Genomic DNA, 64716 nt, shown 5'->3' on the forward strand with positions numbered 1-64716 from the left:
GAGGGGATGCCTTAGTTTGAGGGGTTGCCTTAGTTTGAGGGGTTGCCTTAGTTTGAGGGGTTGCCTACCTTTGAGCGGTTGCCTTTGTTTGAGCGGCTGCCTTAGTTTGAGGGGCTGCCTTAGTTTGAGGGGCTGCCTTAGTTTGAGCGGTTGCCTTAGTTTGAGGGGTTGCCTTAGTTTGAGGGTTTTGCCTTAGTTAAGCGGTTGCCTTATTTTGAGGGGTTGCCTTAGTTTGAGCGGTTGCCTTAGTTTGAGGGGCTGCCTTAGTTTGAGCGGTTGCCTTAGTTTGAGGGGTTGCCTTAGTTTGAGCGGTTGCCTTAGTTTGAGGGTCTGCCTTAGTTTGAGCGGTTGCCTTAGTTTCAGCGGTTGCCTTAGTTTGAGAGTCTGCCTTAGTTTGAGCGGTTGCCTTAGTTTGAGCGGTTGCCTTAGTTTGAGAGTCTGCCTAAGTTTGAGCGGTTGCCTCAGTTTGAGCAGTTGCCTTAGTTTGAGCGGTTGCCTTAGTTTGAGAGTCTGCCTTAGTTTGAGAGGCTGCCTTAGTTTGAGCGGTTGCCTTAGTTTGAGCAGTTGCATTAGTTTGAGCGGTTGCCTTAGTTTGAGAGTCTGCCTTAGTTTGAGCGGTTGCCTTAGTTTGAGCGGTTGCCTTAGTTTGAGAGTCTGCCTTATTTTGAGCGGTTGCCTTAGTTTGAGCGGTTGCCTGAATTTGAGAGTCTGCCTTAGTTTGAGCGGTTGCCTTTGTTTGAGCGGCTGCCTCAGTTTGAGCGGTTGCCTCAGTTTGAGAGTCTGACTTAGTTTGAGCGGTTGCCTTAGTTTGAGCGATTGCCTTCCTTTGAACGGTTGCCTTTGTTTGCGCGGTTGCCTTATTTTGATGTGTTGCCTTAGTTTGAGCGGTTGCCTTAGTTTGAGGGGCTGCCTTAGTTTGAGCGGTTGCCTTAGTTTGAGCGGTTGCCTTTGTTTGAGCGGTTGCCTTAGTTTAAGGTGTTGCCTCTGTTTGAGCGGTTGCCTTAGTTTGAGGGGCTGCCTTAGTTTGAGGTGTTGTCTTAGTTTGAGCGGTTGCCTTAGTTTGAGGGGCTGCCTTAGTTTGAGCGGTTGCCTTAGTTTGAGCGGTTGCCTCAGTTTGAGAGTCTGCCTTAGTTTGAGCAGTTGCCTTAGTTTGAGGGGCTGCCTTAGTTTGAGCGGTTGCCTGAGTTTGAGGGGATGCCTTACTTTGAGGGGTTGCCTTAGTTTGAGGGGTTGCCTTAGTTTGAGGTGTTGCCTACCTTTGAGCGGTTGCCTTTGTTTGAGCGGCTGCCTTAGTTTGAGGGGCTGCCTTAGTTTGAGCGGTGGCCTTAGTTTGAGGGAATGCCTTAGTTTGAGGGGTTGCCTTAGTTTGAGGGGTTGCCTGAGTTTGAGGAGTTTCCTTAGTTTGAGCGGTTGCCATAGTTTGAGCGGTTGCCTTAGTTTCAGGGGTTGCCTTCCTTTGAGAGGTTGCCTTAGTATGAGGGGTTGCCTTAGTTTGAGGGCTTGCCTTAGTTTAAGCGGTTGCCTTATTTTGAGGAGCTACCTTAGTGTGAGCGGTTGCCTTAGTTTGAGGGGTTGCCTTAGTTTAAGGGACTGCCTTAGTTTGAGTGGTTGCCTTAGTTGGAGGGTCTGCCTTAGTTTGAGCCGTTGCCTCAGTTTGAGGGGCTGCCTTATTTGAGCGGTTGCCTGAGTTTGAGGTGCTGCCTTAATTTGAGCGGTTGCCTTAGTTTGAAGGGCTGCCTGAGTTTGAGCGGTTGCCTTAGTTTGAGGGGCTGCCTTAGTTTCAGCGGTTGCCTTAGTTTGAGGGGCTGCCTTAATTTGAAGGTTTTCCTTAGCTTGAGCGGTTGCCTCAGTTTGAAGGTTTTCCTTAGCTTGAGCGGTTGCCTTAGTTTGAGGGGTTGCCTTAGTTTGAGCGTTTGCCTTAGTTTGAGATGTTGCCTTAGTTTGAGGGGTTGCCTTAGTTTGAGCGGTTGCCTTAGTTCGAGCGGTTGCCTTAGTTTCAGGTGTTGCCTTAGTTAGAGCGGTTGCCTTCGTTTGAGCGGTTGCCTTAGTTTGAGCGGTTGCCTTAGTTCGAGCGGTTGCCTTAGTTTGAGTGTTTGCCTTAGTTTGAGGGGCTGCCTTAGTTTGAGAGTCTGCCTTTGATTGAGGGGCTGCCTTCGTTTGAGCGGTTGCCTTAGTTTGAGGGTTTGCCTTAGTTTGAGAGTCTGCCTTAGTTTGAGGGGTTGCCTTAGTTTGAGGGGCTGCCTTGGTTTGAGCGGTTGCCTTAGTTTGAGGTGTTGCCTTAGTATGAGGGGTTGCCTTAGTTTGAGGGTTTTGCCTTAGTTTAAGCGGTTGCCTTATTTTGAGGGGTTGCCTTAGTTTGAGCGGTTGCCTTAGTTTGAGGGGCTGCCTTAGTTTGAGCGGTTGCCTTAGTTTGAGGGGTTGCCTTAGTTTGAGCGGTAGCCTTAGTTTGAGGGTCTGCCTTAGTTTGAGCGGTTGCCTGAGTTTCAGCGGTTGCCTTAGTTTGAGAGTCTGCCTTAGTTTGAGCGGTTGCCTTAGTTTGAGCGGTTGCCTTAGTTTGAGAGTCTGCCTTAGTTTGAGCGGTTGCCTCAGTTTGAGCAGTTGCCTTAGTTTGAGCTGTTGCCTTAGTTTGAGAGTCTGCCTTAGTTTGAGAGGCTGCCTTAGTTTGAGCGGTTGCCTTAGTTTGAGCAGTTGCATTAGTTTGAGCGGTTGCCTTAGTTTGAGAGTCTGCCTTAGTTTGAGCGGTTGCCTTAGTTTGAGCGGTTGCCTTAGTTTGAGAGTCTGCCTTATTTTGAGCGGTTGCCTTAGTTTGAGCGGTTGCCTGAATTTGAGAGTCTGCCTTAGTTTGAGCGGTTGCCTTTGTTTGAGCGGCTGCCTCAGTTTGAGCGGTTGCCTCAGTTTGAGAGTCTGCCTTAGTTTGAGCGGTTGCCTTCCTTTGAGCGGTTGCCTTTGTTTGCGCGGTTGCCTTATTTTGATGTGTTGCCTTAGTTTGAGCGGTTGCCTTAGTTTGAGGGGCTGCCTTAGTTTGAGCGGTTGCCTTAGTTTGAGCGGTTGCCTTTGTTTGAGCGGTTGCCTTAGTTTAAGGTGTTGCCTCTGTTTGAGCGGTTGCCTTAGTTTGAGGGGCTGCCTTAGTTTGAGGTGTTGTCTTAGTTTGAGCGGTTGCCTTAGTTTGACGGGCTGCCTTAGTTTGAGCGGTTGCCTTAGTTTGAGCGGTTGCCTCAGTTTGAGAGTCTGCCTTAGTTTGAGCAGTTGCCTTAGTTTGAGGGGCTGCCTTAGTTTGAGCGGTTGCCTGAGTTTGAGGGGATGCCTTACTTTGAGGGGTTGCCTTAGTTTGAGGGGTTGCCTTAGTTTGAGGTGTTGCCTACCTTTGAGCGGTTGCCTTTGTTTGAGCGGCTGCCTTAGTTTGAGGGGCTGCCTTAGTTTGAGCGGTTGCCTTAGTTTGAGGGAATGCCTTAGTTTGAGGGGTTGCCTTAGTTTGAGGGGTTGCCTTAGTTTCAGGGGTTGCCTTCCTTTGAGAGGTTGCCTTAGTATGAGGGGTTGCCTTAGTTTGAGGGCTTGCCTTAGTTTAAGCGGTTGCCTTATTTTGAGGGGTTGCCTTAGTTTGAGCGGTTGCCTTAGCTTGAGGAGCTGCCTTAGTTTGAGCGGTTGCCTTAGTTTGAGGGGTTGCCTTAGTTTAAGGGACTGCCTTAGTTTGAGCGGTTTCCTTAGTTGGAGGGGCTGGCTTAGTTTGAGCCGTTGCCTCAGTTTGAGGGGCTGCCTTATTTGAGCGGTTGCCTGAGTTTGAGGTGCTGCCTCACTTTGAGCGTTTGCCTGAGTTTGAGGGGCTGCCTTAATTTGAGCGGTTGCCTTAGTTTGAAGGGCTGCCTGAGTTTTAGCGGTTGCCTTAGTTTGAGGGGCTGCCTTAGTTTCAGCGGTTGCCTTAGTTTGAGGGGCTGCCTTGATTTGAAGGTTTTCCTTAGCTTGAGCGGTTGCCTCAGTTTGAAGGTTTTCCTTAGCTTGAGCGGTTGCCTTAGTTTGAGGGGTTGCCTTAGTTTGAGCGTTTGCCTTAGTTTGAGATGTTGCCTTAGTTTGAAGGGTTGCCTTAGTTTGAGCGGTTGCCTTAGTTCGAGCGGTTGCCTTAGTTTGAGGTGTTGCCTTAGTTAGAGCGGTTGCCTTCGTTTGAGCGGTTGCCTTAGTTTGAGCGGTTGCCTTAGTTCGAGCGGTTGCCTTAGTTTGAGTGTTTGCCTTAGTTTGAGGGGCTGCCATAGTTTGAGAGTCTGCCTTTGATTGAGGGGCTGCCTTAGTTCGAGCGGTTGCCTTAGTTTGAGTGTTTGCCTTAGTTTGAGGGTTTGCCTTAGTTTGAGAGTCAGCCTTAGTTTGAGGGGTTGCCTTATTTTGAGGGGCTGCCTTGGTTTGAGCGGTTGCCTTAGTTTGAGGTGTTGCCTTAGTTTGAGTGGTTGCCTTAGTTTGAGAGTCTGCCTTAGTTTGAGTGGTTGCCTTAGTTTGAGAGTCTGCCTTAGATTGATTGGCTGCCTTGCTTTGAGCGGTTGCCTTAGTTTGAGGGGTTGCCTTAGTTTGAGGGGTTGCCTTAGCTTGAGAGGTTGCCTTAGTTTGAGGGGTTGCCTTAGCTTGAGGGGTTGCCTTAGTTTGAGGGGTTGCCTTAGTTTGAGGGGATGCCTTAGTTTGAGCGGTTGCCTTAGTTTGAGGGGTTGCCTTAGTTTGAGGGGTTGCCTTAGTTTGAGGGGGTGCCTTAGTTTGAGCGGTTGCCTTAGTTTGAGCGGTTGCCTTAGTTTGAGGGGTTGCCTTAGTTTGAGGGGTTGCCATTGTTTGAGCGGTTGCCTTAGTTTGAGAGTCTGCCTTCGTTTGAGCGGTGGCCTTAGTTTGAGGTGCTGCCTTAGTTTGAGCGGTTGCCTTAGTTTGAGCGGTTGCCTTAGTTTCAGCGGTTGCCTTAGTTTGAGGGGCTGCCATAGTTTGAGCGGTTGCCCTGGTTTGAGGGGTTGCCTTAGTTTAAGGGACTGCCTTAGTTTGAGCGGTTGCCTTAGTTGGAGGGGCTGCCTTAGTTTGAGCCGTTGCCTCAGTTTGAGGGGCTGCCTTAATTTGAGCGTTTGCCTGAGTTTGAGGGGCTGCCTTAATTTGAGCGGTTGCCTTAGTTTGAGGGGCTGCCTTAGTTTGAGCGGTTGCCTTAGTTTGAGCGGTTGCCTTTGTTTGAGCGGTTGCCTTAGTTTAAGGTGTTGCCTCTGTTTGAGCGGTTGCCTTAGTTTGAGGGGCTGCCTTAGTTTGAGCGGTTGCCTTAGTTTGAGCGGTTGCCTCAGTTTGAGAGTCTGCCTTAGTTTGAGCAGTTGCCTGAGTTTGAGGGGCTGCCTTAGTTTGAGCGGTTGCCTGAGTTTGAGGGGATGCCTTACTTTGAGGGGTTGCCTTAGTTTGAGGGGTTGCCTTAGTTTGAGGTGTTGCCTACCTTTGAGCGGTTGCCTTTGTTTGAGCGGCTGCCTTAGTTTGAGGGGCTGCCTTAGTTTGAGCGGTTGCCTTAGTTTGAGGGAATGCCTTAGTTTGAGGGGTTGCCTTAGTTTGAGGGGTTGCCTGAGTTTGAGGAGTTGCCTTAGTTTGAGCGGTTGCCATAGTTTGAGGGGTTGCCTTAGTTTCAGGGGTTGCCTTCCTTTGAGAGGTTGCCTTAGTATGAGGGGTGGCCTTAGTTTGAGGGCTTGCCTTAGTTTAAGCGGTTGCCTTATTTTGAGGGGTTGCCTTAGTTTGAGCGGTTGCCTTATCTTGAGGAGCTACCTTAGTGTGAGCGGTTGCCTTAGTTTGAGGGGTTGCCTTAGTTTAAGGGACTGCCTTAGTTTGAGCGGTTGCCTTAGTTGGAGGGGCTGCCTTAGTATGAGCCGTTGCCTCAGTTTGAGGGCTTGCCTTATTTGAGCGGTTGCCTGAGTTTGAGGTGCTGCCTCACTTTGAGCGTTTGCCTGAGTTTGAGGGGCTGCCTTAATTTGAGCGGTTGCCTTAGTTTGAAGGGCTGCCTGAGTTTGAGCGGTTGCCTTAGTTTGAGGGGCTGCCTTAGTTTCAGCGGTTGCCTTAGTTTGAGGGGCTGCCTTAATTTGAAGGTTTTCCTTAGCTTGAGCGGTTGCCTCAGTTTGAAGGTTTTCCTTAGCTTGTGCGGTTGCCTTAGTTTGAGGGGTTGCCTTAGTTTGAGCGTTTGCCTTAGTTTGAGATGTTGCCTTAGTTTGAGGGGTTGCCTTAGTTTGAGCGGTTGCCTTAGTTCGAGCGGTTGCCTTAGTTTCAGGTGTTGCCTTAGTTAGAGCGGTTGCCTTCGTTTGAGCGGTTGCCTTAGTTTGAGCGCTTGCCTTAGTTCGAGCGGTTGCCTTAGTTTGAGTGTTTGCCTTAGTTTGAGGGGCTGCCTTAGTTTGAGAGTCTGCCTTTGATTGAGGGGCTGCCTTCGTTTGAGCGGTTGCCTTAGTTTGAGGGTTTGCCTTAGTTTGAGAGTCTGCCTTAGTTTGAGGGGTTGCCTTAGTTTGAGGGGCTGCCTTGGTTTGAGCGGTTGCCTTAGTTTGAGGTGTTGCCTTACTTTGAGTGGTTGCCTTAGTTTGAGAGTCTGCCTTAGTTTGAGTGGTTGCCTTAGTTTGAGAGTCTGCCTTAGATTGATTGGCTGCCTTGCTTTGAGCGGTTGCCTTAGTTTGAGGGGTTACCTTAGTTTGAGGGGTTGCCTTAGCTTGAGAGGTTGCCTCAGTTTGAGGGGTTGCCTTAGCTTGAGGGGTTGCCTTAGTTTGAGGGGTTGCCTTAGTTTGAGGGGATGCCTTAGTTTGAGCGGTTGCCTTAGTTTGAGGGGTTGCCTTAGTTTGAGGGGGTGCCTTAGTTTGAGCGGTTGCCTTAGTTTGAGCGGTTGCCTTAGTTTGAGGGGTTGCCTTAGTTTGAGGGGTTGCCATTGTTTGAGCGGTTGCCTTAGTTTGAGAGTCTGCCTTCGTTTGAGCGGTGGCCTTAGTTTGAGGTGCTGCCTTAGTTTGAGCGGTTGCCTTAGTTTGAGCGGTTGCCTTAGTTTCAGCGGTTGCCTTAGTTTGAGGGGCTGCCATAGTTTGAGCGGTTGCCCTGGTTTGAGGGGTTGCCTTAGTTTAAGGGACTGCCTTATTTTGAGCGGTTGCCTTAGTTGGAGGGGCTGCCTTAGTTTGAGCTGTTGCCTCAGTTTGAGGGGCTGCCTTAATTTGAGCGGTTGCCTGAGTTTGAGGTGCTGCCTCACTTTGAGCGTTTGCCTGAGTTTGAGGGGCTGCCTTAATTTGAGCGGTTGCCTTAGTTTGAGGGGCTGCCTGAGTTTCAGCGGTTGCCTTAGTTTGAGGGGCTGCCTTAGTTTCAGCGGTTGCCTTAGTTTGAGGGGCTGCCTTAATTTGAAGGTTTTCCTTAGCTTGAGCGGTTGCCTTAGTTTGAAGGTTTTCCTCAGCTTGAGCGGTTGCCTTAGTTTGAGGGGTTGCCTCAGTTTGAGCGTTTGCCTTAGTTTGAGAGGTTGCCTTAGTTTGAGGGGTTGCCTCAGTTTGAGCGGTTGCCTTAGTTTGAGCGGTTGCCTTAGTTCGAGCGGTTGCCTTAGTTTGAGTGTTTGCCTTAGTTTGAGGGGCTGCCTTAGTTTGAGAGTCTGCCTTTGATTGAGGGGCTGCCTTGGTTTGAGCGGTTTGCCTTAGTTTGAGAGTCTGCCTTAGTTTGAGGGGTTGCCTTAGTTTGATGGGTTGCCTTAGTTTGAGAGTCTGCCTTAGTTTGAGGGGTTGCCTTAGTTTGATGGGTTGCCTTAGTTTGAGAGTCTGCCTTAGTTTAAGGGGTTGCCTTAGTTTGATGGGTTGCCTTAGTTTGAGAGTCTGCCTTAGTTTGAGGGGTTGCCATAGCCTGAGAGGTTGCCTTAGTTTGAGTGGTTGTCTTAGTTTGAGGGGGTGCCTTAGTTTGAGCGGTTGCCTCAGTTTGAGGGGCTGCCTTAGTTTGAGCGGTTGCCTTAGTTTGAGTGGTTGCCTTATTTTGAGCGGTTGCCTTAGTTTGCGAGTCTGCCTTAGTTTGAGCGGTTGCCGTAGTTTGAGGGGCTGCCTTATTTTGAACGGTTGCCTTAGTTTGAGGTGTTGCCTTAGTTTGAGCGATGGCCTTAGTTTGACGGGCTGCCTTAATTTGAGGGGCTGCCTTATTTTGAGCGGTTGCCTTAGTTTGAGGTGTTGCCTTAGTTGGAGCCGTTGCCTTATTTTGAGGGGCTGCCTTAGTTTGAGGGGCTGCCTTTGTTTGAGAGTCTGCCTTATTTTGAGGGGTTGCCTTTGTTCGAGAGTCTGCCTTAGTTTGAGGGGCTGCCTTAGTTTGAGCGGTTGCCTTCCTTTGAGCGGTTGCCTTTGATTGAGCGGTTGCCTTATTTTGATGTGTTGCCTTAGTTTGAGCGGTTGCCTTAGTTTGAGGGGCTGCCTTAGTTTGAGGTGTTGTCTTAGTTTGAGCGGTTGCCTTAGTTTGAGGGGCTGCCTTAGTTTGAGCGGTTGCCTTAGTTTGAGCGGTTGCCTCAGTTTGAGAGTCTGCCTTAGTTTGAGCAGTTGCCTTAGTTTGAGGGGCTGCCTTAGTTTGAGCGGTTGCCTGAGTTTGAGGGGATGCCTTAGTTTGAGGGGTTGCCTTAGTTTGAGGGGTTGCCTTAGTTTGAGGGGTTGCCTACCTTTGAGCGGTTGCCTTTGTTTGAGCGGCTGCCTTAGTTTGAGGGGCTGCCTTAGTTTGAGGGGCTGCCTTAGTTTGAGCGGTTGCCTTAGTTTGAGGGGTTGCCTTAGTTTGAGGGGTGCCCTGAGTTTGAGGAGTTGCCTTAGTTTGAGCGGTTGCCATAGTTTGAGGGGTTGCCTTAGTTTCAGGTGTTGCCTTCCTTTGAGCGGTTGCCTTAGTATGAGGGGTTGCCTTAGTTTGAGGGTTTTGCCTTAGTTTAAGCGGTTGCCTTATTTTGAGGGGTGCCTTAGTTTGAGCGGTTGCCTTAGTTTGAGGGGCTGCCTTAGTTTGAGCGGTTGCCTTAGTTTGAGGGGTTGCCTTAGTTTGAGCGGTTGCCTTAGTTTGAGGGTCTGCCTTAGTTTGAGCGGTTGCCTTAGTTTGAGAGTCTGCCTTAGTTTGAGCGGTTGCCTTAGTTTGAGCGGTTGCCTTAGTTTGAGAGTCTGCCTTAGTTTGAGCGGTTGCCTCAGTTTGAGCAGTTGCCTTAGTTTGAGCGGTTGCCTTAGTTTGAGAGTCTGCCTTAGTTTGAGAGGCTGCCTTAGTTTGAGCGGTTGCCTTAGTTTGAGCAGTTGCATTAGTTTGAGCGGTTGCCTTAGTTTGAGAGTCTGCCTGAGTTTGAGCGGTTGCCTTAGTTTGAGCGGTTGCCTTAGTTTGAGAGTCTGCCTTATTTTGAGCGGTTGCCTTAGTTTGAGCGGTTGCCTGAATTTGAGAGTCTGCCTTAGTTTGAGCGGTTGCCTTTGTTTGAGCGGCTGCCTCAGTTTGAGTGGTTGCCTCACTTTGAGAGTCTGCCTTAGTTTGAGCGGTTGCCTTCCTTTGAGCGGTTGCCTTTGTTTGCGCGGTTGCCTTATTTTGATGTGTTGCCTTAGTTTGAGCGGTTGCCTTAGTTTGAGGGGCTGCCTTAGTTTGAGCGGTTGCCTGATTTTGAGCGGTTGCCTTTGTTTGAGCGGTTGCCTTAGTTTAAGGTGTTGCCTCTGTTTGAGCGGTTGCCTTAGTTTGAGGGGCTGCCTTAGTTTGAGGTGTTGTCTTAGTTTGAGCGGTTGCCTTAGTTTGAGGGGCTGCCTTAGTTTGAGCGGTTGCCTTAGTTTGAGCGGTTGCCTCAGTTTGAGCGGTTGCCTGAGTTTGAGGGGATGCCTTACTTTGAGGGGTTGCCTTAGTTTGAGGGGTTGCCTTAGTTTGAGGTGTTGCCTACCTTTGAGCGGTTGCCTTTGTTTGAGCGGCTGCCTTAGTTTGAGGGGCTGCCTTAGTTTGAGCGGTTGCCTTAGTTTGAGGGAATGCCTTAGTTTGAGGGGTTGCCTTAGTTTGAGGGGTTGCCTGAGTTTGAGGAGTTGCCTTCGTTTGAGCGGTTGCCATAGTTTGAGGGGTTGCCTTAGTTTCAGGGGTTGCCTTCCTTTGAGAGGTTGCCTTAGTATGAGGGGTTGCCTTAGTTTGAGGGCTTGCCTTAGTTTAAGCGGTTGCCTTATTTTGAGGGGTTGCCTTAGTTTGAGCGGTTGCCTTAGCTTGAGGAGCTGCCTTAGTTTGAGCGGTTGCCTTAGTTTGAGGGGTTGCCTTAGTTTAAGGGACTGCCTTAGTTTGAGCGGTTGCCTTAGTTGGAGGGGCTGCCTTAGTTTGAGCCGTTGCCTCAGTTTGAGGGGCTGCCTTATTTGAGCGGTTGCCTGAGTTTGAGGTGCTGCCTCACTTTGAGCGTTTGCCTGAGTTTGAGGGGCTGCCTTAATTTGAGCGGTTGCCTTAGTATGAAGGGCTGCCTGAGTTTTAGCGGTTGCCTTAGTTTGAGGGGCTGCCTTAGTTTCAGCGTTTGCCTTAGTTTGAGCTGCTGCCTTAATTTGAAGGTTTTCCTTAGCTTGAGCGGTTGCCTCAGTTTGAAGGTTTTCCTTAGCTTGAGCGGTTGCCTTAGTTTGAGGGGTTGCCTTCGTTTGAGCGTTTGCCTTAGTTTGAGATGTTGCCTTAGTTTGAGGGGTTGCCTTAGTTTGAGCGGTTGCCTTAGTTCGAGCGGTTGCCTTAGTTTCAGGTGTTGCCTTAGTTAGAGCGGTTGCCTTCGTTTGAGCGGTTGCCTTAGTTTGAGCGGTTGCCTTAGTTCGAGCGGTTGCCTGAGTTTGAGTGTTTGCCTTAGTTTGAGGGGCTGCCTTAGTTTGAGAGTCTGCCTTTGATTGAGGGGCTGCCTTCGTTTGAGCGGTTGCCTTAGTTTGAGGGTTTGCCTTAGTTTGAGAGTCTGCCTTAGTTTGAGGGGTTGCCTTAGTTTGAGGGGCTGCCTTGGTTTGAGCGGTTGCCTTAGTTTGAGGTGTTGCCTTAGTTTGAGTGGTTGCCTTAGTTTGAGAGTCTGCCTTAGTTTGAGTGGTTGCCTTAGTTTGAGAGTCTGCCTTAGATTGATTGGCTGCCTTGCTTTGAGCGGTTGCCTTAGTTTGAGGGGTTGCCTTAGTTTGAGGGGTTGCCTTAGCTTGAGAGGTTGCCTTAGTTTGAGGGGTTGCCTTAGCTTTAGGGGTTGCCTTAGTTTGAGGGGTTGCCTTAGTTTGAGGGGATGCCTTAGTTTGAGCGGTTGCCTTAGTTTGAGGGGTTGCCTTAGTTTGAGGGGTTGCCTTAGTTTGAGGGGGTGCCTTAGTTTGAGCGGTTGCCTTAGTTTGAGCGGTTGCCTTAGTTTGAGGGGTTGCCTTAGTTTGAGGGGTTGCCATTGTTTGAGCGGTTGCCTTAGTTTGAGAGTCTGCCTTCGTTTGAGCGGTGGCCTTAGTTTGAGGTGCTGCCTTAGTTTGAGCGGTTGCCTTAGTTTGAGCGGTTGCCTTAGTTTGAGGGGCTGCCTTAGTTTGAGAGTCTGCCTTTGATTGAGGGGCTGCCTTGGTTTGAGCGGGTTGCCTTAGTTTGAGAGTCTGCCTTAGTTTGAGGGGTTGCCTTAGTTTGATGGGTTGCCTTAGTTTGAGAGTCTGCCTTAGTTTGAGGGGTTGCCTTAGTTTGATGGGTTGCCTTAGTTTGAGAGTCTGCCTTAGTTTAAGGGGTTGCCTTAGTTTGATGGGTTGCCTTAGTTTGAGAGTCTGCCTTAGTTTGAGGGGTTGCCATAGCCTGAGAGGTTGCCTTAGTTTGAGTGGTTGCCTTAGTTTGAGGGGGTGCCTTAGTTTGAGCGGTTGCCTCAGTTTGAGGGGCTGCCTTAGTTTGAGCGGTTGCCTTAGTTTGAGTGGTTGCCTTATTTTGAGCGGTTGCCTTAGTTTGCGAGTCTGCCTTAGTTTGAGCGGTTGCCTTAGTTTGAGGGGCTGCCTTATTTTGAACGGTTGCCTTAGTTTGAGGTGTTGCCTTAGTTTGAGCGGTGGCCTTAGTTTGACGGGCGGCCTTAATTAGAGGGGCTGCCTTATTTTGAGCGGTTGCCTTAGTTTGAGGTGTTGCCTTAGTTTGAGCCGTTGCCTTATTTTGAGGGGCTGCCTTAGTTTGAGGGGCTGCCTTTGTTTGAGAGTCTGCCTTATTTTGAGGGGTTGCCTTTGTTCGAGAGTCTGCCTTAGTTTGAGGGGCTGCCTTAGTTTGAGCGGTAGCCTTCCTTTGAGCGGTTGCCTTTGATTGAGCGGTTGCCTTATTTTGATGTGTTGCCTTAGTTTGAGCGGTTGCCTTAGTTTGAGGGGCTGCCTTAGTTTGAGGTGTTGTCTTAGTTTGAGCGGTTGCCTTAGTTTGAGGGGCTGCCTTAGTTTGAGCGGTTGCCTTAGTTTGAGCGGTTGCCTCAGTTTGAGAGTCTGCCTTAGTTTGAGCAGTTGCCTTAGTTTGAGGGGATGCCTTAGTTTGAGGGGTTGCCTTAGTTTGAGGGGTTGCCTTAGTTTGAGGGGTTGCCTACCTTTGAGCGGTTGCCTTTGTTTGAGCGGCTGCCTTAGTTTGAGGGGCTGCCTTAGTTTGAGGGGCTGCCTTAGTTTGAGCGGTTGCCTTAGTTTGAGGGGTTGCCTTAGTTTGAGGGGTGCCCTGAGTTTGAGGAGTTGCCTTAGTTTGAGCGGTTGCCATAGTTTGAGGGGTTGCCTTAGTTTCAGGTGTTGCCTTCCTTTGAGCGGTTGCCTTAGTATGAGGGGTTGCCTTAGTTTGAGGGTTTTGCCTTAGTTTAAGCGGTTGCCTTATTTTGAGGGGTTGCCTTAGTTTGAGGGGCTGCCTTAGTTTGAGCGGTTGCCTTAGTTTGAGGGGTTGCCTTAGTTTGAGCGGTTGCCTTAGTTTGAGGGTCTGCCTTAGTTTGAGCGGTTGCCTTAGTTTCAGCGGTTGCCTTAGTTTGAGAGTCTGCCTTAGTTTGAGCGGTTGCCTTAGTTTGAGGGGTTGCCTTAGTTTGAGGGGTTGCCTGAGTTTGAGGAGTTGCCTTAGTTTGAGCGGTTGCCATAGTTTGAGGGGTTGCCTTAGTTTCAGGGGTTGCCTTCCTTTGAGAGGTTGCCTTAGTATGAGGGGTTGCCTTAGTTTGAGGGCTTGCCTTAGTTTAAGCGGTTGCCTTATTTTGAGGGGTTGCCTTAGTTTGAGCGGTTGCCTTGTCTTGAGGAGCTACCTTAGTGTGAGCGGTTGCCTTAGTTTGAGGCGTTGCCTTAGTTTAAGGGACTGCCTTAGTTTGAGGGGTTGCCTTAGTTTGATGGGTTGCCTTAGTTTGAGAGTCTGCCTTAGTTTGAGGGGTTGCCTTAGTTTGATGGGTTGCCTTAGTTTGAGAGTCTGCCTTAGTTTGAGGGCTTGCCTTAGTTTGAGGGGTTGCCTTAGTTTGAGGGGGTGCCTTAGTTTGAGCGGTTGCCTCAGTTTGAGGGGCTGCCTTATTTTGAGCGGTTGCCTTAGTTTGAGTGGTTGCCTTATTTTGAGCGGTTGCCTTAGTTTACGAGTCTGCCTTAGTTTGAGCGGTTGCCTTAGTTTGAGGGGCTGCCTTATTTTGAACGCTTGCCTTAGTTTGAGGTGTTGCCTTAGTTTGAGCGGTGGCCTTAGTTTGACGGGCTGCCTTAATTTGAGGGGCTGCCTTATTTTGTGCGGTTGCCTTAGTTTGAGGTGTTGCCTTAGTTTGAGCCGTTGCCTTATTTTGAGGGGCTGCCTTAGTTTGAGGGACTGCCATTGTTTGAGCGGTTGCCTTCCTTTGAGCGGTTGCCTTTGATTGAGCGGTTGCCTTATTTTGATGTGTTGCCTTAGTTTGAGCGGTTGCCTTAGTTTGAGGGGCTGCCTTAGTTTGAGGTGTTGTCTTAGTTTGAGCGGTTGCCTTAGTTTGAGGGGCTGCCTTAGTTTGAGCGGTTGCCTTAGTTTGAGCGGTTGCCTCAGTTTGAGAGTCTGCCTTAGTTTGAGCAGTTGCCTTAGTTTGAGGGGCTGCCTTAGTTTGAGCGGTTGCCTGAGTTTGAGGGGATGCCTTAGTTTGAGGGGTTGCCTTAGTTTGAGGGGTTGCCTTAGTTTGAGGGGTTGCCTACCTTTGAGCGGTTGCCTTTGTTTGAGCGGCTGCCTTAGTTTGAGGGGCTGCCTTAGTTTGAGGGGCTGCCTTAGTTTGAGCGGTTGCCTTAGTTTGAGGGGTTGCCTTAGTTTGAGGGGTGCCCTGAGTTTGAGGAGTTGCCTTAGTTTGAGCGGTTGCCATAGTTTGAGGGGTTGCCTTAGTTTCAGGTGTTGCCTTCCTTTGAGCGGTTGCCTTAGTATGAGGGGTTGCCTTAGTTTGAGGGTTTTGCCTTAGTTTAAGCGGTTGCCTTATTTTGAGGGGTTGCCTTAGTTTGAGCGGTTGCCTTAGTTTGAGGGGCTGCCTTAGTTTGAGCGGTTGCCTTAGTTTGAGGGGTTGCCTTAGTTTGAGCGGTTGCCTTAGTTTGAGGGTCTGCCTTAGTTTGAGCGGTTGCCTTAGTTTCAGCGGTTGCCTTAGTTTGAGAGTCTGCCTTAGTTTGAGCGGTTGCCTTAGTTTGAGCGGTTGCCTTAGTTTGAGAGTCTGCCTTAGTTTGAGCGGTTGCCTCAGTTTGAGCAGTTCCCTTAGTTTGAGCGGTTGCCTTAGTTTGAGAGTCTGCCTTAGTTTGAGAGGCTGCCTTAGTTTGAGCGGTTGCCTTAGTTTGAGCAGTTGCATTAGTTTGAGCGGTTGCCTTAGTTTGAGAGTCTGCCTTAGTTTGAGCGGTTGCCTTAGTTTGAGCGGTTGCCTTAGTTTGAGAGTCTGCCTTATTTTGAGTGGTTGCCTTAGTTTGAGCGGTTGCCTGAATTTGAGAGTCTGCCTTAGTTTGAGCAGTTGCCTTTGTTTGAGCGGCTGCCTCAGTTTGAGCGGTTGCCTCAGTTTGAGAGTCTGCCTTAGTTTGAGCGGTTGCCTTAGTTTGAGGTGTTGCCTTAGTTTGAGCGGTTGCCTTAGTTTGAGGGGCTGCCTTAGTTTGAGCGGTTGCCTTAGTTTGAGCGGTTGCCTTTGTTTGAGCGGTTGCCTTAGTTTAAGGTGTTGCCTCTGTTTGAGCGGTTGCCTTAGTTTGAGGGGCTGCCTTAGTTTGAGGTGTTGTCTTAGTTTGAGCGGTTGCCTTAGTTTGAGGGGCTGCCTTAGTTTGAGCGGTTGCCTTAGTTTGAGCGGTTGCCTCAGTTTGAAAGTCTGCCTTAGTTTGAGCAGTTGCCTTAGTTTGAGGGGCTGCCTTAGTTTGAGCGGTTGCCTGAGTTTGAGGGGATGCCTTACTTTGAGGGGTTGCCTTAGTTTGAGGGGTTGCCTTAGTTTGAGGTGTTGCCTACCTTTGAGCGGTTGCCTTTGTTTGAGCGGCTGCCTTAGTTTGAGGGGCTGCCTTAGTTTGAGCGGTTGCCTTAGTTTGAGGGAATGCCTTAGTTTGAGGGGTTGCCTTAGTTTGAGGGGTTGCCTGAGTTTGAGGAGTTGCCTTCGTTTGAGCGGTTGCCATAGTTTGAGGGGTTGCCTTAGTTTCAGGGGTTGCCTTCCTTTGAGAGGTTGCCTTAGTATGAGGGGTTGCCTTAGTTTGAGGGCTTGCCTTAGTTTAAGCGGTTGCCTTATTTTGAGGGGTTGCCTTAGTTTGAGCGGTTGCCTTAGCTTGAGGAGCTGCCTTAGTTTGAGCGGTTGCCTTAGTTTGAGGGGTTGCCTTAGTTTAAGGGACTGCCTTAGTTTGAGCGGTTGCCTTAGTTGGAGGGGCTGCCTTAGTTTGAGCCGTTGCCTCAGTTTGAGGGGCTGCCTTATTTGAGCGGTTGCCTGAGTTTGAGGTGCTGCCTCACTTTGAGCGTTTGCCTGAGTTTGAGGGGCTGCCTTAATTTGAGCGGTTGCCTTAGTTTGAAGGGCTGCCTGAGTTTTAGCGGTTGCCTTAGTTTGAGGGGCTGCCTTAGTTTCAGCGGTTGCCTTAGTTTGAGGGGCTGCCTTAATTTGAAGGTTTTCCTTAGCTTGAGCGGTTGCCTCAGTTTGAAGGTTTTCCTTAGCTTGAGCGGTTGCCTTAGTTTGAGGGGTTGCCTTAGTTTGAGCGTTTGCCTTAGTTTGAGATGTTGCCTTAGTTTGAGGGGTTGCCTTAGTTTGAGCGGTTGCCTTAGTTCGAGCGGTTGCCTTAGTTTGAGGTGTTGCCTTAGTTAGAGCGGTTGCCTTCGTTTGAGCGGTTGCCTTAGTTTGAGCGGTTGCCTTAGTTCGAGCGGTTGCCTGAGTTTGAGTGTTTGCCTTAGTTTGAGGGGCTGCCTTAGTTTGAGAGTCTGCCTTTGATTGAGGGGCTGCCTTCGTTTGAGCGGTTGCCTTAGTTTGAGGGTTTGCCTTAGTTTGAGAGTCTGCCTTAGTTTGAGAAGTTGCCTTAGTTTGAGGGGCTGCCTTGGTTTGAGCGGTTGCCTTAGTTTGAGGTGTTGCCTTAGTTTGAGTGGTTGCCTTAGTTTGAGAGTCTGCCTTAGTTTGAGTGGTTGCCTTAGTTTGAGAGTCTGCCTTAGATTGATTGGCTGCCTTGCTTTGAGCGGTTGCCTTAGTTTGAGGGGTTGCCTTAGTTTGAGGGGTTGCCTTAGCTTGAGAGGTTGCCTTAGTTTGAGGGGTTGCCTTAGCTTGAGGGGTTGCCTTAGTTTGAGGGGTTGCCTTAGTTTGAGGGGATGCCTTAGTTTGAGCGGTTGCCTTAGTTTGAGGGGTTGCCTTAGTTTGAGGGGTTGCCTTAGTTTGAGGGGGTGCCTTAGTTTGAGCGGTTGCCTTAGTTTGAGCGGTTGCCTTAGTTTGAGGGGTTGCCTTAGTTTGAGGGGTTGCCATTGTTTGAGCGGTTGCCTTAGTTTGAGAGTCTGCCTTCGTTTGAGCGGTGGCCTTAGTTTGAGGTGCTGCCTTAGTTTGAGCGGTTGCCTTAGTTTGAGCGGTTGCCTTAGTTTCAGCGGTTGCCTTAGTTTGAGGGGCTGCCATAGTTTGAGCGGTTGCCCTGGTTTGAGGGGTTGCCTTAGTTTAAGGGACTGCCTTAGTTTGAGCGGTTGCCTTAGTTGGAGGGGCTGCCTTAGTTTGAGCCGTTGCCTCAGTTTGAGGGGCTGCCTTAATTTGAGCGGTTGCCTGAGTTTGAGGTGCTGCCTCACTTTGAGCGTTTGCCTGAGTTTGAGGGGCTGCCTTAATTTGAGCGGTTGCCTTAGTTTGAGGGGCTGCCTGAGTTTGAGCGGTTGCCTTAGTTTGAGGGGCTGCCTTAGTTTCAGCGGTTGCCTTAGTTTGAGGGGCTGCCTTAATTTGAAGGTTTTCCTTAGCTTGAGCGGTTGCCTTAGTTTGAAGGATTTCCTCAGCTTGAGCGGTTGCCTTAGTTTGAGGGGTTGCCTCAGTTTGAGCGTTTGCCTTAGTTTGAGGGGTTGCCTTAGTTTGAGGGGTGCCCTGAGTTTGAGGAGTTGCCTTAGTTTGAGCGGTTGCCATAGTTTGAGGGGTTGCCTTAGTTTCAGGTGTTGCCTTCCTTTGAGCGGTTGCCTTAGTTTGAGGGTTTTGCCTTAGTTTAAGCGGTTGCCTTATTTTGAGGGGTTGCCTTAGTTTGAGCGGTTGCCTTAGTTTGAGGGGCTGCCTTAGTTTGAGCGGTTGCCTTAGTTTGAGGGGTTGCCTTAGTTTGAGCGGTTGCCTTAGTTTGAGGGTCTGCCTTAGTTTGAGCGGTTGCCTTAGTTTCAGCGGTTGCCTTAGTTTGAGAGTCTGCCTTAGTTTGAGCGGTTGCCTTAGTTTGAGCGGTTGCCTTAGTTTGAGAGTCTGCCTTAGTTTGAGCGGTTGCCTCAGTTTGAGCAGTTCCCTTAGTTTGAGCGGTTGCCTTAGTTTGAGAGTCTGCCTTAGTTTGAGAGGCTGCCTTAGTTTGAGCGGTTGCCTTAGTTTGAGCAGTTGCATTAGTTTGAGCGGTTGCCTTAGTTTGAGAGTCTGCCTTAGTTTGAGCGGTTGCCTTAGTTTGAGCGGTTGCCTTAGTTTGAGAGTCTGCCTTATTTTGAGTGGTTGCCTTAGTTTGAGCGGTTGCCTGAATTTGAGAGTCTGCCTTAGTTTGAGCAGTTGCCTTTGTTTGAGCGGCTGCCTCAGTTTGAGCGGTTGCCTCAGTTTGAGAGTCTGCCTTAGTTTGAGCGGTTGCCTTAGTTTGAGCGGTTGCCTTCCTTTGAGCGGTTGCCTTTGTTTGCGCGGTTGCCTTATTTTGATGTGTAGCCTTAGTTTGAGCGGTTGCCTTAGTTTGAGGGGCTGCCTTAGTTTGAGCGGTTGCCTTAGTTTGAGCGGTTGCCTTTGTTTGAGCGGTTGCCTTAGTTTAAGGTGTTGCCTCTGTTTGAGCGGTTGCCTTAGTTTGAGGGGCTGCCTTAGTTTGAGGTGTTGTCTTAGTTTGAGCGGTTGCCTTAGTTTGAGGGGCTGCCTTAGTTTGAGCGGTTGCCTTAGTTTGAGCGGTTGCCTCAGTTTGAGAGTCTGCCTTAGTTTGAGCAGTTGCCTTAGTTTGAGGGGCTGCCTTAGTTTGAGCGGTTGCCTGAGTTTGAGGGGATGCCTTACTTTGAGGGGTTGCCTTAGTTTGAGGGGTTGCCTTAGTTGAGGTGTTGCCTACCTTTGAGCGGTTGCCTTTGTTTGAGCGGCTGCCTTAGTTTGAGGGGCTGCCTTAGTTTGAGCGGTTGCCTTAGTTTGAGGGAATGCCTTAGTTTGAGGGGTTGCCTTAGTTTGAGGGGTTGCCTGAGTTTGAGGAGTTGCCTTCGTTTGAGCGGTTGCCATAGTTTGAGGGGTTGCCTTAGTTTGAGGGCTTGCCTTAGTTTAAGCGGTTGCCTTATTTTGAGGGGTTGCCTTAGTTTGAGCGGTTGCCTTAGCTTGAGGAGCTGCCTTAGTTTGAGCGGTTGCCTTAGTTTGAGGGGTTGCCTTAGTTTAAGGGACTGCCTTAGTTTGAGCGGTTGCCTTAGTTGGAGGGGCTGCCTTAGTTTGAGCCGTTGCCTCAGTTTGAGGGGCTGCCTTATTTGAGCGGTTGCCTGAGTTTGAGGTGCTGCCTCACTTTGAGCGTTTGCCTGAGTTTGAGGGGCTGCCTTAATTTGAGCGGTTGCCTTAGTTTGAAGGGCTGCCTGAGTTTTAGCGGTTGCCTTAGTTTGAGGGGCTGCCTTAGTTTCAGCGGTTGCCTTAGTTTGAGGGGCTGCCTTAATTTGAAGGTTTTCCTTAGCTTGAGCGGTTGCCTCAGTTTGAAGGTTTTCCTTAGCTTGAGCGGTTGCCTTAGTTTGAGGGGTTGCCTTAGTTTGAGCGTTTGCCTTAGTTTGAGATGTTGCCTTAGTTTGAGAGGTTGCCTTAGTTTGAGCGGTTGCCTTAGTTCGAGCGGTTGCCTTAGTTTGAGGTGTTGCATAGTTAGAGCGGTTGCCTTCGTTTGAGCGGTTGCCTTAGTTTGAGCGGTTGCCTTAGTTCGAGCGGTTGCCTTAGTTTGAGTGTTTGCCTTAGTTTGAGGGGCTGCCTTAGTTTGAGAGTCTGCCTTTGATTGAGGGGCTGCCTTCGTTTGAGCGGTTGCCTTAGTTTGAGGGTTTGCCTTAGTTTGAGAGTCTGCCTTAGTTTGAGGGGTTGCCTTAGTTTGAGGGGCTGCCTTGGTTTGAGCGGTTGCCTTAGTTTGAGGTGTTGCCTTAGTTTGAGTGGTTGCCTTAGTTTGAGAGTCTGCCTTAGTTTGAGTGGTTGCCTTAGTTTGAGAGTCTGCCTTAGATTGATTGGCTGCCTTGCTTTGAGCGGTTGCCTTAGTTTGAGGGGTTGCCTTAGTTTGAGGGGTTGCCTTATCTTGAGAGGTTGCCTTAGTTTGAGGGGTTGCCTTAGCTTGAGGGGTTGCCTTAGTTTGAGGGGTTGCCTTAGTTTGAGGGGATGCCTTAGTTTGAGCGGTTGCCTTAGTTTGAGGGGTTGCCTTAGTTTGAGGGGTTGCCTTAGTTTGAGGGTGTGCCTTAGTTTGAGCGGTTGCCTTAGTTTGAGCGGTTGCCTTAGTTTGAGGGGTTGCCTTAGTTTGAGGGGTTGCCATTGTTTGAGCGGTTGCCTTAGTTTGAGAGTCTGCCTTCGTTTGAGCGGTGGCCTTAGTTTGAGCGGTTGCCTTAGTTTGAGCGGTTGCCTTAGTTTCAGCGGTTGCCTTAGTTTGAGGGGCTGCCATAGTTTGAGCGGTTGCCCTGGTTTGAGGGGTTGCCTTAGTTTAAGGGACTGCCTTAGTTTGAGCGGTTGCCTTAGTTGGAGGGGCTGCCTTAGTTTGAGCCGTTGCCTCAGTTTGAGGGGCTGCCTTAATTTGAGCGGTTGCCTGAGTTTGAGGTGCTGCCTCACTTTGAGCGTTTGCCTGAGTTTGAGGGGCTGCCTTAATTTGAGCGGTTGCTTAGTTTGAGGGGCTGCCTGAGTTTGAGCGGTTGCCTTAGTTTGAGGGGCTGCCTTAGTTTGAGCGGTTGCCTTAGTTTGAGGGGCTGCCTTAATTTGAAGGTTTTCCTTAGCTTGAGCGGTTGCCTTAGTTTGAAGGTTTTCCTCAGCTTGAGCGGTTGCCTTAGTTTGAGGGGTTGCCTCAGTTTGAGCGTTTGCCTTAGTTTGAGAGGTTGCCTTAGTTTGAGGGGTTGCCTCAGTTTGAGCGGTTGCCTTAGTTTGAGCGGTTGCCTTAGTTCGAGCGGTTGCCTTAGTTTGAGTGTTTGCCTTAGTTTGAGGGGCTGCCTTAGTTTGAGAGACTGCCTTTGATTGAGGGGCTGCCTTGGTTTGAGCGGTTTGCCTTAGTTTGAGAGTCTGCCTTAGTTTGAGGGGTTGCCTTAGTTTGATGGGTTGCCTTAGTTTGAGAGTCTGCCTTAGTTTGAGGGGTTGCCTTAGTTTGATGGGTTGCCTTAGTTTGAGAGTCTGCCTTAGTTTGAGGGGTTGCCTTAGTTTGATGGGTTGCCTTAGTTTGAGAGTCTGCCTTAGTTTGAGGGGTTGCCATAGCCTGAGAGGTTGCCTTAGTTTGAGTGGTTGCCTTAGTTTGAGGGGGTGCCTTAGTTTGAGCGGTTGCCTCAGTTTGAGGGGCTGCCTTAGTTTGAGCGGTTGCCTTAGTTTGAGTGGTTGCCTTATTTTGAGCGGTTGCCTTAGTTTGCGAGTCTGCCTTAGTTTGAGCGGTTGCCTTAGTTTGAGGGGCTGCCTTATTTTGAACGGTTGCCTTAGTTTGAGGTGTTGCCTTAGTTTGAGCGGTGGCCTTAGTTTGACGGGCTGCCTTAATTTGAGGGGCTGCCTTATTTTGAGCGGTTGCCTTAGTTTGAGGTGTTGCCTTAGTTTGAGCCGTTGCCTTATTTGGAGGGGCTGCCTTTGTTTGAGAGTCTGCCTTAGTTTGAGGGGTTGCCTTTGTTCGAGAGTCTGCCTTAGTTTGAGGGGCTGCCTTTGTTTGAGAGTCTGCCTTAGTTTGAGGGGTTGCCTTTGTTTGAGGGGCTGTCTTAGTTTGAGCGGATCCCTCAGTTTGAGGGGCTGCCTTAGTTTGAGGGGTTGCCTTAGTTTGAGGGGTTGCCTTAGTTTGAGCGGCTGCCTTAGTTTGAGGGGTTGCCATAGTTTGAGCTGTAGCCTCAGTTTGAGGGGTTGCCTTAGATTGAGCTGTTGCCTTAGTTTGATGTGTTGTCTTAGTTTGAGGGGTTGCCTTAGTTTGAGGTGCTGTCTTAGTTTGAGCGGTTGCCTTAGTTTGAGCTGTTGCCTTAGTTTGAGCTATTGCCTGAGTTTGAGCGTTTGCCTTAGTTTGAGGGGCTGTCTTAGTTTGAGCGGTTGCCTTAGTTTGAGTGGTTGCCTTAGTTTGAGGGGTTGCCTAAGTTTGAGTGCTTGCCTTAGTTTGAGGGGCTGTCTGAGTTTGAGCGGTTGCCTTAGTTTGAGTGGTTGCCTTAGTTTGAGGGGTTGCCTTAGTTTGAGTGCTTGCCTTAGTTTGAGGGGCTGTCTTAGTTTGAGGGGCTGTCTTAGTTTGAGCGGTTGCCTTAGTTTGAGTGGTTGCCTTAGTTTGAGGGGCTGCCTTGGTTTGAGCGGTTGCCTTCGTTTGAGGTGTTGCCTTAGTTTGAGGTGTTGTCTTAGTTTGAGCGGTTGCCTTAGTTTGAGGGGCTGCCTTAGTTTGAGCGGTTGCCTTAGTTTGAGCGGTTGCCTCAGTTTGAGAGTCTGCCTTAGTTTGAGCAGTTGCCTTAGTTTGAGGGGCTGCCTTAGTTTGAGGTGTTGTCTTAGTTTGAGCGGTTGCCTTAGTTTGAGGGGCTGCCTTAGTTTGAGCGGTTGCCTTAGTTTGAGCGGTTGCCTCAGTTTGAGAGTCTGCCTTAGTTTGAGCAGTTGCCTTAGTTTGAGGGGCTGCCTTAGTTTGAGCGGTTGCCTGAGTTTGAGGGGATGCCTTACTTTGAGGGGTTGCCTTAGTTTGAGGGGTTGCCTTAGTTGAGGTGTTGCCTACCTTTGAGCGGTTGCCTTTGTTTGAGCGGCTGCCTTAGTTTGAGGGGCTGCCTTAGTTTGAGCGGTTGCCTTAGTTTGAGGGAATGCCTTAGTTTGAGGGGTTGCCTTAGTTTGAGGGGTTGCCTGAGTTTGAGGAGTTGCCTTCGTTTGAGCGGTTGCCATAGTTTGAGGGGTTGCCTTAGTTTCAGGGGTTGCCTTCCTTTGAGAGGTTGCCTTAGTATGAGGGGTTGCCTTAGTTTGAGGGCTTGCCTTAGTTTAAGCGGTTGCCTTATTTTGAGGGGTTGCCTTAGTTTGAGCGGTTGCCTTAGCTTGAGGAGCTGCCTTAGTTTGAGCGGTTGCCTTAGTTTGAGGGGTTGCCTTAGTTTAAGGGACTGCCTTAGTTTGAGCGGTTGCCTTAGTTGGAGGGGCTGCCTTAGTTTGAGCCGTTGCCTCAGTTTGAGGGGCTGCCTTATTTGAGCGGTTGCCTGAGTTTGAGGTGCTGCCTCACTTTGAGCGTTTGCCTGAGTTTGAGGGGCTGCCTTAATTTGAGCGGTTGCCTTAGTTTGAAGGGCTGCCTGAGTTTTAGCGGTTGCCTTAGTTTGAGGGGCTGCCTTAGTTTCAGCGGTTGCCTTAGTTTGAGGGGCTGCCTTAATTTGAAGGTTTTCCTTAGCTTGAGCGGTTGCCTCAGTTTGAAGGTTTTCCTTAGCTTGAGCGGTTGCCTTAGTTTGAGGGGTTGCCTTAGTTTGAGCGTTTGCCTTAGTTTGAGATGTTGCCTTAGTTTGAGAGGTTGCCTTAGTTTGAGCGGTTGCCTTAGTTCGAGCGGTTGCCTTAGTTTGAGCTGTTGCATAGTTAGAGCGGTTGCCTTCGTTTGAGCGGTTGCCTTAGTTTGAGCGGTTGCCTTAGTTCGAGCGGTTGCCTTAGTTTGAGTGTTTGCCTTAGTTTGAGGGGCTGCCTTAGTTTGAGAGTCTGCCTTTGATTGAGGGGCTGCCTTCGTTTGAGCGGTTGCCTTAGTTTGAGGGTTTGCCTTAGTTTGAGAGTCTGCCTTAGTTTGAGGGGTTGCCTTAGTTTGAGGGGCTGCCTTGGTTTGAGCGGTTGCCTTAGTTTGAGGTGTTGCCTTAGTTTGAGTGGTTGCCTTAGTTTGAGAGTCTGCCTTAGTTTGAGTGGTTGCCTTAGTTTGAGAGTCTGCCTTAGATTGATTGGCTGCCTTGCTTTGAGCGGTTGCCTTAGTTTGAGGGGTTGCCTTAGTTTGAGGGGTTGCCTTATCTTGAGAGGTTGCCTTAGTTTGAGGGGTTGCCTTAGCTTGAGGGGTTGCCTTAGTTTGAGGGGTTGCCTTAGTTTGAGGGGATGCCTTAGTTTGAGCGGTTGCCTTAGTTTGAGGGGTTGCCTTAGTTTGAGGGGTTGCCTTAGTTTGAGGGTGTGCCTTAGTTTGAGCGGTTGCCTTAGTTTGAGCGGTTGCCTTAGTTTGAGGGGTTGCCTTAGTTTGAGGGGTTGCCATTGTTTGAGCGGTTGCCTTAGTTTGAGAGTCTGCCTTCGTTTGAGCGGTGGCCTTAGTTTGAGCGGTTGCCTTAGTTTGAGCGGTTGCCTTAGTTTCAGCGGTTGCCTTAGTTTGAGGGGCTGCCATAGTTTGAGCGGTTGCCCTGGTTTGAGGGGTTGCCTTAGTTTAAGGGACTGCCTTAGTTTGAGCGGTTGCCTTAGTTGGAGGGGCTGCCTTAGTTTGAGCCGTTGCCTCAGTTTGAGGGGCTGCCTTAATTTGAGCGGTTGCCTGAGTTTGAGGTGCTGCCTCACTTTGAGCGTTTGCCTGAGTTTGAGGGGCTGCCTTAATTTGAGCGGTTGCTTAGTTTGAGGGGCTGCCTGAGTTTGAGCGGTTGCCTTAGTTTGAGGGGCTGCCTTAGTTTGAGCGGTTGCCTTAGTTTGAGGGGCTGCCTTAATTTGAAGGTTTTCCTTAGCTTGAGCGGTTGCCTTAGTTTGAAGGTTTTCCTCAGCTTGAGCGGTTGCCTTAGTTTGAGGGGTTGCCTCAGTTTGAGCGTTTGCCTTAGTTTGAGAGGTTGCCTTAGTTTGAGGGGTTGCCTCAGTTTGAGCGGTTGCCTTAGTTTGAGCGGTTGCCTTAGTTCGAGCGGTTGCCTTAGTTTGAGTGTTTGCCTTAGTTTGAGGGGCTGCCTTAGTTTGAGAGACTGCCTTTGATTGAGGGGCTGCCTTGGTTTGAGCGGTTTGCCTTAGTTTGAGAGTCTGCCTTAGTTTGAGGGGTTGCCTTAGTTTGATGGGTTGCCTTAGTTTGAGAGTCTGCCTTAGTTTGAGGGGTTGCCTTAGTTTGATGGGTTGCCTTAGTTTGAGAGTCTGCCTTAGTTTGAGGGGTTGCCTTAGTTTGATGGGTTGCCTTAGTTTGAGAGTCTGCCTTAGTTTGAGGGGTTGCCATAGCCTGAGAGGTTGCCTTAGTTTGAGTGGTTGCCTTAGTTTGAGGGGGTGCCTTAGTTTGAGCGGTTGCCTCAGTTTGAGGGGCTGCCTTAGTTTGAGCGGTTGCCTTAGTTTGAGTGGTTGCCTTATTTTGAGCGGTTGCCTTAGTTTGCGAGTCTGCCTTAGTTTGAGCGGTTGCCTTAGTTTGAGGGGCTGCCTTATTTTGAACGGTTGCCTTAGTTTGAGGTGTTGCCTTAGTTTGAGCGGTGGCCTTAGTTTGACGGGCTGCCTTAATTTGAGGGGCTGCCTTATTTTGAGCGGTTGCCTTAGTTTGAGGTGTTGCCTTAGTTTGAGCCGTTGCCTTATTTGGAGGGGCTGCCTTTGTTTGAGAGTCTGCCTTAGTTTGAGGGGTTGCCTTTGTTCGAGAGTCTGCCTTAGTTTGAGGGGCTGCCTTTGTTTGAGAGTCTGCCTTAGTTTGAGGGGTTGCCTTTGTTTGAGGGGCTGTCTTAGTTTGAGCGGATCCCTCAGTTTGAGGGGCTGCCTTAGTTTGAGGGGTTGCCTTAGTTTGAGGGGTTGCCTTAGTTTGAGCGGCTGCCTTAGTTTGAGGGGTTGCCATAGTTTGAGCTGTAGCCTCAGTTTGAGGGGTTGCCTTAGATTGAGCTGTTGCCTTAGTTTGATGTGTTGTCTTAGTTTGAGGGGTTGCCTTAGTTTGAGGTGCTGTCTTAGTTTGAGCGGTTGCCTTAGTTTGAGCTGTTGCCTTAGTTTGAGCTATTGCCTGAGTTTGAGCGTTTGCCTTAGTTTGAGGGGCTGTCTTAGTTTGAGCGGTTGCCTTAGTTTGAGTGGTTGCCTTAGTTTGAGGGGTTGCCTAAGTTTGAGTGCTTGCCTTAGTTTGAGGGGCTGTCTGAGTTTGAGCGGTTGCCTTAGTTTGAGTGGTTGCCTTAGTTTGAGGGGTTGCCTTAGTTTGAGTGCTTGCCTTAGTTTGAGGGGCTGTCTTAGTTTGAGGGGCTGTCTTAGTTTGAGCGGTTGCCTTAGTTTGAGTGGTTGCCTTAGTTTGAGGGGCTGCCTTGGTTTGAGCGGTTGCCTTCGTTTGAGGTGTTGCCTTAGTTTGAGTGGTTGCCTTAGTTTGAGGGGCTGCCTTGGTTTGAGCGGTTGCCTTAGTTTGAGGTGTTGCCTTAGTTTGAGTGGTTGCCTTAGTTTGAGAGTCTGCCTTAGTTTGAGTGGTTGCCTTAGTTTGAGAGTCTGCCTTAGATTGATTAGCTGCCTTGCTTTGAGCGGTTGCCTTAGTTTGAGGGGTTGCCTTTGTTTGAGTGGTTGCCTTAGTTTGAGGGGGTGCCTTAGTTTGAGGGGTTGCCTTAGTTTGAGCGGTTGCCTTAGTTTGAGGGGTTGCCTTAGTTTGAGGGGTTGCCATTGTTTGAGCGGTTGCCTTAGTTTGAGAGTCTGCCTTCGTTTGAGCGGTGGCCTTAGTTTGAGGTGCTGCCTTAGTTTGAGCGGTTGCCTTAGTTTGAGCGGTTGCCTTAGTTTGAGCGGTTGCCTTAGTTTGAGGCTCTGCCTTAGTTTGAGCGGTTGCCTTAATTTCAGCGGTTGCCTTAGTTTGAGAGTCTGCCTTAGTTTGAGCGGTTGACTTAGTTTGAGCGGTTGCCTTAATTTGAGAGTCTGCCTTAGTTTGAGCGGTTGCCTCAGTTTGAGCAGTTGCCTTAGTTTGAGCGGTTGCCTTAGTTTGAGAGTCTGCCTTAGTTTGAGAGGCTGCCTTAGTTTGAGCGGTTGCCTTAGTTTGAACAGTTGCATTAGTTTGAGCGGTTGCCTTAGTTTGAGAGTCTGCCTTAGTTTGAGCGGTTGCCTTAGTTTGAGCGGTTGCCTTATTTTGATGTGTTGCCTTAGTTTGAGCGGTTGCCTTAGTTTGAGGGGCTGCCTTAGTTTGAGCGGTTGCCTTAGTTTGAGCGGTTGCCTTAGTTTGAGAGTCTGCCTTCGTTTGAGCGGTGGCCTTAGTTTGAGGTGCTGCCTTAGTTTGAGCGGTTGCCTTAGTTTGAGCGGTTGCCTTAGTTTGAGCGGTTGCCTTAGTTTGAGGGTCTGCCTTAGTTTGAGCGGTTGCCTTAGTTTTAGCGGTTGCCTTAGTTTGAGGGTCTGCCTAAGTTTGAGTTCTTGCCTTAGTTTGAGGGGCTGTCTGAGTTTGAGCGGTTGCCTCAGTTTGAGTGGTTGCCTTAGTTTGAGGGGTTGCCTTAGTTTGAGTGCTTGCCTTAGTTTGAGGGGCTGTCTTAGTTTGAGGGGCTGTCTTAGTTTGAGCGGTTGCCTTAGTTTGAGTGGTTGCCTTAGTTTGAGGGGCTGCCTTGGTTTGAGCGGTTGCCTTCGTTTGAGGTGTTGCCTTAGTTTGAGTGGTTGCCTTAGTTTGAGGGGCTGCCTTGGTTTGAGCGGTTGCCTTAGTTTGAGGTGTTGCCTTAGTTTGAGTGGTTGCCTTAGTTTGAGAGCCTGCCTTAGTTTGAGTGGTTGCCTTAGTTTGAGAGTCTGCCTTAGATTGATTAGCTGCCTTGCTTTGAGTGGTTGCCTTAGTTTGAGGGGTTGCCTTAGTTTGAGGGGTTGCCTTAGCTTGAGAGGTTGCCTTAGTTTGAGGGGGTGCCTTAGTTTGAGGTGTTGCCTTAGTTTGAGCGGTTGCCTTAGTTTGAGGGGTTGCCTTAATTTGAGGGGTTGTTAATTGTTTGAGCGGTTGCCTTAGTTTGAGAGACTGCCTTCGTTTGAGCGGTGGCCTTAGTTTGAGGTGCTGCCTTAGTTTGAGCGGTTGCCTTAGTTTGAGCGGTTGCCTTAGTTTGAGCGGTTGCCTTAGTTTGAGGGTCTGCCTTAGTTTGAGCGGCTGCCTTAGTTTGAGCGGTTGCCTTAGTTTGAGAGTCTGCCTTAGTTTGAGCGGTTGCCTTAGTTTGAGCGGTTGCCTTAGTTTGAGAGTCTGCCTTAGTTTGAGCGGTTGCCTCAGTTTGAGCAGTTGCCTTAGTTTGAGCGGTTGCCTTAGTTTGAGAGTCTGCCTTAGTTTGAGAGGCTGCCTTAGTTTGAGCGGTTGCCTTAGTTTGAGCAGTTGCATTAGTTTGAGCGGTTGCCTTAGTTTGAGAGTCTGCCTTAGTCTGAGCGGTTGCCTTAGTTTGAGCGGTTGCCTTATTTTGATGTGTTGCCTTAGTTTGAGCGGTTGCCTTAGTTTGAGGGGCTGCCTTAGTTTGAGGTGTTGTCTTAGTTTGAGCGGTTGCCTTAGTTTGAGGGGCTGCCTTAGTTTGAGCGGTTGCCTTAGTTTGAGCGGTTGCCTTAGTTTGAGAGTCTGCCTTCGTTTGAGCGGTGGCCTTAGTTTGAGGTGCTGCCTTAGTTTGAGCGGTTGCCTTAGTTTGAGCGGTTGCCTTAGTTTGAGCGGTTGCCTTAGTTTGAGGGTCTGCCTTAGTTTGAGCGGTTGCCTTAGTTTCAGCGGTTGCCTTAGTTTGAGAGTCTGCCTTAGTTTGAGCGGTTGCCTTAGTTTGAGCGGTTGCCTTAGTTTGAGAGTCTGCCTTAGTTTGAGCGGTTGCCTCAGTTTGAGCAGTTGCCTTAGTTTGAGCGGTTGCCTTAGTTTGAGAGTCTGCCTTAGTTTGAGAGGCTGCCTTAGTTTGAGCGGTTGCCTTAGTTTGAGCAGTTGCATTAGTTTGAGCGGTTGCCTTAATTTGAGAGTCTGCCTTAGTTTGAGCGGTTGCCTTAGTTTGAGCGGTTGCCTTAGTTTGAGAGTCTGCCTTAGTTTGAGCGGTTGCCTTAGTTTGATCGGTTGCCTGAATTTGAGAGTCTGCCTTAGTTTGAGCGGTTGCCTTAGTTTGAGCGGCTGCCTCAGTTTGAGCGGTTGCCTCAGTTTGAGAGTCTGCCTTAGTTTGAGCGGTTGCCTTAGTTTGAGCTGTTGCCTTCCTTTGAGCGGTTGCCTTTGATTGAGCGGTTGCCTTATTTTGATGTGTTGCCTTAGTTTGAGCGGTTGCCTTAGTTTGAGGGGCTGCCTTAGTTTGAGGTGTTGTCTTAGTTTGAGCGGTTGCCTTAGTTTGAGGGGCTGCCTTAGTTTGAGCGGTTGCCTTAGTTTGAGCGGTTGCCTCAGTTTGAGAGTCTGCCTTAGTTTGAGCAGTTGCCTTAGTTTGAGGGGCTGCCTTCGTTTGAGCGGTTGCCTGAGTTTGAGGGGATGCCTTAGTTTGAGGGGTTGCCTTAGTTTGAGGGGTTGCCTTAGTTTGAGGGGTTGCCTACCTTTGAGCGGTTGCCTTTGTTGAGGGCTGCCTTAGTTTGAGGGGCTGCCTTAGTTTGAGGGGCTGCCTTAGTTTGAGCGGTTGCCTTAGTTTGAGGGGCTGCCTTAGTTTGAGGGGTTCCCTGAGTTTGAGGAGTTGCCTTAGTTTGAGCGGTTGCCATAGTTTGAGGGGTTGCCTTAGTTTCAGGTGTTGCCTTCCTTTAAGCGGTTGCCTTAGTATGAGGGGTTGCCTTAGTTTGAGGGTTTTGCCTTAGTTTAAGCGGTTGCCTTATTTTGAGGGGTTGCCTTAGTTTGAGCGGTTGCCTTAGTTTGAGGGGCTGCCTTAGTTTGAGCGGTTGCCTTAGTTTGAGGGGTTGCCTTAGTTTGAGCGGTTGCCTTAGTTTGAGGGTCTGCCTTAGTTTGAGCGGTTGCCTTAGTTTCAGCGGTTGCCTTAGTTTGAGAGTCTGCCTTAGTTTGAGCGGTTGCCTTAGTTTGAGCGGTTGCCTTAGTTTGAGAGTCTGCCTTAGTTTGAGCGGTTGCCTCAGTTTGAGCAGTTGCCTTAGTTTGAGCGGTTGCCTTAGTTTGAGAGTCTGCCTTAGTTTGAGAGGCTGCCTTAGTTTGAGCGGTTGCCTTAGTTTGAGCAGTTGCATTAGTTTGAGCGGTTGCCTTAGTTTGAGAGTCTGCCTTAGTTTGAGCGGTTGCCTTAGTTTGAGCGGTTGCCTTAGTTTGAGAGTCTGCCTTATTTTGAGCGGTTGCCTTAGTTTGAGCGGTTGCCTGAATTTGAGAGTCTGCCTTAGTTTGAGCGGTTGCCTCAGTTTGAGAGTCTGCCTTAGTTTGAGCGGTTGCCTTATTTTGATGTGTTGCCTTAGTTTGAGCGGTTGCCTTAGTTTGAGGGGCTGCCTTAGTTTGAGCGGTTGCCTTAGTTTGAGGGGCTGCCTTAGTTTGAGCGGTTGCCTGAGTTTGAGGGGATGCCTTACCTTGAGGGGTTGCCTTAGTTTGAGGGGTTGCCTTAGTTTGAGGTGTTGCCTGCCTTTGAGCGGTTGCCTTTGTTTGAGCGGCTGCCTTAGTTTGAGGGGCTGCCTTAGTTTGAGCGGTTGCCTTAGTTTGAGGGAATGCCTTAGTTTGAGGGGTTGCCTTAGTTTGAGGGGTTGCCTGAGTTTGAGGAGTTGCCTTAGTTTGAGCGGTTGCCATAGTTTGAGGGGTTGCCTTAGTTTCAGGGGTTGCCTTCCTTTGAGAGGTTGCCTTAGTATGAGGGGTTGCCTTAGTTTGAGGGCTTGCCTTAGTTTGAGGGCTTGCCTTAGTTTAAGCGGTTGCCTTATTTTGAGGGGTTGCCTTAGTTTGAGCGGTTGCCTTAGCTTGAGGAGCTGCCTTAGTTTGAGCGGTTGCCTTAGTTTGAGGGGTTGCCTTAGTTTAAGGGACTGCCTTAATTTGAGCGGTTGCCTTAGTTGGAGGGGCTGCCTTAGTTTGAGCCGTTGCCTCAGTTTGAGGGGCTGCCTTATTTGAGCGGTTGCCTGAGTTTGAGGTGCTGCCTCACTTTGAGCGTTTGCCTGAGTTTGAGGGGCTGCCTTAATTAGAGCGGTTGCCTTAGTTTGAAGGGCTGCCTGAGTTTGAGCGGTTGCCTTAGTTTGAGGGGATGCCTTAGTTTCAGCGGTTGCCTTAGTTTGAGGGGCTGCCTTAATTTGAAGGTTTTCCTTAGCTTGAGCGGTTGCCTCAGTTTGAAGGTTTTCCTTAGCTTGAGCGGTTGCCTTAGTTTGAGCGGTTGCCTGAATTTGAGAGTCTGCCTTAGTTTGAGCGGTTGCCTTTGTTTGAGCGGCTGCCTCAGTTTGAGCGGTTGCCTCAGTTTGAGAGTCTGCCTTAGTTTGAGCGGTTGCCTTAGTTTGAGCGGTTGCCTTCCTTTGAGCGGTTGCCTTTGTTTGCGCGGTTGCCTTATTTTGATGTGTTGCCTTAGTTTGAGCGGTTGCCTTAGTTTGAGGGGCTGCCTTAGTTTGAGCGGTTGCCTTAGTTTGAGGGGCTGCCTTAGTTTGAGCGGTTGCCTGAGTTTGAGGGGATGCCTTACTTTGAGGGGTTGCCTTAGTTTGAGGGGTTGCCTTAGTTTGAGGTGTTGCCTGCCTTTGAGCGGTTGCCTTTGTTTGAGCGGCTGCCTTAGTTTGAGGGGCTGCCTTAGTTTGAGCGGTTGCCTTAGTTTGAGGGAATGCCTTAGTTTGAGGGGTTGCCTTAGTTTGAGGGGTTGCCTGAGTTTGAGGAGTTGCCTTAGTTTGAGCGGTTGCCATAGTTTGAGGGGTTGCCTTAGTTTCAGGGGTTGCCTTCCTTTGAGAGGTTGCCTTAGTATGAGGGGTTGCCTTAGTTTGAGGGCTTGCCTTAGTTTGAGGGCTTGCCTTAGTTTAAGCGGTTGCCTTATTTTGAGGGGTTGCCTTAGTTTGAGCGGTTGCCTTAGCTTGAGGAGCTGCCTTAGTTTGAGCGGTTGCCTTAGTTTGAGGGGTTGCCTTAGTTTAAGGGACTGCCTTAGTTTGAGCGGTTGCCTTAGTTGGAGGGGCTGCCTTAGTTTGAGCCGTTGCCTCAGTTTGAGGGGCTGCCTTATTTGAGCGGTTGCCTGAGTTTGAGGTGCTGCCTCACTTTGAGCGTTTGCCTGAGTTTGAGGGGCTGCCTTAATTAGAGCGGTTGCCTTAGTTTGAAGGGCTGCCTGAGTTTGAGCGGTTGCCTTAGTTTGAGGGGATGCCTTAGTTTCAGCGGTTGCCTTAGTTTGAGGGGCTGCCTTAATTTGAAGGTTTTCCTTAGCTTGAGCGGTTGCCTCAGTTTGAAGGTTTTCCTTAGCTTGAGCGGTTGCCTTAGTTTGAGGGGTTGCCTTAGTTTGAGCGTTTGCCTTAGTTTGAGATGTTGCCTTAGTTGGAGGGGTTGCCTTAGTTTGAGCGGTTGCCTTAGTTCGAGCGGTTGCCTTAGTTTGAGGTGTTGCCTTAGTTAGAGCGGTTGCCTTCGTTTGAGCGGTTGCCTTAGTTTGAGCGGTTGCCTTAGTTCGAGCAGTTGCCTTAGTTTGAGTGTTTGCCTTAGTTTGAGGGGCTGCCTTAGTTTGAGAGTCTGCCTTTGATTGAGGGGCTGCCTTTGTTTGAGCGGTTGCCTTAGTTTGAGGGTTTGCCTTAGTTTGAGAGTCTGCCTTAGTTTGAGGGGTTGCCTTAGTTTGATGGGTTGCCTTACTTTGAGAGTCTGCCTTAGTTTGAGGTGTTGCCTTAGTTTGAGCGGTTGCCTTCGTTTGAGGGGTTGCCTAGGTTTGAGGGGTTGCCTTAGTTTGAGGGGCTGCATTAGTTTGAGGGGTTGCCTTAGTTTGAGCGGCTGCCTTAGTTTGAGGGGTTGCCTTAGTTTGAGCGGTTGCCTTAGTTTGAGCGGCTGCCTTAGTTTAAGCGGCTGCCTGAGTTTGAGGGGTTGCCTTGGTTTGAGGGGTTGCCTTATTTTGAGGGGCTGCATTAGTTTGAGGGGTTGCCCTAGTTTGCGCAAGCTGCCTTAGTTTGAGGGGTTGCCTTAGTTTGAGCGGTTGCCTTAGTTTGAGGAGTTGCTTTGGTTTGAGGGGTTGCCTCAGTTTGAGGGGCTGCATTAGTTTGAGGGGTTGCCTTAGGTTGAGCGGCTGCCTTAGTTTGAGGGGTTGCCTTAGTTTGAGCGGTTGCCTTAGTTTGAGGGGTTGCCTTTGTTTGAGCGGTTGCCTTAGTTTGAGAGTCTGTCTTCGTTTGAGCGGTTGCCTTAGTTTGAGGTGCTGCCTTAGTTGGAGCGGTTGCCTTAGTTTGAGCGGTTGCCTTAGTTTCAGCTGTTGCCTTAGTTTGAGAGTCTGCCTCAGTTTGAGAGTCTGCCTTAGTTTGAGCGGTTGCCTTAGTTTGAGCGGTTGCCTTAGTTTGAGGGTCTGCCTTAGTTTGAGCGGTTGCCTTAGTTTCAGCGGTTGCCTTAGTTTGAGGGGTTGCCTTAGTTTGAGCGGTTGCCTTAGTTTGAGAGTCTGCCTCAGTTTGACAGTCTGCCTCAGTTTGAGCGTTTGCCTTAATTTGAAGGGCTGCCTTAGTTTGAGCGGTTGCCTTAGTTTGAGCGGTTGCCTTAGTTTGAGGGTCTGCCTTAGTTTGTGCGGTTGTCTTAGTTTGAGCGGTTGCCTTAGTTTGAGGGTCTGCCTTAGGTTGAGCGGTTGCCTTAGTTTCAGCGTTTGCCTTATTTTGAGCGGTTGCCTTAGTTTGAGGGTCTGCCTTAGGTTGAGCGGTTGCCTTAGTTTCAGCGGTTGCCTTAGTTTGAGCGGTTACCTTAGTTTCAGCGGTTGCCTTAGTTTGAGCGGTTGCCTTAGTTTGAGGGTCTGCCTTAGTTTGAGCGGTTGCCTTATTTTCAGCGGTTGACTTAGTTTGAGGGTCTGCCTTTGTTTGAGCGGTTGCCTTAGTTTGAGCGGTTGCCTTAGTTTGAGAGTCTGCCTTAGTATGAGGGGCTGCCTTAGTTTGAGCGGTTGCCTTAGTTTGAGAGTCTGCCTTAGTTTGAGGGGCTGCCTTAGTTTGAGCGGTTGCGTTAGTTTGAGCGGTTGCCTTAGATTGAGGGGCTGCCTTAGTTTCAGCGGTAGCCTTAGTTTCAGCGGTTGCCTTAGTTTGAGAGTCTGCCTTAGGTTGAGCGGTTGCCTTAGTTTGAGTGGTTGCCTTAGTTTCAGCGGTTGCCTTAGTTTGAGAGGCTGCCTTAGGTTGAGCGGTTGCCTTAGTTTGAGCGGTTGCCTTAGTTTGAGAGTCTGCCTTAGTTTGAGCGGTTGCCTTAGTTTGAGCGGTTGCCTTAGTTTGAGAGTCTGCCTTAGTTTGAGGGGCTGCCTTAGTTTGATCGGTTGCGTTAGTTTGAGCGGTTGCCTTAGATTGAGGGGCTGCCTTAGTTTGAGCGGTTGCCTTAGTTTCAGCGGTTGCCTTAGTTTGAGAGTCTGCCTTAGGTTGAGCGGTTGCCTTAGTTTGAGCGGTTGCCTTAGTTTCAGCGGTTGCCTTAGTTTGAGAGTCTGCCTTAGGTTGAGCGGTTGCCTTAGTTTGAGCGGTTGCCTTAGTTTGAGAGTCTGCCTTAGTTTGAGCGGTTGCCTTAGTTTGAGCGGTTGCCTTCGTTTCAGAGTCTGCCTTAGTTTGAGCGGTTGCCTTAGTTTGAGCAGTTGCCTTAGTTTGAGCGGTTGCCTTAGTTTGAGTGTCTGACTTAGTTTGAGCGGTTGCCTTAGTTTGAGGGGTTGCCTTAGTTCGAGAGTCTGCCTTAGTTTGAGCGGTTGCCTTAGTTTGAGCGGTTGCCTTAGTTTGAGAGTCTGCCTTAGTTTGAGCGGTTGCCTTAGTTTGAGCGGTTGCCTTAGTTTGAGAGTCTGCCTGAGTTTGAGCGGTTGCCTTAGTTTGAGCGGTTGCCTTAGTTTGAGCGGTTGCCTCAGTTTGAGCGGTTGCCTCAGTTTGAGAGTCTGCCTTAGTTTGAGCGGTGGCCTTAGTTTGAGCGGTTGCCTTCCTTTGAGCGGTTGCCTTAGTTTGAGGTGTTGCCTCAGTTTGAGGGGCTGTCTTAGATTGAGGGGCTGCCTTAGTTTGAGGTGTTGTCTTAGTTTGAGCGGTTGCCTTAGTTTGAGGGGCTACCTTAGTTTGAGCGGTTGCCTTAGTTTGAGCGGTTGCCTTAGTTTGAGGGTCTGCCTTAGTTTGAGCGGTTGCCTTATTTTCAGCGGTTGACTTAGTTTGAGGGTCTGCCTTTGTTTGAGCGGTTGCCTTAGTTTGAGCGGTTGCCTTAGTTTGAGAGTCTGCCTTAGTATGAGGGGCTGCCTTAGTTTGAGCGGTTGCCTTAGTTTGAGAGTCTGCCTTAGTTTGAGGGGCTGCCTTAGTTTGAGCGGTTGCGTTAGTTTGAGCGGTTGCCTTAGATTGAGGGGCTGCCTTAGTTTGAGCGGTTGCCTTAGTTTCAGCGGTTGCCTTAGTTTGAGAGTCTGCCTTAGGTTGAGCGGTTGCCTTAGTTTGAGCGGTTGCCTTAGTTTCAGCGGTTGCCTTAGTTTGAGAGTCTGCCTTAGGTTGAGCGGTTGCCTTAGTTTGAGCGGTTGCCTTAGTTTGAGAGTCTGCCTTAGTTTGAGCGGTTGCCTTAGTTTGAGCGGTTGCCTTAGTTTGAGAGTCTGCCTTAGTTTGAGCGGTTGCCTGAGTTTGAGCGGATGCCTTCGTTTCAGAGTCTGCCTCAGTTTGAGCGGTTGCCTTAGTTTGAGCAGTTGCCTTAGTTTGAGTGGTTGCCTCAGTTTGAGTGTCTGGCTTAGTTTGAGCGGTTGCCTTAGTTTGAGGGGTTGCCTTAGTTCGAGAGTCTGCCTTAGTTTGAGCGGTTGCCTTAGTTTGAGCGGTTGCCTTATTTTGAGAGTCTGCCTTAGTTTGAGCGGTTGCCTTAGTTTGAGCGGTTGCCTTAGTTTGAGAGTCTGCCTTAGTTTGAGCGGTTGCCTTAGTTTGAGCGGTTGCCTTAGTTTGAGCGGTTGCCTCAGTTTGAGCGGTTGCCTCAGTTTGAGAGTCTGCCTTAGTTTGAGCGGTGGCCTTAGTTTGAGCGGTTGCCTTCCTTTGAGCGGTTGCCTTAGTTTGAGGTGTTGCCTCAGTTTGAGGGGCTGTCTTAGATTGAGGGGCTGCCTTAGTTTGAGGTGTTGTGGGGCTACCTTATTTTGAGCGGTTGCCTTAGTTTGAGCGGTTGCCTCAGTTTGAGAGTCTGCCTTAGTTTGAGCGGTTGCCTTAGTTTGAAGGGGTGCCTTAGTTTGAGCGGTTGCCTTACTTTGAGGGGATGCCTTAGTTTGAGGGGTTGCCTTAGTTTGAGGGATTGCCTGAGTTTGAGGGGTTGCCTTAGTTTGAGGGGTTGCCTTAGTTTGAGCGGTTGCCTTGGTTTGAGCGGTTGCCTTTGCCTTAGTTGAAGGGCTGCCTTAGTTTGAGCGGTTGCCTTAGTTTGAGGTGTTGCCTCAGTTTGAGCGTTTGCCTTAGTTTGAGGGCTGCCTTAGTTTCAGCGGTTGCCTTAGTTTGAGGGGCTGCCTTAATTTGAGCGGTTGCCTTAGTTTGAGAGTCTGCCTTCGTTTGATGGGTAGCCTAAGTTTGAGCTGTTGCCTTAGTTTGAGGGTTTTCCTTAGCTTGAGCGGTTGCCTTAGTTTGAGGGGTTGCCTTAGTTTGAGCGTTTGCCTTAGTTTGATGGGTTGCTTTAGTTTGAGTGGTTGCCTAAGATTGAGGGGCTGCCTTCGTTTGAGGGCTTGCCTTAGTTTGAGTGGTTGCCTTAGTTTGAGCGGCTGACTTAGTTTAAGGGGTTGCCTTAGTTTGAGAGTTTGCCTTAGTTTGAGGGGTTGCCTTAGTTTGAGGGGCTGCCTTACTTTGAGCGGTTGCCTTAGTTTGAGCGGTTGCCTTAGTTTGAGGTGTTGCCTTAGTTTGAGCGGTTGCCTTAGTTTGAGCGGTTGCCTTAATTCGAGCGGTTGCCTTAGTTTGAGGTGTTGCCTTAGATTGAGGAGTTGCCTTAGTTTGAGAGTCTGCCTTACTTTGAGCGGTTGCCTTAGTTTGAGGGGTTGCCTTAGTTTGAGCGGTTGCCTTAGTTTGAGGTGTTGCCTTAGTTTGAGGGGTTGCCTTAGTTCGAGCGGTTGCCTTAGTTTGAGGTGTTGCCTTAGTTTGAGCGGTTGCCTTAGTTTGAGCGGCTGCCTTTGTTTGAGGGGTTGCCTTAGTTTGAGCGGTTGCCTTAGTTTGAGCGGCTGCCTTAGTTTGAGCGGCTGCCTGAGTTTGAGGGGTTGCCTTGTTTTGAGGGGTTGCCTTAGTTTGAGGGGCTGCATTAGTTTGAGGGGTTGCCTTAGTTTGCGCGGCTGCCTTAGTTTGAGGGGTTGCCTTAGTTTGAGCGGTTGCCTTAGTTTGAGGAGTTGCCTTGGTTTGAGGGGTTGCCTCAGTTTGAGGGGCTGCATTAGTTTGAGGGGTTGCCTTAGGTTGAGCGGCTGCCTTAGTTTGAGGGGTTGCCTTAGTTTGAGCGGTTGCCTTAGTTTGAGGGGTTGCCTTTGTTTGAGCGGTTGCCTTAGTTTGAGAGTCTGTCTTCGTTTGAGCGGTTGCCTTAGTTTGAGGTGCTGCCTTAGTTGGAGCGGTTGCCTTAGTTTGAGGGTCTGCCTTAGTTTGAGCGGTTGCCTTAGTTTCAGCGGTTGCCTTAGTTTGAGGGGTTGCCTTAGTTTGAGCGGTTGCCTTAGTTTGAGAGTCTGCCTCAGTTTGACAGTCTGCCTCAGTTTGAGCGTTTGCCTTAATTTGAGGGGCTGCCTTTGTTTGAGCGGTTGCCTTAGTTTGAGCGGTTGCCTTAGTTTGAGGGTCTGCCTTCGTTTGTGCGGTTGTCTTAGTTTGAGCGGTTGCCTTAGTTTGAGGGTCTGCCTTAGGTTGAGCGGTTGCCTTAGTTTCAGCGTTTGCCTTATTTTGAGCGGTTGCCTTAGTTTGAGGGTCTGCCTTAGGTTGAGCGGTTGCCTTAGTTTCAGCTGTTGCCTTAGTTTGAGCGGTTACCTTAGTTTCAGCGGTTGCCTTAGTTTGAGCGGTTGCCTTAGTTTGAGGGTCTGCCTTAGTTTGAGCGGTTGCCTTATTTTCAGCGGTTGACTTAGTTTGAGGGTCTGCCTTTGTTTGAGCGGTTGCCTTAGTTTGAGCGGTTGCCTTAGTTTGAGAGTCTGCCTTAGTATGAGGGGCTGCCTTAGTTTGAGCGGTTGCCTTAGTTTGAGAGTCTGCCTTATTTTGAGGGGCTGCCTTAGTTTGAGCGGTTGCGTTAGTTTGAGCGGTTGCCTTAGATTGAGGGTCTGCCTTAGTTTCAGCGGTTGCCTTAGTTTGAGAGTCTGCCTTAGGTTGAGCGGTTGCCTTAGTTTGAGCGGTTGCCTTAGTTTCAGCGGTTGCCTTAGTTTGAGAGTCTGCCTTAGGTTGAGCGATTGCCTTAGTTTGAGCGGTTGCCTTAGTTTGAGAGTCTGCCTTAATTTGAGCGATTGCCTTAGTTTGAGCGGTTGCCTTAGTTTGAGAGTCTGCCTTAGTTTGAGGGGCTGCCTTAGTTTGATCGGTTGCGTTAGTTTGAGCGGTTGCCTTAGATTGAGGGGCTGCCTTAGTTTCAGCGGTTGCCTTAGTTTCAGCGGTTGCCTTAGTTTGAGAGTCTGCCTTAGGTTGAGCGGTTGCCTTAGTTTGAGCGGTTGCCTTAGTTTCAGCGGTTGCCTTAGTTTGAGAGTCTGCCTTAGGTTGAGCGGTTGCCTTAGTTTGAGCGGTTGCCTTAGTTTGAGAGTCTGCCTCAGTTTGAGCGGTTGCCTTAGTTTGAGCGGTTGCCTTAGTTTGAGAGTCTGCCTTAGTTTGAGCGGTTGCCTTAGTTTGAGCGGATGCCTTCGTTTCAGAGTCTGCCTTAGTTTGAGCGGTTGCCTTAGTTTGAGCAGTTGCCTTAGTTTGAGCGGTTGCCTTAGTTTGAGTGTCTGACTTAGTTTGAGCGGTTGCCTTAGTTTGAGGGGTTGCCTTAGTTCGAGAGTCTGCCTTAGTTTGAGCGGTTGCCTTAGTTTGAGCGGTTGCCTTAATTTGAGAGTCTGCCTGAGTTTGAGCGGTTGCCTTAGTTTGAGCGGTTGCCTTAGTTTGAGAGTCTGCCTTAGTTTGAGCGGTTGCCTTAGTTTGAGCGGTTGCCTTAGTTTGCGCGGTTGCCTCAGTTTGAGCGGTTGCCTCAGTTTGAGAGTCTGCCTTAGTTTGAGCGGTGGCCTTAGTTTGAGCGGTTGCCTTCCTTTGAGCGGTTGCCTTAGTTTGAGGTGTTGCCTCAGTTTGAGGGGCTGTCTTAGATTGAGGGGCTGCCTTAGTTTGAGGTGTTGTCTTAGTTTGAGCGGTTGCCTTAGTTTGAGTGGCTACCTTAGTTTGAGCGGTTGCCTTAGTTTGAGCGGTTGCCTTAGTTTGAGGGTCTGCCTTAGTTTGAGCGGTTGCCTTATTTTCAGCGGTTGACTTAGTTTGAGGGTCTGCCTTTGTTTGAGCGGTTGCCTTAGTTTGAGCGGTTGCCTTAGTTTGAGAGTCTGCCTTAGTATGAGGGGCTGCCTTAGTTTGAGCGGTTGCCTTAGTTTGAGAGTCTGCCTTAGTTTGAGGGGCTGCCTTAGTTTGAGCGGTTGCGTTAGTTTGAGCGGTTGCCTTAGATTGAGGGGCTGCCTTAGTTTCAGCGGTAGCCTTAGTTTCAGCGGTTGCCTTAGTTTGAGAGTCTGCCTTAGGTTGAGCGGTTGCCTTAGTTTGAGCGGTTGCCTTAGTTTCAGCGGTTGCCTTAGTTTGAGAGTCTGCCTTAGGTTGAGGGGCTGCCTTAGTTTGAGCGGTTGCCTTAGTTTTAGAGTCTGCCTTAGTTTGAGCGGTTGCCTTAGTTTGAGCGGTTGCCTTAGTTTGAGAGTCTGCCTTAGTTTGAGGGGCTGCCTTAGTTTGATCGGTTGCGTTAGTTTGAGCGGTTGCCTTAGATTGAGGGGCTGCCTTAGTTTGAGCGGTTGCCTTAGTTTCAGCGGTTGCCTTAGTTTGAGAGTCTGCCTTAGGTTGAGCGGTTGCCTTAGTTTGAGCGGTGGCCTTAGTTTCAGCGGTTGCCTTAGTTTGAGAGTCTGCCTTAGGTTGAGCGGTTGCCTTAGTTTGAGCGGTTGCCTTAGTTTGAGAGTCTGCCTTAGTTTGAGCGGTTTCCTTAGGTTGAGCGGTTGCCTTAGTTTGGGAGTCTGCCTTAGTTTAGCGGTTGCCTTAGTTTGAGCGGATGCCTTCGTTTCAGAGTCTGCCTTAGTTTGAGCGGTTGCCTTAGTTTGAGCAGTTGCCTTAGTTTGAGCGGTTGCCTTAGTTTGAGTGTCTGACTTAGTTTGAGCGGTTGCCTTAGTTTGAGGGGTTGCCTTAGTTCGAGAGTCTGCCTTAGTTTGAGCGGTTGCCTTAGTTTGAGCGGTTGCCTTAATTTGAGAGTCTGCCTTAGTTTGAGCGGTTGCCTTAGTTTGAGCAGTTGCCTTAGTTTGAGAGTCTGCCTTAGTTTGAGGGGCTGCCTTAGTTTGATCGGTTGCGTTAGTTTGAGCGGTTGCCTTAGATTGAGGGGCTGCCTTAGTTTGAGCGGTTGCCTTAGTTTCAGCGGTTGCCTTAGTTTGAGAGTCTGCCTTAGGTTGAGCGGTTGCCTTAGTTTGAGGGGTTGCCTTAGTTTGAGCGGCTGACTTAGTTTAAGGGGTTGCCTTAGTTTGAGAGTTTGCCTTAGTTTGAGGGGTTGCCTTAGTTTGAGGGGCTGCCTTACTTTGAGCGGTTGCCTTAGTTTGAGCGGTTGCCTTAGTTTGAGGTGTTGCCTTAGTTTGAGCGGTTGCCTTAGTTTGAGCGGTTGCCTTAGTTCGAGCGGTTGCCTTAGTTTGAGGTGTTGCCTTAGATTGAGGAGTTGCCTTAGTTTGAGAGTCTGCCTTACTTTGAGCGGTTGCCTTAGTTTGAGGGGTTGCCTTAGTTTGAGCGGTTGCCTTAGTTTGAGGTGTTGCCTTAGTTTGAGGGGTTGCCTTAGTTCGAGCGGTTGCCTTAGTTTGAGGTGTTGCCTTAGTTTGAGCGGTTGCCTTAGTTCGAGCGGTTGCCTTAGTTTGAGGTGTTGCCTCAGTTTGAGCGGTTGCCTTAGTTTGAGGGGCTGCCTTAGTTTGAGGGGTTCCCTTAGTTTGAGCGGTTGCCTTATTTTGAGGGGTTGCCTTAGATTGAGCGGTTGCCTCAGTTTGAGGGGCTGCCTTAGTTTGAGCGGTTGCCTTAGTTTGAGGGGTTGCCTTAGTTTGAGTGGTTGCCTTATTTTGAGCGGTTGCCTTTGTTTGCGAGTCTGCCTTAGTTTGAGCGGTTGCCTTAGTTTGAGGGACTGCCTTAATTTGAGCGGTTGCCTTAGTTTGAGCGGTTGCCTCAGTTTGAGAGTCTGCCTTAGTTTGAGCGGTGGCCTTAGTTTGAGCGGTTGCCTTCCTTTGAGCGGTTGCCTTAGTTTGAGGTGTTGCCTCAGTTTGAGGGGCTGTCTGAGATTGAGGGGCTGCCTTAGTTTGAGGTGTTGTCTTAGTTTGAGCGGTTGCCTTAGTTTGAGTGGCTACCTTAGTTTGAGCGGTTGCCTTAGTTTGAGCGGTTGCCTCAGTATGAGAGTCTGCCTTAGTTTGAGCGGTTGCCTTAGTTTGAAGGGGTGCCTTAGTTTGAGCGGTTGCCTTAGTTTGAGGGGATGCCTTAGTTTGAGGGGTTGCCTTAGTTTGAGGGATTGCCTGAGTTTGAGGGGTTGCCTTAGTTTGAGGGGTTGCCTTAGTTTGAGTGGTTGCCTACCTTTGAGCGGTTGCCTTTGCCTTAGTTGAAGGGCTGCCTTAGTTTGAGCGGTTGCCTTAGTTTGAGGTGTTGCCTCAGTTTGAGCGTTTGCCTTAGTTTGAGGGCTGCCTTAGTTTCAGCGGTTGCCTTAGTTTGAGGGGCTGCCTTAATTTGAGCGGTTGCCTTAGTTTGAGAGTCTGCCTTCGTTTGATGGGTAGCCTAAGTTTGAGCTGTTGCCTTAGTTTGAGGGTTTTCCTTAACTTGAGCGGTTGCCTTAGTTTGAGGGGTTGCCTTAGTTTGAGCGTTTGCCTTAGTTTGATGGGTTGCTTTAGTTTGAGTGGTTGCCTAAGATTGAGGGGCTGCCTTCGTTTGAGGGCTTGCCTTAGTTTGAGGGGTTGCCTTAGTTTGAGCGGCTGACTTAGTTTAAGGGGTTGCCTTAGTTTGAGAGTTTGCCTTAGTTTGAGGGGTTGCCTTAGTTTGAGGGGCTGCCTTACTTTGAGCGGTTGCCTTAGTTTGAGCGGTTGCCTTAGTTTGAGGTGTTGCCTTAGTTTGAGCGGTTGCCTTAGTTTGAGCGGTTGCCTTAGTTCGAGCGGTTGCCTTAGTTTGAGGTGTTGCCTTAGATTGAGGAGTTGCCTTAGTTTGAGAGTCTGCCTTACTTTGAGCGGTTGCCTTAGTTTGAGGGGTTGCCTTAGTTTGAGCGGTTGCCTTAGTTTGAGGTGTTGCCTTAGTTTGAGGGGTTGCCTTAGTTCGAGCGGTTGCCTTAGTTTGAGGTGTTGCCTTAGTTTGAGCGGTTGCCTTAGTTCGAGCGGTTGCCTTAGTTTGAGGTGTTGCCTCAGTTTGAGCGGTTGCCTTAGTTTGAGGGGCTGCCTTAGTTTGAGGGGTTCCCTTAGTTTGAGCGGTTGCCTTATTTTGAGGGGTTGCCTTAGATTGAGCGGTTGCCTCAGTTTGAGGGGCTGCCTTAGTTTGAGCGGTTGCCTTAGTTTGAGGGGTTGCCTTAGTTTGAGTGGTTGCCTTATTTTGAGCGGTTGCCTTTGTTTGCGAGTCTGCCTTAGTTTGAGCGGTTGCCTTAGTTTGAGGGACTGCCTTAATTTGAGCGGTTGCCTTAGTTTGAGGTGTTGCCTTAGTTTGAGCGGTGGCCTTAGTTTGACGGGCTGCCTTAATTTGAGCGGTTGCCTCAGTTTGAGGGGCTGCCTTAGTTTGAGCGGTTGCCTTAGTTGGAGAGGCTGCCCTAGTTTGAGCCGTTGCCTTATTTTGAGGGGCTGCCTTAATTTGAGCGGTTGCCTTAGTTTGAGGGGCTGCCTTTGTTTGAGAGTCTGCCTTAGTTTGAGGGGCTGCCTTAGTTTGAGCGGTTGCCTTAGTTTGAGGGGCTGCCTTTGTTTGAGAGTCTGCCTTAGTTTGAGGGGTTGCCTTTGTTCGAGAGTCTGCCTTAGTTTGAGGGGCTGCCTTAGTTTGAGCGGTTGCCTTAGTTTGAGGGGCTGCCTTTGTTTGAGAGTCTGCCTTAGTTTGAGGGGTTGCCTTTGTTTGAGAGTCTGCCTTAGTTTGAGGGATTGACTTAGTTTGAGGGGCTGCCTCAGTTTGAGCGGTTGCCTTAGTTTGAGGGGCTGTCTTAGTTTGAGCGGTTCCCTCAGTTTGAGCGGCTGCCTTAGTTTGAGGGGTTGCCTTAGTTTGAGTGCTTGCCTTAGTTTGAGGGGCTGTCTTAGTTTGAGGGGCTGTCTTAGTTTGAGCGGTTGCCTTAGTTTGAGTGGTTGCCTTAGTTTGAGGGGCTGCCTTGGTTTGAGCGGTTGCCTTGGTTTGAGGTGTTGCCTTCGTTTGAGTGGTTGCCTTAGTTTGAGGGGCTGCCTTGGTTTGAGCGGTTGCCTTAGTTTGAGGTGTAGCCTTAGTTTGAGTGGTTGCCTTAGTTTGAGAGTCTGCCTTAGTTTGAGTGGTTGCCTTAGTTTGAGAGTCTGCCTTATATTGAATGGCTGCCTTGCTTTGAGCGGTTGCCTTAGTTTGAGGGGTTGCCTTACTTTGAGCGGTTGCCTTAGTTTGAGGGGTTGCCTTAGCTTGAGCAGTTGCCTTAGTTTGAGGGGTTGCTTTAGTTTGAGGGGGTGCCTTAGTTTGAGCGGTGGCCTTAGTTTGAGGGGTTGCCTTAGTTTGAGGGGTTGCCTTAGTTTGAGGGGGTGACTTAGTTTGAGCGGTTGCCTTAGTTTGAGCGGTTGCCTTAGTTTGAGGGGGTGCCTTAGTTTGAGCGGTTGCCTGAGTTCGAGGGGTTGCCTTAGTTTGAGCGGTTGCCATTGTTTGAGCGGTTGCCTTAGTTTGAGAGTCTGCCTTCGTTTCAGCGGTTGCCTTAGTTTGAGGAGCTGCCTTAGTTTGAGGGGTTGCCTTAGTTTCAGCGGTTGCCTTAGTTTGAGGGGTTGCCTTAGTTTGAGGGGCTGCCTTAGTTTGAGCGTTTGCCTTATTTTGAGGGGCTGCCTTAATTTGAGCGGTTGACTTAGTTTGAGGGGCTGCCTTTGTTTGAGAGTCTGCCTTAGTTTGAGGGGTTGCCTTTGTTCGAGAGTCTGCCTTAGTTTGAGGGGCTGCCTTAGTTTGAGCGGTTGCCTTAGTTTGAGGGGCTGCCTTTGTTTGAGAGTCTGCCTTAGTTTGAGGGGTTGCCTTTGTTTGAGAGTCTGCCTTAGTTTGAGGGATTGACTTAGTTTGAGGTGTTGCCTTAGTTTGAGCGGTTGCCTTAGTTCGAGCGGTTGCCTTAGTTTGAGGTGTTGCCTTAGTTTGAGCGGTTGCCTTAGTTTGAGCGGTTGCCTTAGTTCGAGCGGTTGCCTTAGTTTGAGGTGTTGCCTTAGATTGAGGAGTTGCCTTAGTTTGAGAGTCTGCCTTACTTTGAGCGGTTGCCTTAGTTTGAGGGGTTGCCTTAGTTTGAGCGGTTGCCTTAGTTTGAGGTGTTGCCTTAGTTTGAGGGGTTGCCTTAGTTCGAGCGGTTGCCTTAGTTTGAGGTGTTGCCTTAGTTTGAGCGGTTGCCTTAGTTCGAGCGGTTGCCTTAGTTTGAGGTGTTGCCTCAGTTTGAGCGGTTGCCTTAGTTTGAGGGGCTGCCTTAGTTTGAGGGGTTCCCTTAGTTTGAGCGGTTGCCTTATTTTGAGGGGTTGCCTTAGATTGAGCGGTTGCCTCAGTTTGAGGGGCTGCCTTAGTTTGAGCGGTTGCCTTAGTTTGAGGGGTTGCCTTAGTTTGAGTGGTTGCCTTATTTTGAGCGGTTGCCTTTGTTTGCGAGTCTGCCTTAGTTTGAGCGGTTGCCTTAGTTTGAGGGACTGCCTTAATTTGAGCGGTTGCCTTAGTTTGAGGTGTTGCCTTAGTTTGAGCGGTGGCCTTAGTTTGACGGGCTGCCTTAATTTGAGCGGTTGCCTCAGTTTGAGGGGCTGCCTTAGTTTGAGCGGTTGCCTTAGTTGGAGAGGCTGCCCTAGTTTGAGCCGTTGCCTTATTTTGAGGGGCTGCCTTAATTTGAGCGGTTGCCTTAGTTTGAGGGGCTGCCTTTGTTTGAGAGTCTGCCTTAGTTTGAGGGGCTGCCTTAGTTTGAGCGGTTGCCTTAGTTTGAGGGGCTGCCTTTGTTTGAGAGTCTGCCTTAGTTTGAGGGGTTGCCTTTGTTCGAGAGTCTGCCTTAGTTTGAGGGGCTGCCTTAGTTTGAGCGGTTGCCTTAGTTTGAGGGGCTGCCTTTGTTTGAGAGTCTGCCTTAGTTTGAGGGGTTGCCTTTGTTTGAGAGTCTGCCTTAGTTTGAGGGATTGACTTAGTTTGAGGGGCTGCCTCAGTTTGAGCGGTTGCCTTAGTTTGAGGGGCTGTCTTAGTTTGAGCGGTTCCCTCAGTTTGAGGGGCTGCCTTTGTTTGAGAGTCTGCCTTAGTTTGAGGGGTTGCCTTTGTTTGAGAGTCTGCCTTAGTTTGAGGGATTGACTTAGTTTGAGGTGTTGCCTTAGTTTGAGCGGTTGCCTTAGTTCGAGCGGTTGCCTTAGTTTGAGGTGTTGCCTTAGTTTGAGCGGTTGCCTTAGTTTGAGCGGTTGCCTTAGTTCGAGCGGTTGCCTTAGTTTGAGGTGTTGCCTTAGATTGAGGAGTTGCCTTAGTTTGAGAGTCTGCCTTACTTTGAGCGGTTGCCTTAGTTTGAGGGGTTGCCTTAGTTTGAGCGGTTGCCTTAGTTTGAGGTGTTGCCTTAGTTTGAGGGGTTGCCTTAGTTCGAGCGGTTGCCTTAGTTTGAGGTGTTGCCTTAGTTTGAGCGGTTGCCTTAGTTCGAGCGGTTGCCTTAGTTTGAGGTGTTGCCTCAGTTTGAGCGGTTGCCTTAGTTTGAGGGGCTGCCTTAGTTTGAGGGGTTCCCTTAGTTTGAGCGGTTGCCTTATTTTGAGGGGTTGCCTTAGATTGAGCGGTTGCCTCAGTTTGAGGGGCTGCCTTAGTTTGAGCGGTTGCCTTAGTTTGAGGGGTTGCCTTAGTTTGAGTGGTTGCCTTATTTTGAGCGGTTGCCTTTGTTTGCGAGTCTGCCTTAGTTTGAGCGGTTGCCTTAGTTTGAGGGACTGCCTTAATTTGAGCGGTTGCCTTAGTTTGAGGTGTTGCCTTAGTTTGAGCGGTGGCCTTAGTTTGACGGGCTGCCTTAATTTGAGCGGTTGCCTCAGTTTGAGGGGCTGCCTTAGTTTGAGCGGTTGCCTTAGTTGGAGAGGCTGCCCTAGTTTGAGCCGTTGCCTTATTTTGAGGGGCTGCCTTAATTTGAGCGGTTGCCTTAGTTTGAGGGGCTGCCTTTGTTTGAGAGTCTGCCTTAGTTTGAGGGGCTGCCTTAGTTTGAGCGGTTGCCTTAGTTTGAGGGGCTGCCTTTGTTTGAGAGTCTGCCTTAGTTTGAGGGGTTGCCTTTGTTCGAGAGTCTGCCTTAGTTTGAGGGGCTGCCTTAGTTTGAGCGGTTGCCTTAGTTTGAGGGGCTGCCTTTGTTTGAGAGTCTGCCTTAGTTTGAGGGGTTGCCTTTGTTTGAGAGTCTGCCTTAGTTTGAGGGATTGACTTAGTTTGAGGGGCTGCCTCAGTTTGAGCGGTTGCCTTAGTTTGAGGGGCTGTCTTAGTTTGAGCGGTTCCCTCAGTTTGAGGGGCTGCCTTAGTTTGAGGGGTTGCCTTAGTTTGAGTGCTTGCCTTAGTTTGAGGGGCTGTCTTAGTTTGAGGGGCTGTCTTAGTTTGAGCGGTTGCCTTAGTTTGAGTGGTTGCCTTAGTTTGAGGGGCTGCCTTGGTTTGAGCGGTTGCCTTGGTTTGAGGTGTTGCCTTCGTTTGAGTGGTTGCCTTAGTTTGAGGGGCTGCCTTGGTTTGAGCGGTTGCCTTAGTTTGAGGTGTAGCCTTAGTTTGAGTGGTTGCCTTAGTTTGAGAGTCTGCCTTAGTTTGAGTGGTTGCCTTAGTTTGAGAGTCTGCCTTATATTGAATGGCTGCCTTGCTTTGAGCGGTTGCCTTAGTTTGAGGGGTTGCCTTACTTTGAGCGGTTGCCTTAGTTTGAGGGGTTGCCTTAGCTTGAGCAGTTGCCTTAGTTTGAGGGGTTGCTTTAGTTTGAGGGGGTGCCTTAGTTTGAGCGGTGGCCTTAGTTTGAGGGGTTGCCTTAGTTTGAGGGGTTGCCTTAGTTTGAGGGGGTGACTTAGTTTGAGCGGTTGCCTTAGTTTGAGCGGTTGCCTTAGTTTGAGGGGGTGCCTTAGTTTGAGCGGTTGCCTGAGTTCGAGGGGTTGCCTTAGTTTGAGCGGTTGCCATTGTTTGAGCGGTTGCCTTAGTTTGAGAGTCTGCCTTCGTTTCAGCGGTTGCCTTAGTTTGAGGAGCTGCCTTAGTTTGAGGGGTTGCCTTAGTTTCAGCGGTTGCCTTAGTTTGAGGGGTTGCCTTAGTTTGAGGGGCTGCCTTAGTTTGAGCGTTTGCCTTATTTTGAGGGGCTGCCTTAATTTGAGCGGTTGACTTAGTTTGAGGGGCTGCCTTTGTTTGAGAGTCTGCCTTAGTTTGAGGGGTTGCCTTTGTTCGAGAGTCTGCCTTAGTTTGAGGGGCTGCCTTAGTTTGAGCGGTTGCCTTAGTTTGAGGGGCTGCCTTTGTTTGAGAGTCTGCCTTAGTTTGAGGGGTTGCCTTTGTTTGAGAGTCTGCCTTAGTTTGAGGGATTGACTTAGTTTGAGGGGCTGCCTCAGTTTGAGCGGTTGCCTTAGTTTGAGGGGCTGTCTTAGTTTGAGCGGTTCCCTCAGTTTGAGGGGCTGCCTTAGTTTGAGGGGTTGCCTTAGTTTGAGGGGTTGCCTTAGTTTGAGCGGCTGCCTTAGTTTGAGGGGTTGCCATAGTTTGAGCTGTAGCCTTAGTTTGAGGGGTTGCCTTAGATGGAGCTGTTGCCTTCGTTGAGGTGTTGCCTTACTTTGAGCTGTTGTCTTCCTCTGAGGGGTTGCCTTAGTTTGAGGGGCTGTCTTAGTTTGAGCGGTTGCCTTAGTTTGAGCTGTTGCCTTAGTTTGAGCTATTGCCTGAGTTTGAGCGGTTGCCTCAGGTTGAGCGGTTGTCTTAGTTTGAGGGGCTGTCTTAGTTTGAGCGGTTGCCTTAATTTGAGCTGTTGCCTTAGTTTGAGCTATTGCCTGAGTTTGAGCGTTTGCCTTAGTTTGAGGGGCTGCCTTAGTTTGAGCGCTTGCCTTAGTTTGAGCGGTTGCCTTAGTTTGAGGGGTTGCCTTACTTTGAGCTGTTGCCTTAGTTTGAGGGGTTGCCTTAGTTTGAGCTGTTGCCTTCGTTTGAGGGCTTGCCTTAGTTTGAGGGGTTGCCTTAGTTTGAGGTGCTGTCTTAGTTTGAGCGGTTGCCTTAGTTTGAGTGGTAGCCTTAGTTTAAGGGGTTGCCTTAGTTTGAGTGCTTGCCTTAGTTTGAGGGGCTGTCTTACTTTGAGGGGCTGTCTTAGTTTGAGCGGTTGCCGTAGCTTGAGTGGTTGCCTTAGTTTGAGGGGCTGCCTTGGTGTGAGTGGTTGCCTTTGTTTGAGGTGTTGCCTTAGTTTGAGTGGTTGCCTTAATTTGAGGGGCTGCCTTGGTTTGAGCGGTTGCCTTAGTTTGAGTTGTTGCCTTAGTTTGAGTGGTTGCCTTAGTTTGACAGTCTGCCTTAGTTTGAGTGGTTACCTTAGTTTGAGAGTCTTCCTTATATTGAATGGCTGCCTTGCTTTGAGCGGTTGCCTTAGTTTGAGGGGTTGTCTTAGTTTGAGCGGTTGCCTTAGTTTGAGGGGTTGCCTTAGCTTGAGGGGTTGCCTTGGTTTGAGGGGTTGCCTTAGTTTGAGGGGGTGCCTTAGTTTGAGCGGTGGCCTTAGTTTGAGGGGTTGCCTTAGTTTGAGGGGTTGCCTTAGTTTGAGGGGTTGCCTACCTTTGAGCGGTTGCATTTGCCTTAGTTGAAGGGCTGCCTTAGTTTGAGCGGTTGCCTTAGTTTGAGGTGTTGCCTCAGTTTGAGCGTTTGCCTTAGTTTGAGGGCTGCCTTAGTTTCAGCGGTTGCCTTAGTTTGAGGGGCTGCCTTAATTTGAGCAGTTGCCTTAGTTTGAGAGTCTGCCTTCGTTTGATGGGTAGACTCAGTTTGAGCTGTTGCCTTAGTTTGAGGGTTTTCCTTAGCTTGAGTGGTTGCCTTAGTTTGAGGGGTTGCCTTAGTTTGAGCGTTTGCCTTAGTTTGATGGGTTGCTTTAGTTTGAGTGGTTGCCTAAGATTGAGGGGCTGCCTTCGTTTGAGGGCTTGCCTTAGTTTGAGGGGTTGCCTTAGTTTGAGCGGCTGACTTAGTTTAAGGGGTTGCCTTAGTTTGAGAGTTTGCCTTAGTTTGAGGGGTTGCCTTAATTTGAGGGGCTGCCTTACTTTGAGCGGTTGCCTTAGTTTGAGCGGTTGCCTTAGTTTGAGGTGTTGCCTTAGTTTGAGCGGTTGCCTTAGTTTGAGGGGCTGCCTTGGTTTGAGCGGTTGCCTTAGTTTGAGGTGTTGCCTTAGTTTGAGTGGTTGCCTTAGTTTGAGAGTCTGCCTTAGTTTGAGTGGTTGCCTTAGTTTGAGAGTCTGCCTTATATTGAATGGCTGCCTTGCTTTGAGCGGTTGCCTTAGTTTGAGGGGTTGCCTTACTTTGAGCGGTTGCCTTAGTTTGAGGGGTTGCCTTAGCTTGAGCAGTTGCCTTAGTTTGAGGGGTTGCCTTAGTTTGAGGGGGTGCCTTAGTTTGAGTGGTGGCCTTAGTTTGAGGGGTTGCCTTAGTTTGAGGGGTTGCCTTAGTTTGAGGGGCTGACTTAGTTTGAGCGGTTGCCTTAGTTTGAGCGGTTGCCTTAGTTTGAGGGGGTGCCTTAGTCTGAGCGGTTGCCTGAGTTCGAGGGGTTGCCTTAGTTTGAGGGGTTGCCATTGTTTGAGCGGTTGCCTTAGTTTGAGGGGTTGCCTTAGTTCGAGCGGTTGCCTTAGTTTGAGGTGTTGCCTTAGTTTGAGCGGTTGCCTTAGTTCGAGCGGTTGCGTTAGTTTGAGGTGTTGCCTCAGTTTGAGCGGTTGCCTTAGTTTGAGGGGCTGCCTTAGTTTGAGGGGTTCCCTTAGTTTGAGCGGTTGCCTTATTTTGAGGGGTTGCCTTAGTTTGAGCGGTTGCCTCAGTTTGAGGGGCTGCCTTAGTTTGAGCGGTTGCCTTAGTTTGAGGGGTTGCCTTAGTTTGAGTGGTTGCCTTATTTTGAGCGGTTGCCTTTGTTTGCGAGTCTGCCTTAGTTTGAGCGGTTGCCTTAGTTTGAGGGACTGCCTTAATTTGAGCGGTTGCCTTAGTTTGAGGTGTTGCCTTAGTTTGAGCGGTGGCCTTAGTTTGACGGGCTGCCTTAATTTGAGCGGTTGCCTCAGTTTGAGGGGCTGCCTTAATTTGAGCGGTTGCCTTAGTTGGAGAGGCTGCCCTAGTTTGAGCCGTTGCCTTATTTTGAGGGGCTGCCTTAATTTGAGCGGTTGCCTTAGTTTGAGGGGCTGCCTTAGTTTGAGTGGTTGCCTTAGTTTGAGAGTCTGCCTTATATTGAATGGCTGCCTTGCTTTGAGCGGTTGCCTTAGTTTGAGGGGTTGCCTTACTTTGAGCGGTTGCCTTGGTTTGAGGGGTTGCCTTAGCTTGAGCAGTTGCCTTAGTTTGAGGGGTTGCCTTAGTTTGAGGGGGTGCCTTAGTTTGAGCGGTGGCCTTAGTTTGAGGGGTTGCCTTAGTTTGAGGGGTTGCCTTAGTTTGAGGGGGTGACTTAGTTTGAGCGGTTGCCTTAGTTTGAGCGGTTGCCTTAGTTTGAGGGGGTGCCTTAGTTTGAGCGGTGGCCTGAGTTTGAGCGTTTGCCTTAGTTTGAGGGGCTGCCTTAGTTTGAGCGCTTGCCTTAGTTTGAGCGGTTGCCTTAGTTTGAGGGGTTGCCTTACTTTGAGCTGTTGCCTTAGTTTGAGGGGTTGCCTTAGTTTGAGCTGTTGCCTTCGTTTGAGGGCTTGCCTTAGTTTGAGGGGTTGCCTTAGTTTGAGGTGCTGTCTTAGTTTGAGCGGTTGCCTTAGTTTGAGTGGTAGCCTTAGTTTAAGGGGTTGCCTTAGTTTGAGTGCTTGCCTTAGTTTGAGGGGCTGTCTTACTTTGAGGGGCTGTCTTAGTTTGAGCGGTTGCCGTAGCTTGAGTGGTTGCCTTAGTTTGAGGGGCTGCCTTGGTTTGAGTGGTTGCCTTCGTTTGAGGTGTTGCCTTAGTTTGAGTGGTTGCCTTAATTTGAGGGGCTGCCTTGGTTTGAGCGGTTGCCTTAGTTTGAGTTGTTGCCTTAGTTTGAGTGGTTGCCTTAGTTTGACAGTCTGCCTTAGTTTGAGTGGTTACCTTAGTTTGAGAGTCTTCCTTATATTGAATGGCTGCCTTGCTTTGAGCGGTTGCCTTAGTTTGAGGGGTTGTCTTAGTTTGAGGGGTTGCCTTAGCTTGAGGGGTTGCCTTAGTTTGAGGGGTTGCCTTAGTTTGAGGGGGTGCCTTAGTTTGAGCGGTGGCCTTAGTTTGAGGGGTTGCCTTAGTTTGAGGGGTTGCCTTAGTTTGAGGGGTTGCCTACCTTTGAGCGGTTGCATTTGCCTTAGTTGAAGGGCTGCCTTAGTTTGAGCGGTTGCCTTAGTTTGAGGTGTTGCCTCAGTTTGAGCGTTTGCCTTAGTTTGAGGGCTGCCTTAGTTTCAGCGGTTGCCTTAGTTTGAGGGGCTGCCTTAATTTGAGCAGTTGCCTTAGATTGAGAGTCTGCCTTCGTTTGATGGGTAGACTCAGTTTGAGCTGTTGCCTTAGTTTGAGGGTTTTCCTTAGCTTGAGTGGTTGCCTTAGTTTGAGGGGTTGCCTTAGTTTGAGCGTTTGCCTTAGTTTGATGGGTTGCTTTAGTTTGAGTGGTTGCCTAAGATTGAGGGGCTGCCTTCGTTTGAGGGCTTGCCTTAGTTTGAGAGGTTGCCTTAGTTTGAGCGGCTGACTTAGTTTAAGGGGTTGCCTTAGTTTGAGAGTTTGCCTTAGTTTGAGGGGTTGCCTTAATTTGAGGGGCTGCCTTACTTTGAGCGGTTGCCTTAGTTTGAGCGGTTGCCTTAGTTTGAGGTGTTGCCTTAGTTTGAGCGGTTGCCTTAGTTTGAGCGGTTGCCTTAGTTTGAGTGGTTGCCTTAGTTAGAGGGGCTGCCTTGGTTTGAGCGGTTGCCTTAGTTTGAGGTGTTGCCTTAGTTTGAGTGGTTGCCTTAGTTTGAGAGTCTGCCTTAGTTTGAGTGGTTGCCTTAGTTTGAGAGTCTGCCTTATATTGAATGGCTGCCTTGCTTTGAGCGGTTGCCTTAGTTTGAGGGGTTGCCTTACTTTGAGCGGTTGCCTTAGTTTGAGGGGTTGCCTTAGCTTGAGCAGTTGCCTTAGTTTGAGGGGTTGCCTTAGTTTGAGGGGGTGCCTTAGTTTGAGCGGTGGCCTTAGTTTGAGGGGTTGCCTTAGTTTGAGGGGTTGCCTTAGTTTGAGGGGCTGACTTAGTTTGAGCGGTTGCCTTAGTTTGAGCGGTTGCCTTAGTTTGAGGGGGTGCCTTAGTCTGAGCGGTTGCCTGAGTTCGAGGGGTTGCCTTAGTTTGAGGGGTTGCCATTGTTTGAGCGGTTGCCTTAGTTTGAGGGGTTGCCTTAGTTCGAGCGGTTGCCTTAGTTTGAGGTGTTGCCTTAGTTTGAGCGGTTGCCTTAGTTCGAGCGGTTGCGTTAGTTTGAGGTGTTGCCTCAGTTTGAGCGGTTGCCTTAGTTTGAGGGGCTGCCTTAGTTTGAGGGGTTCCCTTAGTTTGAGCGGTTGCCTTATTTTGAGGGGTTGCCTTAGTTTGAGCGGTTGCCTCAGTTTGAGGGGCTGCCTTAGTTTGAGCGGTTGCCTTAGTTTGAGGGGTTGCCTTAGTTTGAGTGGTTGCCTTATTTTGAGCGGTTGCCTTTGTTTGCGAGTCTGCCTTAGTTTGAGCGGTTGCCTTAGTTTGAGGGACTGCCTTAATTTGAGTGGTTGCCTTAGTTTGAGGTGTTGCCTTAGTTTGAGCGGTGGCCTTAGTTTGACGGGCTGCCTTAATTTGAGCGGTTGCCTCAGTTTGAGGGGCTGCCTTAATTTGAGCGGTTGCCTTAGTTGGAGAGGCTGCCCTAGTTTGAGCCGTTGCCTTATTTTGAGGGGCTGCCTTAATTTGAGTGGTTGCCTTAGTTTGAGGGGCTGCCTTAGTTTGAGTGGTTGCCTTAGTTTGAGAGTCTGCCTTATATTGAATGGCTGCCTTGCTTTGAGCGGTTGCCTTAGTTTGAGGGGTTGCCTTACTTTGAGCGGTTGCCTTGGTTTGAGGGGTTGCCTTAGCTTGAGCAGTTGCCTTAGTTTGAGGGGTTGCCTTAGTTTGAGGGGGTGCCTTAGTTTGAGCGGTGGCCTTAGTTTGAGGGGTTGCCTTAGTTTGAGGGGTTGCCTTAGTTTGAGGGGGTGACTTAGTTTGAGCGGTTGCCTTAGTTTGAGCGGTTGCCTTAGTTTGAGGGGGTGCCTTAGTTTGAGCGGTGGCCTGAGTTTGAGCGTTTGCCTTAGTTTGAGGGGCTGCCTTAGTTTGAGCGCTTGCCTTAGTTTGAGCGGTTGCCTTAGTTTGAGGGGTTGCCTTACTTTGAGCTGTTGCCTTAGTTTGAGGGGTTGCCTTAGTTTGAGCTGTTGCCTTCGTTTGAGGGCTTGCCTTAGTTTGAGGGGTTGCCTTAGTTTGAGGTGCTGTCTTAGTTTGAGCGGTGGCCTTAGTTTGAGTGGTAGCCTTAGTTTAAGGGGTTGCCTTAGTTTGAGTGCTTGCCTTAGTTTGAGGGGCTGTCTTACTTTGAGGGGCTGTCTTAGTTTGAGCGGTTGCCGTAGCTTGAGTGGTTGCCTTAGTTTGAGGGGCTGCCTTGGTTTGAGTGGTTGCCTTCGTTTGAGGTGTTGCCTTAGTTTGAGTGGTTGCCTTAATTTGAGGGGCTGCCTTGGTTTGAGCGGTTGCCTTAGTTTGAGTTGTTGCCTTAGTTTGAGTGGTTGCCTTAGTTTGACAGTCTGCCTTAGTTTGAGTGGTTACCTTAGTTTGAGAGTCTTCCTTATATTGAATGGCTGCCTTGCTTTGAGCGGTTGCCTTAGTTTGAGGGGTTGTCTTAGTTTGAGGGGTTGCCTTAGCTTGTGGGGTTGCCTTAGTTTGAGGGGTTGCCTTAGTTTGAGGGGGTGCCTTAGTTTGAGCGGTGGCCTTAGTTTGAGGGGTTGCCTTAGTTTGAGGGGTTGCCTTAGTTTGAGGGGTTGCCTACCTTTGAGCGGTTGCATTTGCCTTAGTTGAAGGGCTGCCTTAGTTTGAGCGGTTGCCTTAGTTTGAGGTGTTGCCTCAGTTTGAGCGTTTGCCTTAGTTTGAGGGCTGCCTTAGTTTCAGCGGTTGCCTTAGTTTGAGGGGCTGCCTTAATTTGAGCAGTTGCCTTAGTTTGAGAGTCTGCCTTCGTTTGATGGGTAGACTCAGTTTGAGCTGTTGCCTTAGTTTGAGGGTTTTCCTTAGCTTGAGTGGTTGCCTTAGTTTGAGGGGTTGCCTTAGTTTGAGCGTTTGCCTTAGTTTGATGGGTTGCTTTAGTTTGAGTGGTTGCCTAAGATTGAGGGGCTGCCTTCGTTTGAGGGCTTGCCTTAGTTTGAGGGGTTGCCTTAGTTTGAGCGGCTGACTTAGTTTAAGGGGTTGCCTTAGTTTGAGAGTTTGCCTTAGTTTGAGGGGTTGCCTTAATTTGAGGGGCTGCCTTACTTTGAGCGGTTGCCTTAGTTTGAGCGGTTGCCTTAGTTTGAGGTGTTGCCTTAGTTTGAGCGGTTGCCTTAGTTTGAGCGGTTGCCTTAGTTTGAGTGGTTGCCTTAGTTTGAGGGGCTGCCTTGGTTTGAGCGGTTGCCTTAGTTTGAGGTGTTGCCTTAGTTTGAGTGGTTGCCTTAGTTTGAGAGTCTGCCTTAGTTTGAGTGGTTGCCTTAGTTTGAGAGTCTGCCTTATATTGAATGGCTGCCTTGCTTTGAGCGGTTGCCTTAGTTTGAGGGGTTGCCTTACTTTGAGCGGTTGCCTTAGTTTGAGGGGTTGCCTTAGCTTGAGCAGTTGCCTTAGTTTGAGGGGTTGCCTTAGTTTGAGGGGGTGCCTTAGTTTGAGCGGTGGCCTTAGTTTGAGGGGTTGCCTTAGTTTGAGGGGTTGCCTTAGTTTGAGGGGCTGACTTAGTTTGAGCGGTTGCCTTAGTATGAGCGGTTGCCTTAGTTTGAGGGGGTGCCTTAGTCTGAGCGGTTGCCTGAGTTCGAGGGGTTGCCTTAGTTTGAGGGGTTGCCATTGTTTGAGCGGTTGCCTTCGTTTGAGGGGTTGCCTTAGTTCGAGCGGTTGCCTTAGTTTGAGGTGTTGCCTTAATTTGAGCGGTTGCCTTAGTTCGAGCGGTTGCGTTAGTTTGAGGTGTTGCCTCAGTTTGAGCGGTTGCCTTAGTTTGAGGGGCTGCCTTAGTTTGAGGGGTTCCCTTAGTTTGAGCGGTTGCCTTATTTTGAGGGGTTGCCTTAGTTTGAGCGGTTGCCTCAGTTTGAGGGGCTGCCTTAGTTTGAGCGGTTGCCTTAGTTTGAGGGGTTGCCTTAGTTTGAGTGGTTGCCTTATTTTGAGCGGTTGCCTTTGTTTGCGAGTCTGCCTTAGTTTGAGCGGTTGCCTTAGTTTGAGGGACTGCCTTAATTTGAGCGGTTGCCTTAGTTTGAGGTGTTGCCTTAGTTTGAGCGGTGGCCTTAGTTTGACGGGCTGCCTTAATTTGAGCGGTTGCCTCAGTTTGAGGGGCTGCCTTAATTTGAGCGGTTGCCTTAGTTGGAGAGGCTGCCGTAGTTTGAGCCGTTGCCTTATTTTGAGGGGCTGCCTTAATTTGAGCGGTTGCCTTAGTTTGAGGGGTTGCCTTAGCTTGAGCAGTTGCCTTAGTTTGAGGGGTTGCCTTAGTTTGAGGGGGTGCCTTAGTTTGAGCGGTGGCCTTAGTTTGAGGGGTTGCCTTAGTTTGAGGGGTTGCCTTAGTTTGAGGGGGTGACTTAGTTTGAGCGGTTGCCTTAGTTTGAGCGGTTGCCTTAGTTTGAGGGGGTGCCTTAGTTTGAGCGGTGGCCTGAGTTTGAGCGTTTGCCTTAGTTTGAGGGGCTGCCTTAGTTTGAGCGCTTGCCTTAGTTTGAGCGGTTGCCTTAGTTTGAGGGGTTGCCTTACTTTGAGCTGTTGCCTTAGTTTGAGGGGTTGCCTTAGTTTGAGCTGTTGCCTTCGTTTGAGGGCTTGCCTTAGTTTGAGGGGTTGCCTTAGTTTGAGGTGCTGTCTTAGTTTGAGCGGTGGCCTTAGTTTGAGTGGTAGCCTTAGTTTAAGGGGTTGCCTTAGTTTGAGTGCTTGCCTTAGTTTGAGGGGCTGTCTTACTTTGAGGGGCTGTCTTAGTTTGAGCGGTTGCCGTAGCTTGAGTGGTTGCCTTAGTTTGAGGGGCTGCCTTGGTTTGAGTGGTTGCCTTCGTTTGAGGTGTTGCCTTAGTTTGAGTGGTTGCCTTAATTTGAGGGGCTGCCTTGGTTTGAGCGGTTGCCTTAGTTTGAGTTGTTGCCTTAGTTTGAGTGGTTGCCTTAGTTTGACAGTCTGCCTTAGTTTGAGTGGTTACCTTAGTTTGAGAGTCTTCCTTATATTGAATGGCTGCCTTGCTTTGAGCGGTTGCCTTAGTTTGAGGGGTTGTCTTAGTTTGAGGGGTTGCCTTAGCTTGAGGGGTTGCCTTAGTTTGAGGGGTTGCCTTAGTTTGAGGGGGTGCCTTAGTTTGAGCGGTGGCCTTAGTTTGAGGGGTTGCCTTAGTTTGAGGGGTTGCCTTAGTTTGAGGGGTTGCCTACCTTTGAGCGGTTGCATTTGCCTTAGTTGAAGGGCTGCCTTAGTTTGAGCGGTTGCCTTAGTTTGAGGTGTTGCCTCAGTTTGAGCGTTTGCCTTAGTTTGAGGGCTGCCTTAGTTTCAGCGGTTGCCTTAGTTTGAGGGGCTGCCTTAATTTGAGCAGTTGCCTTAGTTTGAGAGTCTGCCTTCGTTTGATGGGTAGACTCAGTTTGAGCTGTTGCCTTAGTTTGAGGGTTTTCCTTAGCTTGAGTGGTTGCCTTAGTTTGAGGGGTTGCCTTAGTTTGAGCGTTTGCCTTAGTTTGATGGGTTGCTTTAGTTTGAGTGGTTGCCTAAGATTGAGGGGCTGCCTTCGTTTGAGGGCTTGCCTTAGTTTGAGGGGTTGCCTTAGTTTGAGCGGCTGACTTAGTTTAAGGGGTTGCCTTAGTTTGAGAGTTTGCCTTAGTTTGAGGGGTTGCCTTAATTTGAGGGGCTGCCTTACTTTGAGCGGTTGCCTTAGTTTGAGCGGTTGCCTTAGTTTGAGGTGTTGCCTTAGTTTGAGCGGTTGCCTTAGTTTGAGCGGTTGCCTTAGTTTGAGTGGTTGCCTTAGTTTGAGGGGCTGCCTTGGTTTGAGCGGTTGCCTTAGTTTGAGGTGTTGCCTTAGTTTGAGTGGTTGCCTTAGTTTGAGAGTCTGCCTTAGTTTGAGTGGTTGCCTTAGTTTGAGAGTCTGCCTTATATTGAATGGCTGCCTTGCTTTGAGCGGTTGCCTTAGTTTGAGGGGTTGCCTTACTTTGAGCGGTTGCCTTAGTTTGAGGGGTTGCCTTAGCTTGAGCAGTTGCCTTAGTTTGAGGGGTTGCCTTAGTTTGAGGGGGTGCCTTAGTTTGAGCGGTGGCCTTAGTTTGAGGGGTTGCCTTAGTTTGAGGGGTTGCCTTAGTTTGAGGGGCTGACTTAGTTTGAGCGGTTGCCTTAGTATGAGCGGTTGCCTTAGTTTGAGGGGGTGCCTTAGTCTGAGCGGTTGCCTGAGTTCGAGGGGTTGCCTTAGTTTGAGGGGTTGCCATTGTTTGAGCGGTTGCCTTCGTTTGAGGGGTTGCCTTAGTTCGAGCGGTTGCCTTAGTTTGAGGTGTTGCCTTAGTTTGAGCGGTTGCCTTAGTTCGAGCGGTTGCGTTAGTTTGAGGTGTTGCCTCAGTTTGAGCGGTTGCCTTAGTTTGAGGGGCTGCCTTAGTTTGAGGGGTTCCCTTAGTTTGAGCGGTTGCCTTATTTTGAGGGGTTGCCTTAGTTTGAGCGGTTGCCTCAGTTTGAGGGGCTGCCTTAGTTTGAGCGGTTGCCTTAGTTTGAGCGGTTGCCTTTGTTTGCGAGTCTGCCTTAGTTTGAGCGGTTGCCTTAGTTTGAGGGACTGCCTTAATTTGAGCGGTTGCCTTAGTTTGAGGTGTTGCCTTAGTTTGAGCGGTGGCCTTAGTTTGACGGGCTGCCTTAATTTGAGCGGTTGCCTCAGTTTGAGGGGCTGCCTTAATTTGAGCGGTTGCCTTAGTTGGAGAGGCTGCCGTAGTTTGAGCCGTTGCCTTATTTTGAGGGGCTGCCTTAATTTGAGCGGTTGCCTTAGTTTGAGGGGCTGCCTTAGTTTGAGTGGTTGCCTTTGTTTGAGAGTCTGCCTTATATTGAATGGCTGCCTTGCTTTGAGCGGTTGCCTTAGTTTGAGGGGTTGCCTTACTTTGAGCGGTTGCCTTGGTTTGAGGGGTTGCCTTAGCTTGAGCAGTTGCCTTAGTTTGAGGGGTTGCCTTAGTTTGAGGGGGTGCCTCAGTTTGAGCGGTGGCCTTAGTTTGAGGGGTTGCCTTAGTTTGAGGGGTTGCCTTAGTTTGAGGGGGTGACTTAGTTTGAGCGGTTGCCTTAGTTTGAGCGGTTGCCTTAGTTTGAGGGGGTGCCTTAGTTTGAGCGGTGGCCTGAGTTCGAGGGGTTGCCTTAGTTTGAGGGGTTGCCATTGTTTGAGCGGTTGCCTTAGTTTGAGAGTCTGCCTTCGTTTGAGCGGTTGACTTAGTATGAGGTGCTGCCTTAGTTTGAGGGGTTGCCTTAGTTTCAGCGGTTGCCTTAGTTTGAGGGGTTGCCTTAGTTTGAGGGGCTGCCTTAGTTTGAGCGTTTGCCTTATTTTGAGGGGCTGCCTTAATTTGAGCGGTTGCCTTAGTTTGAGGGGCTGCCTTTGTTTGAGAGTCTGCCTTAGTTTGAGTGGTTGCCTTTGTTCGAGAGTCTGCATTAGTTTGAGGGGCTGCCTTAGTTTGAGCGGTTGCCTTAGTTTGAGGGGCTGCCTTTGTTTGAGAGTCTGCCTTAGTTTGAGGGATTGACTTAGTTTGAGGGGCTGCCTCAGTTTGAGCGGTTGCCTTAGTTTGAGGGGCTGTCTTAGTTTGAGCGGTTCCCTCAGTTTGAGGGGCTGCCTTAGTTTGAGGGGTTGCCTTAGTTTGAGGGGTTGCCTTAGTTTGAGCGGCTGCCTTAGTTTGAGGGGTTGCCATAGTTTGAGCTGTAGCCTTAGTTTGAGGGGTTGCCTTAGATGGAGCTGTTGCCTTCGTTTGAGGTGTTGCCTTACTTTGAGCTGTTGTCTTCCTCTGAGGGGTTGCCTTAGTTTGAGGGGCTGTCTTAGTTTGAGCGGTTGCCTTAGTTTGAGCTGTTGCCTTAGTTTGAGCTATTGCCTGAGTTTGAGCGGTTGCCTCAGTTTGAGCGGTTGTCTTAGTTTGAGGGGCTGTCTTAGTTTGAGCGGTTGCCTTAATTTGAGCTGTTGCCTTAGTTTGAGCTATTGCCTGAGTTTGAGCGTTTGCCTTAGTTTGAGGGGCTGCCTTAGTTTGAGCGCTTGCCTTAGTTTGAGCGGTTGCCTTAGTTTGAGGGGTTGCCTTACTTTGAGCTGTTGCCGTAGTTTGAGGGGTTGCCTTAGTTTGAGCTGTTGCCTTCGTTTGAGGGCTTGCCTTAGTTTGAGGAGTTGCCTTAGTTTGAGGTGCTGCCTTAGTTTGAGCGGTTGCCTTAGTTTGAGCTGTTGCCTTAGTTTCAGCGGTTGCCTTAGTTTGAGGGTCTGCCTTAGTTTGAGCGGTTGCCTTAGTTTTAGCGGTTGCCTTAGTTTGAGGGGTTGCCTTTGTTTGAGCGGTTGCCTCAGTTTGAGGGGCTGCCTTAGTTTGAGCGGTTGCCTTAGTTTGAGGGGTTGCCTTAGTTTGAGTGGTTGCCTTATTTTGAGCGGTTGCCTTTGTTTGCGAGTCTGCCTTACTTTGAGCGGTTGCCTTAGTTTGAGGGACTGCCTTAATTTGAGCGGTTGCCTTAGTTTGAGGTGTTGCCTTAGTTTGAGCGGTGGCCTTAGTTTGACGGGCTGCCTTAATTTGAGCGGTTGCCTCAGTTTGAGGGGCTGCCTTAGTTTGAGCGGTTGCCTTAGTTGGAGAGGCTGCCCTAGTTTGAGCCGTTGCCTTATTTTGAGGGGCTGCCTTAATTTGAGCGGTTGCCTTAGTTTGAGGGGCTGCCTTTGTTTGAGAGTCTGCCTTAGTTTGAGGGGCTGCCTTAGTTTGAGCGGTTGCCTTAGTTTGAGGGGCTGCCTTTGTTTGAGAGTCTGCCTTAGTTTGAGGGGTTGCCTTTGTTCGAAAGTCTGCCTTAGTTTGAGGGGCTGCCTTAGTTTGAGCGGTTGCCTTAGTTTGAGGGGCTGCCTTTGTTTGAGAGTCTGCCTTATTTTGAGGGGTTGCCTTTGTTTGAGAGTCTGCCTTAGTTTGAGGGATTGACTTAGTTTGAGGGGCTGCCTCAGTTTGAGCGGTTGCCTTAGTTTGAGGGGCTGTCTTAGTTTGAGCGGTTCCCTCAGTTTGAGGGGCTGCCTTAGTTTGAGGGGTTGCCTTAGTTTGAGTGCTTGCCTTAGTTTGAGGGGCTGTCTTAGTTTGAGGGGCTGTCTTAGTTTGAGCGGTTGCCTTAGTTTGAGTGGTTGCCTTAGTTTGAGGGGCTGCCTTGGTTTGAGCGGTTGCCTTGGTTTGAGGTGTTGCCTTAGTTTGAGTGGTTGCCTTAGTTTGAGGGGCTGCCTTGGTTTGAGCGGTTGCCTTAGTTTGAGGTGTTGCCTTAGTTTGAGTGGTTGCCTTAGTTTGAGAGTCTGCCTTAGTTTGAGTGGTTGCCTTAGTTTGAGAGTCTGCCTTATATTGAATGGCTGCCTTGCTTTGAGCGGTTGCCTTAGTTTGAGGGGTTGCCTTACTTTGAGCGGTTGCCTTAGTTTGAGGGGTTGCCTTAGCTTGAGCAGTTGCCTTAGTTTGAGGGGTTGCCTTAGTTTGAGGGGGTGCCTTAGTTTGAGCGGTGGCCTTAGTTTGAGGGGTTGCCTTAGTTTGAGGGGTTGCCTTAGTTTGAGGGGCTGACTTAGTTTGAGCGGTTGCCTTAGTTTGAGCGGTTGCCTTAGTTTGAGGGGGTGCCTTAGTTTGAGCGGTTGCCTGAGTTCGAGGGGATGCCTTAGTTTGAGGGGTTGCCATTGTTTGAGCGGTTGCCTTAGTTTGAGGGATTGCCTTAGTTCGAGCGGTTGCCTTAGTTTGAGGTGTTGCCTTAGTTTGAGCGGTTGCCTCAGTTCGAGCGGTTGTCTTAGTTTGAGCTGTTGCCTCAGTTTGAGCGGTTGCCTTAGTTTGAGGGGCTGCCTTAGTTTGAGGGGTTGCCTTAGTTTGAGTGCTTGCCTTAGTTTGAGGGGCTGTCTTAGTTTGAGGGGCTGTCTTAGTTTGAGCGGTTGCCTTAGTTTGAGGTGTTGTCTTAGTTTGAGCGGTTGCCTTAGTTTGAGTGGCTACCTCAGTTTGAGCGTTTGCCTTAGTTTGAGGGCTGCCTTTGTTTCAGCGGTTGCCTCAGTTTGAGGGGCTGTCTTAGATTGAGGGGCTGCCTTAGTTTGAGGTGTTGTCTTAGTTTGAGCGGTTGCCTTAGTTTGAGTGGCTACCTTAGTTTGAGCGGTTGCCTTAGTTTGAGCGGTTGCCTCAGTATGAGAGTCTGCCTTAGTTTGAGCGGTTGCCTTAGTTTGAAGGGGTGCCTTAGTTTGAGCGGTTGCATTAGTTTGAGGGGATGCCTTAGTTTGAGGGGTTGCCTTAGTTTGAGGGATTGCCTGAGTTTGAGGGGTTGCCTTAGTTTGAGGGGTTGCCTTAGTTTGAGTGGTTGCCTACCTTTGAGCGGTTGCCTTTGCCTTAGTTGAAGGGCTGCCTTAGTTTGAGCGGTTGCCTTAGTTTGAGGTGTTGCCTCAGTTTGAGCGTTTGCCTTAGTTTGAGGGCTGCCTTAGTTTCAGCGGTTGCCTTAGTTTGAGGGGCTGCCTTAATTTGAGCGGTTGCCTTAGTTTGAGAGTCTGCCTTCGTTTGATGGGTAGCCTAAGTTTGAGCTGTTGCCTTAGTTTGAGGGTTTTCCTTAGCTTGAGCGGTTGCCTTAGTTTGAGGGGTTGCCTTAGTTTGAGCGTTTGCCTTAGTTTGATGGGTTGCTTTAGTTTGAGTGGTTGCCTAAGATTGAGGGGCTGCCTTCGTTTGAGGGCTTGCCTTAGTTTGAGGGGTTGCCTTAGTTTGAGCGGCTGACTTAGTTTAAGGGGTTCCCTTAGTTTGAGAGTTTGCCTTAGTTTGAGGGGTTGCCTTAGTTTGAGGGGCTGCCTTACTTTGAGCGGTTGCCTTAGTTTGAGCGGTTGCCTTAGTTTGAGGTGTTGCCTTAGTTTGAGCGGTTGCCTTAGTTTGAGCGGTTGCCTTAGTTCGAGCGGTTGCCTTAGTTTGAGGTGTTGCCTTAGATTGAGGAGTTGCCTTAGTTTGAGAGTCTGCCTTACTTTGAGCGGTTGCCTTAGTTTGAGGGGTTGCCTTAGTTTGAGCGGTTGCCTTAGTTTGAGGTGTTGCCTTAGTTTGAGGGGTTGCCTTAGTTCGAGCGGTTGCCTTAGTTTGAGGTGTTGCCTTAGTTTGAGCGGTTGCCTTAGTTCGAGCAGTTGCCTTAGTTTGAGGTGTTGCCTTAGTTTGAGCGGTTGCCTTAGTTTGAGGGACTGCCTTAGTTTGAGGGGTTCCCTTAGTTTGAGCGGTTGCCTTATTTTGAGGGGTTGCCTTAGATTGAGCGGTTGCCTCAGTTTGAGGGGCTGCCTTAGTTTGAGCGGTTGCCTTAGTTTGAGGGGTTGCCTTAGTTTGAGTGGTTGCCTTATTTTGAGCGGTTGCCTTTGTTTGCGAGTCTGCCTTAGTTTGAGCGGTTGCCTTAGTTTGAGGGACTGCCTTAATTTGAGCGGTTGCCTTAGTTTGAGGTGTTGCCTTAGTTTGAGCGGTGGCCTTAGTTTGACGGGCTGCCTTAATTTGAGCGGTTGCCTCAGTTTGAGGGGCTGCCTTAGTTTGAGCGGTTGCCTTAGTTGGAGAGGCTGCCCTAGTTTGAGCCGTTGCCTTATTTTGAGGGGCTGCCTTAATTTGAGCGGTTGCCTTAGTTTGAGGGGCTGCCTTTGTTTGAGAGTCTGCCTTAGTTTGAGGGGCTGCCTTAGTTTGAGCGGTTGCCTTAGTTTGAGGGGCTGCCTTTGTTTGAGAGTCTGCCTTAGTTTGAGGGGTTGCCTTTGTTCGAGAGTCTGCCTTAGTTTGAGGGGCTGCCTTAGTTTGAGCGGTTGCCTTAGTTTGAGGGGCTGCCTTTGTTTGAGAGTCTGCCTTAGTTTGAGGGGTTGCCTTTGTTTGAGAGTCTGCCTTAGTTTGAGGGATTGACTTAGTTTGAGGGGCTGCCTCAGTTTGAGCGGTTGCCTTAGTTTGAGGGGCTGTCTTAGTTTGAGCGGTTCCCTCAGTTTGAGGGGCTGCCTTAGTTTGAGGAGTTGCCTTAGTTTGAGTGCTTGCCTTAGTTTGAGGGGCTGTCTTAGTTTGAGGGGCTGTCTTAGTTTGAGCGGTTGCCTTAGTTTGAGTGGTTGCCTTAGTTTGAGGGGCTGCCTTGGTTTGAGCGGTTGCCTTGGTTTGAGGTGTTGCCTTAGTTTGAGTGGTTGCCTTAGTTTGAGGGGCTGCCTTGGTTTGAGCGGTTGCCTTAGTTTGAGGTGTTGCCTTAGTTTGAGTGGTTGCCTTAGTTTGAGAGTCTGCCTTAGTTTGAGTGGTTGCCTTAGTTTGAGAGTCTGCCTTATATTGAATGGCTGCCTTGCTTTGAGCGGTTGCCTTAGTTTGAGGGGTTGCCTTACTTTGAGCGGTTGCCTTAGTTTGAGGGGTTGCCTTAGCTTGAGCAGTTGCCTTAGTTTGAGGGGTTGCCTTAGTTTGAGCGGTTGCCTTAGTTTGAGGGGTTGCCTTAGTTTGAGTGGTTGCCTTATTTTGAGCGGTTGCCTTTGTTTGCGAGTCTGCCTTAGTTTGAGCGGTTGCCTTAGTTTGAGGGACTGCCTTAATTTGAGCGGTTGCCTTAGTTTGAGGTGTTGCCTTAGTTTGAGCGGTGGCCTTAGTTTGACGGGCTGCCTTAATTTGAGCGGTTGCCTCAGTTTGAGGGGCTGCCTTAGTTTGAGCGGTTGCCTTAGTTGGAGAGGCTGCCCTAGTTTGAGCCGTTGCCTTATTTTGAGGGGCTGCCTTAATTTGAGCGGTTGCCTTAGTTTGAGGGGCTGCCTTTGTTTGAGAGTCTGCCTTAGTTTGAGGGGCTGCCTTAGTTTGAGCGGTTGCCTTAGTTTGAGGGGCTGCCTTTGTTTGAGAGTCTGCCTTAGTTTGAGGGGTTGCCTTTGTTCGAGAGTCTGCCTTAGTTTGAGGGGCTGCCTTAGTTTGAGCGGTTGCCTTAGTTTGAGGGGCTGCCTTTGTTTGAGAGTCTGCCTTAGTTTGAGGGGTTGCCTTTGTTTGAGAGTCTGCCTTAGTTTGAGGGATTGACTTAGTTTGAGGGGCTGCCTCAGTTTGAGCGGTTGCCTTAGTTTGAGGGGCTGTCTTAGTTTGAGCGGTTCCCTCAGTTTGAGGGGCTGCCTTAGTTTGAGGAGTTGCCTTAGTTTGAGTGCTTGCCTTAGTTTGAGGGGCTGTCTTAGTTTGAGGGGCTGTCTTAGTTTGAGCGGTTGCCTTAGTTTGAGTGGTTGCCTTAGTTTGAGGGGCTGCCTTGGTTTGAGCGGTTGCCTTGGTTTGAGGTGTTGCCTTAGTTTGAGTGGTTGCCTTAGTTTGAGGGGCTGCCTTGGTTTGAGCGGTTGCCTTAGTTTGAGGTGTTGCCTTAGTTTGAGTGGTTGCCTTAGTTTGAGAGTCTGCCTTAGTTTGAGTGGTTGCCTTAGTTTGAGAGTCTGCCTTATATTGAATGGCTGCCTTGCTTTGAGCGGTTGCCTTAGTTTGAGGGGTTGCCTTACTTTGAGCGGTTGCCTTAGTTTGAGGGGTTGCCTTAGCTTGAGCAGTTGCCTTAGTTTGAGGGGTTGCCTTAGTTTGAGGGGGTGCCTTAGTTTGAGCGGTGGCCTTAGTTTGAGGGGTTGCCTTAGTTTGAGGGGGTGACTTAGTTTGAGCGGTTGCCTTAGTTTGAGCGGTTGCCTTAGTTTGAGGGGGTGCCTTAGTTTGAGCGGTTGCCTGAGTTCGAGGGGTTGCCTTAGTTTGAGGGGTTGCCATTG

This window comes from Heterodontus francisci, chromosome 38 (genome assembly GCF_036365525.1).
Source record: "Heterodontus francisci isolate sHetFra1 chromosome 38, sHetFra1.hap1, whole genome shotgun sequence".
NCBI lineage: Eukaryota > Metazoa > Chordata > Chondrichthyes > Heterodontiformes > Heterodontidae > Heterodontus > Heterodontus francisci.